This window comes from Sturnus vulgaris, chromosome 5 (assembly GCF_052056855.1).
Source record: "Sturnus vulgaris isolate bStuVul1 chromosome 5, bStuVul1.hap1, whole genome shotgun sequence".
NCBI lineage: Eukaryota > Metazoa > Chordata > Aves > Passeriformes > Sturnidae > Sturnus > Sturnus vulgaris.
In genome coordinates this window covers 71,230,091-71,300,390 of record NC_142247.1, presented here as the reverse complement: position 1 = coordinate 71,300,390, position 70,300 = coordinate 71,230,091, and the positions used below count along the sequence as shown (strand labels likewise).

The following is a 70,300-nucleotide window of genomic DNA, read 5'->3' as shown; positions in this document are numbered from 1 at the left end:
GTCTGCTGTGGGGAGGTGCTCAGAGCAGGAGGGAGGTGGGAAAAGGTGACCTTGTCCAAGGGCTGTGCCTCACTTGCAAGATAACTTTGCAGTGAGAGATGATTACACTCGTGGTGGGTTTGGCTCCTTCTTCACCCAGGCTGACTTCTCCCACTGCTGCCTCCTCCTCTGGGCACCTAAACCCTGGTTTTGGTTTCACCCTTATTGCCCTCATGTTTTTTCCATCTCCAGGAGGACAGAAATTACTCCTTTCCTGGTCTCTCATAATCCCCTCCTCTGCCAGCTCTGTCCCCCTGCACAAAAAGCCTCCAGGCCATGCCCAGCTCTCTCCCAGCTGAGTGTCCCTCTTCATTTGCCTTGCAGGGGAGCAAGAGCCCTTCACTGAAATCCTCCCACGATGCTGGGGCTGCTGCTGCTGCAGGTGTTGGTGAGCTGCCTCTGGCTGGGACACAGCGAGGTGGTGACGTCCTTTAAAACTTCGTGTACTCAGTTTTTTTATGCGCAGACTCCCCCTCTTGTTGATATGCATCTACAGAACGCAGCCAGCATCTGCCAGGTCTATGCAAACAAATATCGCTTTGCCACCCTGTATGACAGAAACAGGAGAATTCCAGTGTACTCTGCTTATAAATACCAGCCTGGAAATGGCAGCAGATCTGACTCGTGGTTTGTTGAGCCCCAGGTGAGTGTCTCTCTTACAGCACATCACCCTCCACTCACTCAGAGATGAGCTGCAGCATTTAAATTACCACTTCTATTTCCTACCACCCCACTACACACATGCAAATGGACACACTCCGGATGGGAATTTTTTCCTTTTACCTTCAAACACCTGCACCACATGGTTCCTCTGATGCATCTCAGCCATCAGCAGGAGGATGAGATGAATCATATCCCAGAGGTGCCCAGTTTTCTGCCTTGACCTCACAGAAACAGCAAATCAAATTAATTTGCATTACATTACACAGTGAAATGATTCTCCTCCCTCTGCCCTGCTGTGGTGGGGGACCAAGTGATGGGGAAAAGGCACCCCAGGGAGGCTAAACTTGAGGGACCAACTGTCCTGCTGGGATCTGCTCCCCACATTGCCCTGAGCTGTTCTGCAGCCCTAACAGAGCTCATCTGCCCCCAGTGAAGAGTCAAACAGGCTTGGTGGGGGGTGTGAGAGAAGCGAGGGGAAACTCAGAAGGGGGTGAGATGGCCCAGGGACAAAGCTTTGGGGGAAAAGGCACTGGAGATGAGAGGGTCAGCTTAACTGTGGAGAGATTTCTGGAGTGATGTTTCAGGCAGTGAAAAGTGAGGAGCATCAGTGTGACTCCAGTCAGAAGGGTGTGATCTCCATGCATGGGCAGTGACCCCTGAGCACCCCTGAGCACCCCTGAGCACCCCTGAGCACCTTTGGCTCAGGCTTGGTCCAGAAGGATCCAGCAGACAGACAGAACTCCAAAGCTATGGAGCCCTGACAAATTTCCTTCAGACCTCTAGGAACACAGGCCAGGCCAATTACGATACAGAAGAATAGGACATTCACGACCTTTCCATGGGTACAGGAGGGGAAGAATTTTGGGTGAAAATGTGGAAGATCATAATGTCCTGTATGGCGGTGGCGGAGCGGCGGCGCGGCACCGGCGGGAAGGTCCCAATGGGCGCGGGACGCGCGCGAGTGCCGCGACCTTCCAGAGGAGCGTCTTTAGAGAGATGTCCTGGTGGCAACAGGCACGGTCCCCCTCTCGGGAGGAAAGTGATTTCAGCTCTCTCGTGAGAGCCCCGATTCGGCCGACGGTGGAGGGAGGGACGGGAGCCACGTGGGGTGATCCAAGGCGGAGTTTATTCCGTCTCAAAGGGTCCAGGGACGAAATAGCTTAAAGAGGCAGAGGGCGCAGGGTTGATATTGGAGAGCCAGGGGTCGGGGTAGAACAACTAACAAATCATCTGAGGCCACAGGGGCGGTGCAAAGGGGGAAGGACCAATACGTTACAAACAGTTTGCATGAAACAGGGAGGCATGCCAGGGGAAACCTTATAACCATTATGAGGGAGATTGTATAAGGGCATTCCCTCCATGGGAGAGAGGCAGACTTTGTGTCTGTGGGGCTTTCAGACTCCACAGTCCAGTTCCAGAGGAAGGCTAAATATGCTTCCCCACAGATGAACAACAACTTGTTGAAGTTATGAAAAAAATGATTTGCACTTCTTACTCATGTGAACATGAGCAATTAATCTGCTCTTGCACCACTGCAGCCTCCACATTAGCAAGGCATAAAAACTTCTGCCATTTTGTAGAATCATAGAGTGGTTTGTGTTGGAAGAAGCCTTAAAGAGGATCTCAATCCAAACCCCCTGCATGGCCCAGGCCACTTGCCACCAGGCCAGCATGCTCCAAACTCATCACTGGCCTTATCTTCCTACACAATAGACACAGGTTACCTGGAAAATCTTTGATTTTGTTAACTTTCTCCAGAGGCCTTTTTGGAGTACTACCAGTTTCCCCAGGACTCTTTTGGGATTAAAGGCCCCTCAGAGGCTGATCATCTGTTAATTTTTTTGTGTGATGCTGCAGAAAATGCTCCCTGGCCCAGATCAGCTCTCAGACACATTCTTAGCACTGCTTTAACAGATTCCATTTATATTAAGATCTTCTTGCTTACTGAGAAAATATGTTCATCCTTGAAGAAACTGCAGCCCTCCCAGGGAATCCTCAGCTCCAGGACTGATTTCCTGTCACATCTGCCTGGGTATGGGGTTAGTGGAGGCAACCTCTGGTATTCCAGGACTGGGGTACACCTGTAGCAACCACACATAAAATCACAGAATCACAGAGTGGTATGAGTGGATCGATGGAGAGCCCTGGGAAGATTTGGGTTGAGGAGACAGGAGGAAAGAGAAGCAGATTTGTCAGGGAAGGTGTCTCACCAAAGTCATCTTTCAATCCTAGAAGAGGGAAATGCTCCTTGTTTCATGCATCCATCCATGCTCCCAGCACAGGCTGCAGGCTGGATCTCAAAGGTCACAAGTGAAAATGAGAGCAGTCACATTCTGAGCTGCTTTCTTTTTAATGCTTTTGTGTTCATGCAGGAGGGGCATGTCTATGATTTCTCTCTGATTCATCTATTTTCCTGCATTGAGATGACAAAAAATGGGGTTCTGACAATCAGAGATGTTTGCTCCAGGGTAATCTGTTTCATTCCATGCATCCTCAGTACTGACACCTTTTCCTCTTCTTACCATTTCAAGCTGGTCAACAAAGATTATCGCAAGGATATGCAGACAGAAGATTCCATCATACGACAGTACAATACCAGTGCAAACGAAATTGGCAAGAATCAGGCTATTGACAATGACTACATGAACCTAACGAATCTGGACCGTGGTCACTTGTGTCCCAGTAGTCACCAAATTGACGACGACAGCAGGACAGCAACTTTCACCCTCACCAACATAGTGCCACAGGACAGAACACTGAACCAGCGTGCCTGGAGAGAGTACGAGGAAGGAATGATGCAGAAGAGCAGGGGCTGTACAACCACATATGTTATCACGGGTGCTGTACATGGGGACACCAACATCCCCAGTGGGAGGGTTAATATACCCAGCCACATCTGGTCAGCTGCCTGCTGTGTGAAGGGCAAAAAGCCCTTGAGATCTTGGGGGGCCATTGCTAAGAACAATGAGAACGTTGTGCAGAACCTAACTCTAGTGAGGCTGGAGAAATGGCTGGAAAAACTCTATAATGGAGGGGTTATTCTGTTCAACAATTCCTGTACCTAGGAATAAGCCTCACATCCTTGATGGAAAAGGCTCAGGAGCTTTCCCCACCTGTCACAGAATCACAAATTCACAGAATGGGTTGGTTTTGATGGGATATTAAGGCCTTCAAGATCATCTCATTTTTAACCTGCCTGCCAAGAGCAGGGAAACCTTCCACAACCTAGGCTGTTGCAAGCCCTCAGCAGCCTGGCCTTGAACGCTTCCAGGGATGGGGCAGTCAAAACAGCTCTCCTGCCCTCCATCAGTGTGAAACCATTCCCTCTTGTCCTGTCACTCCATACCCTTGTCCAAAGACCCTCTCCAGCCCTCTTAGACATCCTGGAGGTACTGGACTCTCTGGAGTCTTCTCCAGGCTCAACATCCCCAGCTCTCTCACCCTCTCTCCAGAGCAGACGTGCTCCAGCCATCAGAGCACCTTCATGGCCTGCACTGGACTCCACTCCAGCAGCTTTGTATCCTTCTTGTGCTGTGGGCCCCACAGCTGGAGGCAGCACTGCAGCTGGGCTCTCACCACAGCAGAGCAGAGGGGGACAAATGTCCTGTGCAGCTTCTGTGCTGCTTCCTTGTCTGCTGTGTTTCCAGCTCTGTCCCTCAGGGCACCTCCTCCTCTGCCCAAAGGCACAAAGACGTGGGCACAGCCTCCAGCTGCTTTGCTTTGCTGCCCATCTCAGGAGAGAGCTCTCAGGGACGAGTCCTCTCCTCCTTAGCTGTCCCCGACAGTGTGCAGCTGACTTGTCCCTCACCTCCTTAGCAAGGCTGTGGGACCAGGGCACCTCAGGCTGCCCAGACATCTTGTCTGCACATCTCCATGTCTGCAGATCCCCAAACCCCAACAAGGATTCTGGACAACCTGCTCTAGCTCCTCCTGCTTGAGCCTGGAGTGTGGACTAGAAGATCTTGAGAAGTCCCTCCAAAACCCAACAATTCAGTGATTCTGTGATCCTGGGACATGCTTTTGTTTGCTTGCTTTTGAAACTGCACCTTGAGAGCTGCACCTGTTGTATCAGACAGGCAGGCTTTGGCATCAGATACATAGAAAGCTTAGAGCAGCCTAAGATAAATTCCTGTGATGTACTCCTTGCAAACCTTCATTCTCTGCTCTGCTTCTGAAGCTTTTCTGCAACTTTATGGGAAATTGATTAGGGGAAATGTATTCTATGGTTGTAAAAATCAATGTGTGCCACATCATTTAGTTTCTAAGCACTTACAATAAAAGTAATTTGCTGCAGTGCTGGATTGCAGGGTCATGTCTTATAAAAACCACAAGTTGCTTCTCACTGAAATTTCTACAACCACCAGTGATGTCACAGTGCCCAGAGCATCCTTGCAGGACATTGGGGGTCCAAGAGCAATCTGAGGATGCCATAACACCCACACAATTGTCAGCATCAGACACCAGTTACTTCTCCTTTGTAGACACCTGTGTTGTAACTCTGGGGACTCCCTCTGACCTGCTCACCCACCTCTGCTAATGGCTGGGACGTGAGACAACACTCATCCTCACCATTGCTCCTCCCATGCCCACTGTCTCCAATTTCCAGGCTCTGGAACTTTGGCTGCTTGACCACCGTGGTTTTACACTTTTACACTGGCCAAACAACAGGCACCCAGTAAAGCTGCCCACTCACCCTCCCCTGCTAGAGATGAACAGAGGAGAGAAAAAAAAAGAATGAAGGGTTCATGGGCTGAGATAAGGACTGCCTCCAAGGGCAAAAGAGGCTCAATTGACAGGTAGAAAGTGAATTAATTTCTAAGAAGAGCAGAGGAGGATACAGAGAAGTAAAACAGCCCTTAAAAACCCCTTTGCTTCCCCCAACCCTTCTCTCCTTCCCACCAACAGCATAGGGAGACAGAGTGTGAAGTGTTTGGTCAGTCCAGTACCCAAGGTTTTCTCCCAGTGCTCCGGGAGAGGAGTCCCTCCCCTGCTGCACCGTTGGGTCCCTCCCAAGGGAGACAGTTCTTGAACTTCTCCAGCGTGCCTCCACTCTCACAAGTAGCAGTCCAACCAAAACTGCTGCAAAGTGGGTTCCTCCCAAAGGCACAGAGACCTCCCAAAACTGCTGTGCCATGGGTTATTCTTCCATAGGGTGCAGTCCTTCAAGGACAGGCTGCTCCAGCCTGGGAGCAGGGGACTCCTCCCTTCACTGTGTCTCCCTCTGGATCACAGCCTCCTCCAGTCATCCAACCAGGCTGGTGTGAGCCCCAACCTATGGGCTGTGGGTGGAGTTGTTCATCCCCTGTGGATCCATGGCCTGCAGGGGCACGGCTGCCTCTCTATGGTCTCACCATGGCCTGCAGAAGAATCTTGGTTCCAGTGCTTGGAAGGACTCCTCACCCTCCTTCTTGCCTGACCTGAGTGTCTCCATGTTGTTTCCCTCACATCTTCTCACCTCCTCTTCTTCTCTGGCTGGAATTAAAACAACACACCTGACTTGCTTTGATTTTCTTCTTATATATGTTCTCGCAGAGGCATTACCAATATTTCTCATCGGCCCAGATTTGGCCAGCAGCATGTCCATCTCCAGAGCCATCGGGGACTGGATCTGCCAGACATGGTGGAAGCTTCCAGCAGATTCTCACAGAAGCCACTTCTGTGGCCCTCTGCTACCAAAAACCAGGCTGTGCATAACCAACACCCCAAAACCTTAAGTGCCACATCGATCAACTTCCCTGGCTCTTCCCAGGACATCTATCCCTGGCAGTAATCAGAAATGCCCTGCCATCCACAGCAAGCTTGTGAAATACAAGGGAAGCCCAATAGAGAAAAGGATTGGCTTGGATTCTGCGTTATTTCATGTGTGAGGAGTGTTGCTTTCCATCTGTTCTAATCAGTGCTGGGGGACTGGGGAGGTCCCAGATGCCTGGAGTTTGGTCACTGTGACACCCATGCACAAGAAGGGCTGGAAGGAGAATCTGGGCAACTACAGGTGTGTCCACCTGACCTCGCTTCCCACAAGGCTTATGGAGCAGCTTGTCCTGAGTGTGATCACACAGCCCATACAGGATAACCAAGGCATCAGTCCCAGCCAGCAGGGCTTTAGGAAAGGCACGTCCTGCCCAGTGAACCTGATCTCCTTTGATGAGCAGATCACTGACTGGCCCAGAGCATGAGGGGGAGGCTGTGGAAGTGTCTACCTGGACTTCAACCAAGTGTCTACCTGGACATTCTCCCACGGCATTCTGCTGCAAAAGCCATCAGCCCACGGCTTGGAGAGGTGCTCTCTTGGCTGGGCCAGGAACTGTCTGGATGTCCAGGCCCAGAGAGTGTTGGTGACCAGTGCCACATGCAGCTGGCGTGTGGCCACAAGCGGTATCCCCCAGGGATCCGTGTGGGGCCCAGTCCCGTTTGCTCTCTTTACTGATGATCTGGGTGAGGGCACCCAGTGAAGCCTCACTAAGATCATGGATGATGATACCAAGTTTGGAGGGAGACTCAGCTGCTGGAGGGCAGGAAGGCTCTGCAGAGGGCTCTGCACAGGCTGGATCCGTGGCCAAGGCCACCTCTGCAGGCAGGGCAGAGAAAGGCCATGAAGCTGGTGAAGGCCCTGCAGGGTCAGGCCTGTGAGGAGCAGCTGAGGCAGCTGGGGCTGTCTAGCCCAGAAGAGGGGGATGCCCTGAGAGATCATTTCTCTCTACAGCTGCCTGAAAATGGGGTGTAGCCAGTACAAAGAGGATCAGCATTTTCTCCAAGGCAATCAGCAGGACAATAAGTGGACAAGGCCTCAATGTGCACCAAGGGAGATTGTGGTGGGACATCAGGAGGAATTTCTTCACATAAAGGGTGATTCAACACTGGAATGGAGTGCCTGAGGATGTGATGGAATCCCAATCCCCGTAGACTGGGTGTGGCACTCAGTGCCATGGTCCAGTTGACCGGGGGTAATTGGTCCAAAGTTGGACTCCATGATCTCAGAGGCCTTTTCCAACAGAAATGATTCTGTGCTTCTCACAGCAGCCCAGCACGGAGATGAGCAGAGGGCTGCCCCAGCTGCACAAGCATGCTGCCAGGCACCTGTCATCTGGGATTGCCTCTGTTTTCTGCTGAGCCTGCTGTGAATGGGGAATAGGGATAGAGCCCTTTGCTGAGCCCAGAGCTGGTCCATGCCCACGGTGCAGTGGGAAGCATCTCTGCTCCCTGGGAAGGTGCAGCTGCACTGACATGGGAGGGTAATTTTGCAGTTTGCTCAGTGTCTGTCCATCTTTGGGAACAGCTCTGGGCCCCACTGTGTGACAGGGATTTTAGCCACAATGGAAAAATTATTTTTGCAGGGAGCTGTGAGGAAACCTAAAGGCACTTCACTGCAAAGTGGGTTGGATCATGCACCTTTTTTGATCCTTTTCCAGTAACACCAAGAGTTCCCATTCTGTGGACCGAACATGTTGCCATGTGCTGTCCCAAAAGAGAAGGAAACAAGAGAATCAAGACAGTGGCATCTTCTGGCCTCTGCTTGAGAGAACAGCTGGGCAAAGTTCCTTTGGTCCATCCAGGAGCAAAACTTTCCTGTTAGGCAACTTTTATGAGGTTACATTGTAAATTTATACCTCAGATTTCTGAGGAACTACTTATCTGTTGTGTATCTGAGTGGGTTTCTGTTACACCTTCTGCATTGAGGTTCTCACTTGCTCTACCTGGGAAAAAAGTCCCTTGCTGTTGGGCAACAGCACTTTGGCACAGGAATATCAGCCAAGGACTGCTGAGGGTCAGGTGAGGAGGTGTTCAGGAATGCTGCTGCCCAAGCACTGTGCCCCACAGTAGAAGATGCTACAGCGAACATTGATACCCTGGCAGTGGTTTTGGGTAATACAAATTGGGTTTGCACCATCACCCAGGGCAGCCAGCCCCACACAGTGCTGCAGGCTCTGCTTGATATGTGTGGAAGATTAACTTGTGAAGCTCTGTCACATCAGGAGTGTTGGAAACTCTGGGCTACTGATTACCATGAAGAAGGAAACACCTCTTGACAGACCATGTCCTTAAAAGAATTACTGACACAATATACCCGTCAGGATTCTGGATTTGGAGCAGCTCTCTGCATGCTCAGACAGCAGAATGGACCAGTTAAATCTGACCTTCTGCAGCTGCAGATTTTCAGTTATACCATTGAAATCTAAAAATAAAATTCTTCTATTTCTTGTCTTTAGGAATGTATAAGTGAGGAGAAAATGGATTTGGTGTAAGCTTAGAAAATCCACAATAATACTCATTCAAGATTTTGAAGTGTTTTACCATTAGGAAGTAAAACATACAGATGTCTCACAGGAAAAATGAAGCAGGAAAATTCAAAGCAGCTTGGCCAAGTCTCTGCCTGAACAGAGAAGCACAAACAGCACACAGACCTCCAGGGTCCATCTCTGTGTCCTAATATCCTTACATTTTAAAAAACGTACTTCTCATTTTGTACTGTAGTTTTCCACACAGTTTTAAGTGCTAATTCTAAACTCCATGGATGATTTTTTTCTGATGTGGTGTCATTTAACTCATTATTCCCTCGTCTGTACACCCATGATAGAAAAGGATTTAGTACTTCAGAATGACAAAATGTGAAGAAAAATCCTAAATTTTACTCATAAGGCAAATTCTCCTTCTTATGGGCACAGTGAACACAAGTTTGAACCAGCACGCATTCCTCCTCTTTGAAGGAGATAAAACACCGTGTGGAAAGTGCAAGGCTGCTAAATGCATATGTTTAAGATGTTGTGATTTCCTGCATTAATATGTTGCATAATGTGTTTTGTCTATTTTCTGTTCATCTGGTAGATTTCACTGCAGGCAGATTTGAAACAAGTATCCAAACAGCTGACAGACACATCACAGAATCCTGAAGGGCACCCATTAAATCCAAAGTTTACTTCTTTTACGTGTCCAAACTGTAGCTTAGGTGCAGAAAGCTTTGCACTTACAGGCAGAGCGGTGGGTGGAGGGGCCTTACAGAATTTACAGAATTCAATAAAGTAGCCTCCAGAGACAGAAAATTGCTGCAAATGATCGAGCTGGTGTTGTGGTCGAGGTTTTTGTTGAGGTGAAGCAGGTGAAGAAACAGCATGGGCCTTTCTATGGGTTGTTGCACAGAGATGTTTATTTCAGCCACACGCATGCACAGTCCCGGAGTTCAGAGGCAAAGACAAAGGCAATGGTCAGGGGCTTTGGGTTGTGTACATGGAATGAGCAGGGCAGGGAAAGAAATATCAGAGACCAATGACCAGGGGACATGGGGGTGTCACAAGGGTGGGGTACGGACACAGGGACCAACAGATAAACAGGGTGGGAGTGCCTTTCAAGGTCTCCACAACTCCTAGTTTCTTTATTAATTAAGAAGGCTTATTTTAGGGATTTTAAAATTAAATGTTGAAGCAACTGAATGACTACAAAATGGTAGAACAATCAAAAGCATTTATAAGAGAATTTTCAAAATGCAAGCCATTCCTTGAAGCCCCAATGTCTGAGCAGGTTTTTCTGAAGTATCTTGAAGCTGGTAGAAGGGAGGTGAGGTTTTCTTGGCATGGCTTGTAAGGAAATTGAGTTAGGAAAGGGATTTTTCATCATGGACTGGTGCTCTATTGGCTGTTAGCAGTTCAGCTGGCTGTGATGGAGCTGTACGAGGTAGAGTGGGGATGGGTTGGACCTCTAAATAAAATCATTAATTTTGAAGGAAAAACTTGTTACCTTAGGCAACTTTCCTTTCTTTCCCCCCTCGTATCATCCCCCCTTTTGTATTAAGAAGGATTTTTGGGAAAAGGGATTGGTAGCTGGGTAGCAAAGGTAGGGAGAAGCATGGCTGTGGGAGGGAGACCACCTAGGGGAAAGGCAGGTAGGAATTTTGGGGGAACATAAAGAAAGGGTAATAGGATTTGGGGAAATTTTGAAAGGAGTTTGACTTATTTTGTGGGTGGAAAAAGGGGAAATTGGGACGGAGGTAGGGAGGCAATAAGGATTTAGAGAAGGCACTTAAAGGGGTGTGATACCAATTTGGGAGGTTTTGGAAGTACAGGAAAGGGCTTCTGCTTGCAGGAGGGCTGGTCGGTGTTTTGTGTTGTTCTTCCTTTTTTGGTTGCTGCTGTGGCTTGATGGTTGTTGGCTTTGGTTTTCATTTCTTTGGTTGTTGTGTGGGGGAGAACATCTTTTAGGATGTGGGTAGTTTGGTGCATGTTTGCTGCACTGCACTGGGACTCCACCAGGTCTGGTAACACTGGCTGCTTGGGAGCTTTTTATTCCTTGAATAATATCAAACTCAACAATGTCTCCATCTCTTACACTGCGGAGATATTTTCTGGAGTTATTTTCTTGATTGCAGTTTGATGGACAAACACATCTTCTTTGGTATCGTTTCGGGTGATGAATTTGTATTTATTTTTTACATTGAAGCATTTGACAGTTCCTAAGACTTTTGTGGCAATGACTTTGCTTTTGTCCGTGAGTTTGCGTTTACGGCTGTTTTGTTGGACGTGCTGGTGTTGGCAAGGTTGTTGGCCGCAGCGCTGCTGGTGCTGGTGTTGCTGCGGGCGGGAGGCGGCGAGCACAAAGCCCGAGCGAGACGGGCGGCGCCGTGCCCGCAGTGCGGTGCGCGGCGACGGGTCTGGGTCCGCGGGGCTCAGCCACGGGCGAGCAGCCCTTGGCGAGTGGCTTCCTCCGCTTTTCCCTTCAGCAGGACAGATGTGGGGGCAGCGTGGCTGATGCGCATGCGATGCGGTGCTGTGGCGGTGGCAGTGCGGCTTGTGGGGCGGTGTGGCGCGCTGGTGCTTGCGGTGAGGCTGATGCTGCTGCTGGTGCTGGCGGGGAGCAGAGGCTCGCTGCAGGTGCTCTTGTGATCTCCTGCGCAGATCCTCCGAGGGCAGACAGTTGTTCTCGGCTCCCGTTTCGCCGTTTGACTTGGAGCTGGCGGGGTTGCCAAGGGTTGCCCCGGGGCGGCCCCAGCCCGAACGGCGGCAGCGGAGCAGCCGCAGGATCTCCGCGGCAGCAACTACTCAGCACAGACGTGCCTGAGGGCAGTAGCAGCACCCGTCGCTTGCGCCGCGTCTTGCGGTGCCGTGGTAACCAAGGTGAACATGTTCGCTTTTGGTTTCGCAGAGCTCCCCGAACTGTGCGATTACAGCGAGCTTATGTGAGTGGGGCTTTTGAGTAGTGTCACTGTAATTTGCGAGTTGGGGGCTGCGGCCCCGACCCCCTCACCCTCGTTTCTGGGACCGGGACTGTGGGACTCAGAGGGCAGACCGTCCCTGAAGGCAGGGTCCCGAACTGGGGAGGAGGGACCCAGCTCGGATGGAAGGGGCAGAAAGGGAGACGCTGTGCCAGCAGCCACGCGGTCTCCTGTTGGGAAGGATGAATTAGGAAAACCTTACAAATACGAGTGCCTAGCAAAAGACTTTGAGAATATGGAAAATATAAGCAACATAGAAATGATAGCAATTTTCGACTGTGTGGCTGAAAGCAACTGAATGCCTGAAGGCCCCTTTGTTTAGATAATGTTAGATGCTGCAAATACCAAGAAGCAAACAGACATCCTCCCTAGGCATGGCAGGAAGGGTCCCAGATAAAATTTAGAGATAAGAAAAGCAGTAAAACATGGTAATATAGTGATTCCTATAGGTTGCGTGCAAATGTTAGAGAATTTGTATCTTGTATTTGATTGGTTAGTGGAAATTAGAATATTCAACAGAGAAGAAGATTTAATGTATTGTAAACGGGAAAAATCTCTCTCTTATGCTCTTACTCTCTTCGTTCTTACTTTCTTAAGCTCTCTTCTTTTACTCTCACTCTATCCCTCTCTCCGCCCTGCTCTGAGCTGTGGCTGCAGTTCCTAGCAGGGCCTTATATATACACCCACGCCCTACGAAATAAACTGCAAACTTTAAGACCAGAATAAAGAGAGCGTCTGACTTTGTCCCGACCGTCCCAAGGCAGCAAGTCCTACAGTCTCCGCCATCCCGGGCGCTTGCGGGCGGCCACACGGCCGTGACCATGCGGTCGGAGCTTTCTTGCGACAGGAGAGAGGGTGTAGGGACGCGAATAGGGGAACACGGAGAAGTTTTTGGCTGGGGTTCAGCATTTTCTGCAAGACTTTGAACACTCGAAGCAATTAAGTGATAGAGACAACAAAGTTGCAGCACTGGAAAGTCCTCATTGTTCAGCTTTTTCCAAGCATCTTCTAAAAAATCATGGTTTAGAAATTAGTCCCGTGAGACATCAGGATAATATTCACACAACCACTGCATGAAAATCTTCAAATCTCCTATGAAAAATAAGAATTGTTTTGGCGAAGAATCTCTTTAAATTGTAGATAGATTTCCCACTGAGGGTAGATGGTTCCTCCTTGCATTTCACTTCAAGTATTTTCCCAGCAACTGAGAGTAAAAGGAGAAAAAGCGAAAAGTGCCCCAAAATTTCAAACTCATGACAGTGCGATTAAAAACATTTTCGGGGTGGTCTCAGGATGATCCATCCCTGTTCTATGCATCATTTGTTGTGGTTGTGGTTCTCGTTGAAGTGAAGCAGGTGCAAAAACAGCATGGGCCTTTGCATGGGATGCACAGAGATGTTTATTTCAGCCACACGCGTGCACAGTCCCGGAGTTCAGAGTCAAAGGCAAAGGCAATGGTCAGGGGCTTTGGGTTGTGTACATGGAATGAGCAGGGCAGGGAAAGAAATATCAGAGACCAATTGCCAGAGGACATGGAGGTGTCACAAGGGTGGGGTCAGGGCACAGGGGCCAACAGGGAAACAGGGTGGGAGTGCCTTTCAAGGTGTCCACAAGCTGGAGTACCAGAAGTGTCATCCATCCTCTGCTGTGCTCAGAGTAAGAGATCTGGCCTTCCAACTCCACTAAATACTCTGCTCAGAGCCTGTCACACTCCGGGGAGGAAAATATGTTTTTTGCTGCCTTTCCTTGAATCGCAGCTTTTTCAAAATGTTCTTGGGTTCTGCTCAAAGCTCTGGTGTGCACCGGTCATGGCTCTGTGTGCTCTCATAAAAGCTCATCTCCCTCCTCATCAGTGTGTGGAGCAACAAGCTCCAGAGGTACTTCAGTGGTGTGGGCAAACCCGGCCCTTTCCCCAGCAGCAGCTCTGGGGGCTCTGCACACCTGAGCACAGGGAAGCAGATGCCAGCACAGACACGGGGCACTGCCTGGGAGCACCATGGACTTGAGCTCCCGCTGCCTCCAGTTGCCATGGGCAGAGCAGCAAGAGCCCTGCCTGGAGCCAGCTGGGCTGCACAGAGACCCGGGAGAAGATTTGGCTTTGTAGGAGAACAAAGTGAGCACATCACTCTCACCCCTTTTGCTGGACAGCTCCTGCAATCCTGGGCCTCAGCTTGGATGCATTTTTGCTCCTGGCATCAGATACTGACACAGCCCCTGATGGGATGAGAGTATCAGATTACTTTGTGTTACATGACAAAGTGAAATGATTCCCCTCCCTATGTCCTGCTGTGGTGGGGGACCAAGTGATGGGAAAAGGCACCCAAGGGAGGCTAAACTTGAGTGATCAAAAGTCCTGCTGGGATCTGCTCCCCACTTTACCCTGAGCTGTTCTGCACCCCTAACAGAGCTCATCTGCTCCCATTGCAGAGTCAAACAGGCATTGTGAGGAGTGTGAGAGAAATGAGGAGAAATTCAGAAGGGGATGAGATGGCCCAGGGACAAAGCCTTGGGGGAAGAGGCACAGGAGATGAGAGGGTCAGCTTAACTGTGGAAGGATTTCTGGAGTGATGTTTCAGGCAGTGAAAAGTGAGGAGCATCAGTGTCTCTCCAGTCAGAAGGGTGTGATCTCCATGCATGGGCAGTGGCCCCTGAGCACATTTGGCTCAGGCTTGGTCCAGAAGGATCCAGCAGACAGACAGAACTCCAATGCTGTAGAGTCCTCACAAATGTCTTTCAGACAAACTTCAGTCGAAAAGGCCAGGCACATTGCTGAAGAGAAAAAGAGGCAATTCCTGTCATTGCAAAGGACAGAATAGCAGGATGGCATTTGGGAAAAGGTGAGCCAGAGAATAACCCACATGCCCTACTGCAGAAGAAGGCTAAATATGCTTCCCTAACGATGAACAAAAAACTGTTAAAATTATGAAAAAATAATCTTTTCATCTTATGACCCATAGGAACTTGAGCAACAATTCTGGTCTTGCACCACTGCAGCCTCTACTGTCTCGTTATTTGAAGAATCATAGAATGGTTTGTGCTGGAAGGAACATTAAAGATCATCTCAGTGCAACACCCTGCATGGGCCAGGCAACTTGCCACTAGACTATCATGCTCCAAGCCCTATCCAATTTGGCAATTTCATCCTGGATCTTGAACCCAGATCACCAAAAATATCTTTGATTTTGTTAACTTCCCCAGGACTCTATTGAGCTTACAGAGCCCTTTCAGAGGTTGATCATTTGTAACTTCTTTTCAGTGATGCTGCAGAAAATGCTCCCTGGTGCAGAAAATGCTCTCAGACACATTCTTAGCACTGCTGTAAGAGACTCCATTTACATGGAGATCTTTTGGCTTACTGAGAAAATGTCTTCATCCTTGAACAAACTGCAGCCCTCCCAGAGAAACCTCAGCTCCAGAACTGATTTCCTGACACATCTGCCTGGGTATGGGGTTAGAGGAGGCAACCTCTGGTGCTCCAGGACTGGGGTACACCTGTAGCAACCACACATAAAATCACAGAATCACAGAATCATGGCATGGTGTGAGGGGACAAGAGAGATCTGGGCAGATTTGAGCTGTGGAGACAGGAGGAAAGAGATGCAGATTTGTCAGGGAAGGTGTCTCACCAAAGTCACCTTTCCTAGGAGTTCTAGGAGTGGGAATCCTAGAAGAGGGAAATGCTCCTTTTCTCATGCATCCATCCATGTTGCCAGCACAGGCTGCAGGCTGGATCACAAAGGTCACAAGACAAAATGAGAGCACTCACATCCTGAGCTGCTTTCTCTAAAAAGCTTTTGTATTCAGGCAGGACAGGCACGTCTATGATTCCTCCCTGATTCATCCATTTTCTGACACTGAAATGACAAAAAATGGAGTTTTGACTATTGGAGACTTCACCTCCAGGGAAATCTTCTCCATTACTCCCATTCTCCATTCTAACATCTCTTTCTCTTTCTCTGCCCAGCTGATAAGCGACAATAATCTTAGAGAGATGGAAAAAGATTCGATCCTCATAAATCAGTACAAATTCATCTTAGAGCAAATCAAAGAGAGCCAGTCTATGCTTGATGACTACGACCAAATGAGTGATTTGGACGCTGGCCATTTGTGCCCCAATGGCCATCTGAATAGTAGAGAGATCAAGACAGCAACCTTCACCCTCACCAACATAGTGCCCCGGGACAGCAGACTCAACACTGGCCAGTGGAGCACCTCTGAGTCTAGAACAATGCCTGTAAGGACAAAGGGCTGTAGAAAACCTGTGTCATCATGGGTGCTGTGCCTGGGAACACCAAGGTCACCAATGGGAGGATTAATGTACCCAGCCACATCTGGTCAGCTGCCTGCTGCCTGGTGGGTGCAAATCCCACAAGGGCTTGGGGGGCCATCGCTGAGAACAAGAGAAACAAGAACAGGGTGAAGAAACTCGAGCTGGTGGAGCTGGAGAACAGGCTGACCAAGCTCTATAAGAGGGGAGGTGTTACTCTGTTCAAAAATGTCTGTAGCCTGGAATAAGAGTCACATCCTTGATGGAAAAGGCTCAGGAGATTTCCCCCCATGTCACAGAGTCACAGAATGGGTTGGTTTTGATGGGACATTTAAGCCTTCAAGATCATCTCCTTTTGACATGCCTGCCAAGGGCAGGGACACCTTCCACTAGCCCAGGTCCAAGCCCTCCCCAGCCTGGCCTTGAACACTTCCAGGGACAGGGCAGTTAAAACAGTTCTGGGTAACTTTTGCTCATAGCAGAGCCTGCTCCCAGGAATTTCCTTCTTTAGAATATCCCATCTAACCCTGCCCTCCATCAGTGTGAAGCCATTCCCTCTTGTCCTGTCACTCCATACCCTTGTCCAAAGACCCTCTCCAGCCCTCTTAGACATCCTGGAGGTACTGGACTCTCTGGAGTCTTCTCCAGGCTCAACATCCCCAGCTCTCTCACCCTCTCTCCAGAGCAGACGTGCTCCAGCCATCAGAGCACCTTCATGGTCTGCACTGGACTCCACTCCAGCAGCTTTGTATCCTTCTCGTGCTGTGGGCCCCACAGCTGGAGGCAGCACTGCACCTGGGCTGTGTGAAGTTGGGGGACACTCTGGGGGTCTCTAAAGCTTTATGGCCCCTTCTGACGATGTGACCACTGTTGAGCCCTGCTTTGTTATGTCACTTAGGCCTCACCAGAAAGGAGGAATTTGCCCCAGCCCTGTAACATCAGCTTCTTCTTGGCCTTCTCTCTCATTCTGGCCCCACCTTGACTGGCATCAGTCCCAGGATAACAGAGACAAAAGGAAACACATGACTCCACAGGTTTGTTTAAAAAACAGTCAGTCTAACACACTTTTCTGGATAGTTCTGGTTGTAACAACCAACTCCTCTTTCTATTATTCCTGGACTTTTGGAAATTGAAGGAAATGAGTCCAGTTTAATTTGAGTGAATGAATGATTATTGAACCACAGAAGATTTTGAGTTGGAGGGACTTTAATGATCAGCCAATTCCATGTCATCTTATGGACAGGAACATCTTCCACTATGCCAAATTGCTCCATGCCCCAGCCAACGTGGCCATGGGCTCTTCCAGGGATGAGGCAGTCTCAGCTTCTGTGGGCAACCTGTGCTGGGGCTTCAACGCCCCCACTGTACCAAATACCTTCCTAATATCCAATCTATACCTACATTCAGTCCAGTTCAAGCTGTTTCACCTTGTCCTAATATCCTGGTTTAACCCCAGCCAGCAGCCACGCTACCACAGCCACTCCATCACTCCCCAGACACCGGGATCAGGGAGAGAACTGGAAGGATAAAATCTGGAATACTCGTGGGTGGAGATAAAGACAGCTTAACTGGGAAAGCAAAAGCTGTGCACACAAGCAAAGCACATTCAAGGAATTCTTTGCCTGTTCCCATGGATAGAAAGGGGCTCAGCACCTCTAGGAGAGCAGGGCCCCATCCCACATAACATGGGAAGACAAAACGCACCACTCCAAATATCCCCTCCTTCTTCCTTCTTCTCCTCACTTTATATTCTTAGCATGATATCACATGGTCTGGAATATCCCTCTGGTCAGTTAGGGTCACCTGTCCTGACTGTGTGTCCTCCCAACCTCCCAAGTACCCCCAGCCTGCTGGCAGAAGTACAAAAAGCAGAAATGACCTGGGTTCTGTGAAAGCTCTGCTCAACAATAACCAAAAATGTCTCTGTGTTGTCAATTCTGTGTGCAGCAGAACTCCAAAAACACAGCCTCACACCTGCCAGTGCCAAGAAAATTAACTCTGAACCCAGCAGATCTAACAAGTCCATATCCTTGTGCAAAGTCTCGCTGCAGCTCTCCTGGAGGCTCCTAAAGTCCTGGCAGGTGCTCTGAGGTATCCCCAGAGCCTTCTCCTCCCCAGACGTCTGGGATGAAGCTGTTACAAAGCCATGGCCATCAGGTAAGAGAGTATTTGTTGCCTGGCCATGGGAATGATGTTATGTGAGGCTGCAGAAGAGCAGCCTGTGACTATCTGAGTGTACTCAGAGACAGGCCAGTCCATCTCATGTCACCAGAGATGTTGTGTTGGGAACAGAAACACATGTAGGTGCTGGAGCAGCAGCAGCAGCAGCTGGTGGCATTGATGAAATGATCAAGGAAGTTACCAGACCGTGTTAACTGATCGTGACATACCATGCTGCAAGTCAGCAAATTTCAGAGAAATTCTGAGGAAACTATTACAAGCAACTGTCAACCTATTTCATGGTGGGTATTAACCAAGCCCCCTAAATAAAAAAAGGAAACTTCTCTTGTCTGTGGTATTCCCTGTTTATAAGAAGGGGCCAATCTATGAGTGGGTATATATTGCAGTGGCACTCCTGAGGATTCAAACAGTTCTTTCTCCAGGGAGAAGACTGAAGGAACGGTTCAGCCGCCTGTTCTGAGACTCTGCTTCAAGGTAAGCTCCTACTCCTTCCTCACCATTCATTAAAATATACAAAGGTTTTCCTGAGCTTTGCAAAAAAATATCTATAGAAAAAGCCTAGGCTGGAGTTGCTGAACTCCAAGGACCAATCAGAGCTGATCCATGCACTGAATGTTGCAGCACTTTAGTATTCTCTGTCAATCAGGAGGGCAAGGAGAGAAGGAGGGATTTGGGAAAGAAACTCAAGCCAGCTAACCTGAAAATGAATATGCAAGTGTTGAATAAGAAAGAGGGTTAGTTTGTTGAGCAGCAGAACTCCACCCATGACCTTGCATGAGGCCTTTGGACAAACACAGGTGACTGTACTGGAAAATTCACTCTAGGTCCTGTTTGGGAAATCCAACAACTCTGTCAACTTGGAAATCATATAAAAGCAGCCAATCTGAGACTGCAGCAGAGGCATTTGAGAATCCTCTGCCACTTTTGGGCTACAATCAGAATTCTGAGCTGCTCTTTGTCATTGAAAGTTTTTATCTATGTATGTATTAAGTTAGATTTGAAGTTAGTTAGATAAATTTTAATCTCATTATGTGAGTAACCCTAAAGGATTTCTCAGTCACTTCTCAGCCTGATTTGGGCAAATAGGGCCGTGATCTGCAGAATACTGTAAGAAGTCACTGCCTGTGGGTCATGTTCTCAGTTTCCAGCTCATGGGTCACCACGTTCCTGGTGCAGGGGTTGAAAAGAGAAATAGGACAAGATATCTTGGGTCAGAGTAGGTCTGTGTGTAGCTCAACATCCTGAATGCAATAGAAATGGAGAGATGAGGGTCAGGGAGAAGAATAAGAAAAGAGCAAATGTGCAAGGTGACTTGTCAAGCCTTCAGCAGGCCTCAGCTCAGACCCTTCCCAGCCAAAGGTGGGCTTTGTGCTTTAGAGGCTGTGGCAGCTTTCTCTCCCTGGAGCCCTTCAACCTGCCTGTCCTACCTGCCTTATTCCAAATCCTGATGATAAGAAATTACTCCACTGAGTGTCTGTCCATGCAAATGGAAGCATCCCTGCTATCCCAAACCTGTGGTGCCTCTGAAAGGACACAAAGCCCCTTGCTTGGTTGCCAGCATCCCAGGGAGATTTTCAGCAGTTTTCTCATAAAGGAATGATCTTAGTGACTGCTGAGAATCACATCAGTACTGAGAAAGACAAAATGGGACAGCTGGCTGTGTGAGAAATTCCTGCAATGGTGCCTTTGACTGTACAGGAAAATCCATCATCACAGCTGAAGATGGCCATCAGCAGGAATCCCAAGCACCCACAGGAAGAGCTGCCCCCCTCCCCTCAGTGCTTGCATTGCAGCAGCCATTGTGCTGATAAGACAGAGGTGTTATCCCTCGTGCTTGCTGCTACCATCTGCTTGGCCTCTTCATTTTCTCTCTCCACGTGTCTGCAAGTTCAGAGTCTGGGGTTGGATAATGTGGAAATGCAGGGTGAGCAGCAGGACACCCCTTGCCCAATGTCAGCTGAGAGGCAGGACCCCAAGTGCATCATTTGGGTTCAGGATTGGGTGTGACAGGAGGAGCTGTGTCTGTGTGAACCTGGATGGGGCCAGAGACATGTAGGAAGTGCAGCAGTGCTGTTCTTTCCCTGCCCAATGCCCCATGAGATTCAAGCCCAGCTCAGCATTGCAGGGGGCTGAGCAGAGTCCATGCCCAGCTGCAGGTGTCTGCTGTGGGGAGGTGCTCAGAGCAGGAGGGAGGTGGGAAAAGGTGACCTTGTCCCAGGCCTCTGCCTCACTTGCAAGATAACTTTGCTCTGAGAGATGATTACACTCGTGGTGGGTTTGGCTCCTTCTTCACCCAGGCTGACTTCTCCCACTGCTGCCTCCTCCTCCTCTGGGCACCTAAACCCTGGTTTAGGTTTCACCCTTATTTCCCTCATGATTTTTCCATCTCCAGGAGGACAGAAATTACTCCTTTCCTGGTCTCTCATAATCCCCTCCTCTGCCAGTTCTGTCTCCCTGCACAAAAAGCCTCCAGGCCATGCCCAGCTCTCTCCCAGCTGAGTGTCCCTCTTCATTTGCCTTGCAGGGGAGCAAGAGCCCTTCACTGAAATCCTCCCACGATGCTGGGGCTGCTGCTGCTGCAGGTGTTGGCGAGCCTCTGGCTGGGACACAGCGAGGTGGTGAAGTCCTTTACACGTTGTCCTCAGTTTTTCTATGCACAGACCCCCCCAAATGATGTCCTGCGTCCAACGAACGCAGCCCGGATCTGCCAGGTCTATGCAAACAAATATCGCTTTGCAACCCTGTATGACAGAAACAGGAGAATTCCAGTGTACTCTGCTTACAAATACGAGCGTGGACCTGGAGACAGATATGACTCATGGTTTGTTGAGCCCCAGGTGAGTGTCTCTCTTACAGCACATCACCCTGCACTCACTCAGAGATGAGCTCCAGTATTTAAATTACCACTTCTATTTCCTACCACCCCACTACACACATGCAAATGGACACACTGGATGGGAATTTAATTCTTTTACTTCAAACACCTGCACCACATGGTTCCTCTGATGCATCTGAGACATCAGCAGGAGGATGAGATGAATCATATTCCAGAGGTGCCCAGTTTTCTGCCTTGACCTGACAGCAAGAGAAAATCAGATTAATTTGCATTACATTACAAAGTCAAATGATTCCCCTCCCTATGTCCTGCTGTGGTGGGGGACCAAGTGATGGGGAAAAGGCACCCAAGGGAGGCTAAACTTGAGGGACCAACAGTCCTGCTGGGATCTGCTCCCCACTTTACCCTGAGCTGTTCTGCACCCCTAACAGAGCTCATCTGCCCCCAGTGAAGAGTCAAACAGGCTTGGTGGGGGGTGTGAGAGAAGCGAGGGGAAACTCAGAACGGGGGAGATGGCCCAGGGACAAAGCCATGGGTGAAAAGGCACAGGAGATGAGAGGGTCAGCTTAACTGTGGAGAGATTTCTGGAGTGATGTTTCAGGCAGTGAAAAGTGAGGAGCATCAGTGTCTCTCCAGTCAGAAGGGTGTGATCTCCATGCATGGGCAGTGACGCCTGAGCACCTTTGGCTCAGGCTTGATCCAGAAGGATCCAGCAGACAGACAGAACGCCAAAGCTGTAGAGCCCTCACAAATGGCCTTCAGACCTGCAGGAACACAGGCCAGGCGAATTGTAGAATAGAAGGGCAGCAAATTCAGGACCTTTTCATGGGCAGAGTAGGGGGAGAATTTTGTGTGAAAATGGGGAAGATCATAATGTCCTGTTCCAGAAGAAGGCTAAATATGCTTCCCTACAGATGAACAACAATCTTTTGGAGTTATGAAAAAAATAATGATTCACAATTCTTACTCACGTGAACATGAGCAATTAATCTGCTCTTGCACCACTGCAGCCTCCATATTAGCGAGGCATAAAAACTTCTGTCATTTTGTAGAATCAGAGAGTGGTTTGTGTTGGAAGGAACATTAACGATCATCTCAATAAAAACCTCCTGCATTGGCCAGGCCAGAAAGCTCCAAACCAATCACTGGCCTTCTCTTCCTAGACCGTAGAAACAGGATACCTGGAAAAATCTTTGATTTTGTTAACTTTCTCCAGAGGCATTTTTGGAGCACTGCCATAGTTTCCCCAGGACTCTTCTGGGATTACAGGATCCTCTCAGAGGCTGATCATTTGTAACTTCTTTTCAGTGATGCTGCAGAAAATGCTCCCTGGCCTAGATGAGCTCTCAGACATATTCTTAGCACTCCTTTAACAGATTCCTTTTACTATGAGATCTTCTTGCTTACTGAGAAAATATGTTCATCCCTGAACAAAGTGCATCACTCCCAGGGCAACCTCAGCTCCAGGACTAATTTCCTGTCATATCTGCCTGGGTATGGGGTTAGAGGAGGCAACCTCTGGTGTTCCAGGACTGGGGTACACCTGTAGCAACCAGACATAAAATCACAGAATCACAGAATCACAGAGTGGTATGAGGGTATCCATGGAGAGCCCTGAGCAGATGTGGGTTGTGGAGACAGGAGGAAAGAGATGCAGATTTGTCAGGGAAGGTGTCTCACCAAAGTCATCTTTCTATCCTAGGAGTGGGAAATGCTCTTTGTCTCATGCATCCATCCATGCTACCAGCACAGGCTGCAGACTGGATCACAAAGGTCAAAAGACAAAATGAGAGCAGTCACATTCTGAGCTGCATTCTAGTTAAATATTTGTGTTCACACAGGAAAGGCATGTCTATGATTTCTCTTAGATTCATCCATTTTTCTGCATTGAGATGTCAGAAAATGGGCTTTTAACAATCAGAGATGTCTGTTTCATGGTAATCTGTTTCATTCCATGCCTGCTCAGTACTGACACCTTTTCCTCTTCTTACCCTGTCAAGCTCATCAATGAAACTTACGACAAGTCTATGGATGAAGAGGCTTCCATCGCAAAAAAGTACAACATCACTTCAGCGGAAATTGACCTGAGTCAGGCTACTGACCAAGACTACAGAGATGCCCTGGGTCTGGACCGTGGTCACTTGTGTCCCAGTGGCCACCAAAATGGCAACGACAGCAAGTGGGCTACCTTCACCCTCACCAACATAGTGCCCCAGGACACTGACTTCAACCAGGGTACCTGGCATGACTACGAGGAAGTAAAAATGCCCGAAAAAACCCAGGACTGTGATACCACCTATGTCATCACAGGTGCTGTGCCTGGGAACACCAATATCTCCAATGGGAGGGTTAATGTACCCAGCTACATCTGGTCAGCTGCCTGCTGCCTGAAGGACAAAAAGCCCATTAAGGCTTGGGGAGCCATTGCTAAGAACGAGAGAAACAACGACAGGGTAAAGATCATTGATCTGGCACACCTGCAGACCATGTTGACCCAGCTCTATAACATGAGAGGGGTTAATCTGTTCAGGAATGCCTGTGGCCAGAAACAAGCCTCACATCCTTGATGGAAAAGGTTCAGGAGATTTTCCAACATGTCACAGAATCACAGAATGGGTTGGTTTTGATGGGACATTAAAGCCTTCAAGATCATCTCATTTTGACCTGCCTGCCAAGGGCAGGGGCGCCTTCCACTACCCCGGGTTCTTCCAAGCCCTCCCCAGCCTGGCCTTGAACACTTCCAGGGACAGGGCAGTTAAAACAGTTCTGGGTAACTTTTGCTCATAGCAGAGCCTGCTCCCAGGAATTTCCTTCTTTAGAATATCCCTGCCCTCCATCAGTGTGAAACCATTCCCTCTTGTCCTGTCACTCCATACCCTTGTCCAAAGACCCTCTCCAGCCCTCTTAGACATCCTGGAGGTACTGGACTCTCTGGAGTCTTCTCCAGGCTCAACATCCCCAGCTCTCTCACCCTCTCTCCAGAGCAGACGTGCTCCAGCCATCAGAGCACCTTCATGGCCTGCACTGGACTCCACTCCAGCAGCTTTGTATCCTTCTCGTGCTGTGGGCCCCACAGCTGGAGGCAGCACTGCAGCTGGGCTCTCACCACAGCAGAGCAGAGGGGGACAAATGTCCTGTGCAGCTTCTGTGCTGCTTCCTTGTCTGCTGTGTTTCCAGCTCTGTCCCTCAGGGCACCTCCTCCTCTGCCCAAAGGCACAAAGACGTGGGCACAGCCTCCAGCTGCTTTGCTTTGCTGCCCATCTCAGGACAGAGCTCTCAGGGACGAGTCCTCTCCTCCTTAGCTGTCCCCGACAGTGTGCAGCTGACTTGTCCCTCACCTCCTTAGCAAGGCTGTGGGACCAGGGCACCTCAGGCTGCCCAGACATCTTGTCTGCACATCTCCATGTCTGCAGATCCCCAAACCCCAACAAGGATTCTGGACAACCTGCTCTAGCTCCTCCTGCTTGAGCCTGGAGTGTGGACTAGAAGATCTTGAGAAGTCCCTCCAAAACCCAACAATTCAGTGATTCTGTGATCCTGGGACATGCTTTTGTTTGCTTGCTTTTGAAACTGCACCTTGAGAGCTGCACCTGTTGTATCAGACAGGCAGGCTTTGGCATCAGATACATAGAAAGCTTAGAGTAGCAAAAAATAAATTCCTGTGATGCACTCCTTGGATATCTTCATTCTCTGCTCTGCTTCTGAAGCTTTTCTTCAACTTTATGAGAAATTGATTTCGGGAATGTATTCAATGGTCGTAAAAGATCATTGTGTGCCACATCATTTAGTTTGCAAGAGCTCACAATAAAAGTTGCTTGCTGCGCTGCTGGATTGCAGGGTCATGTCTTATAGAAAACACAAGTTGCTTCTCACTGAAATTTCTACAACCACCAGTGATGTCACAGTGCCCAGAGCATCCTTTACGGGACATTGCGGGTCCAAGTGCAATCTGAGCATGCCATAACACCCACACAAATGTCAGCATCAGACACCAGTTACTTCTCCTTTGCAGACACCTGTTCTGTACCTCAGGGGGCTCCTGACTTGCTCACCCACCTCTGCTAATGGCTGGGACGTGAGACAACACTCATCCTCACCATTGCTCCTCCCATGCCCACTGTCTCCAATTTCCAGGCTCTGGAACTTTGGCTGCTTGACCACCTGTCGTGGTTTTACACTGGCCAAACAACAGGCACCCAGTAAAGCTGCCCACTCACCCTCCCCTGCTAGAGATGAACAGAGGAGGGAAAAATAAAGAATGAAGATTTCATGGGCTGAGATAAGGACTGCCTCCAAGGGCAAAAGAGGCTCAATTGACAGGTAGAAAGTGAGTGTATTACTGAGAAGAGCAGAGGAGGATACAGAGAAGTAAAACAGCCCTTAAAAACCCCTTTGCTTCCCCCAACCCTTCTCTCCTTGCCACCAACAGCATAGGGAGACAGAGTGTGAAGTGTTTGGTCAGTCCAGCACCCAAGGTTTTCTCCCAATGCTCCGGGAGAGGAGTCCCTCCCCTGCTGCACCGTGGGGTCCCTCCCAAGGGAGACAGTTCTTGAATTTCTCCAGCGTGCCTCCACTCTCACAAGTAGCAGTCCAACCAAAACTGCTGCAAAGTGGGTTCCTCCCAAAGGCACAGAGACCTCCCAAAACTGCTGTGCCATGGGTTATTCTTCCATAGGGTGCAGTCCTTCAAGGAGAGGCTGCTCCAGCCTGGGAGCAGGGGACTCCTCCCTTCACTGTGTCTCCCTCTGGATCACAGCCTCCTCCAGGCATCCACCTGCCCTGGTGAGAGCACCAAACCATGGGATGTGGTTGGATCCATGGCTGCAGGGTCATCTCTGCATCCCCTCTGGATCCCCATGGGCTGCAAGTGGATCTCTGCATTCCCTGTGGATCCATGGGTTTTGGGTGGATCTCTGTATCCCCCATGGATCCATGGAGCTGCAGTGGCACATCTGCATCCCATTGTGGATCCCATGGGCTCTGGGTGGATCTTTGCAACCCCGTGGGTCCCCAGGGCCGCTGAGTGGATCTTTTCATCCCCTGTGCATCCATGGGCTGCAGGGCCACGGCTGCTTCACCATGGTCTCTCCACGGCCTGCAGAGGAATCTCACCTCCAGGGCCTTGAACACCTCCTCCCCCTCCTTCTCCACTGACATTGGTGTCTCCATGTTGTTTCCCTCACATCTTCTCACCTCCTCTTCTTCTCTGGCTGGAATTAAAACAACACACCTCACTTTGCTTTGATTTTCTTTTTAAATCTGTTCTTGCAGAGGCATTACCAATATCTCTCATTGGCCCAACTTTGCATGTGTATCTTCAGAGCCATCAGGGACTGGATCTGCCAGACATGGTGGAAGCTTCCAGCAGATTCTCACAGAAGCCACTTCTGTGGCCCTCTGCTGCCAAAAACCAGGCTGTGCATAACCAACACCCCAACACCCTCAGTGCCACATCGATCAACTTCCCTGGCTCTTCCCAGGACATCTATCCCTGGCAGTAATCAGAAATGCCCTGCCATCCACAGCAACCTTGTGAAATACAAGGGAAGCCCAACACAGGAAAGGATTGGCTTGGATTCTGTGTTGTTTCATGTGTGAGGAGTGTTGCTTTCCATCAGTTCTAATCAGTGCTGGGGGACTGGGGAGGTCCCAGATGCCTGGAGTTTGGCCACTGTGACACCCATGCACAAGAAGGGCTGGAAGGAGAATCTGGGCAACTACAGGTGTGTCCACCTGACCTCGCTTCCCACAAGGCTTATGGAGCAGCTTGTCCTGAGTGTGATCACACAGCCCATACAGGATAACCAAGGCATCAGTCCCAGCCAGCAGGGCTTTAGGAAAGGCACGTCCTGCCCAGTGAACCTGATCTCCTTTGATGAGCAGATCACTGACTGGCCCAGAGCATGAGGGGGAGGCTGTGGAAGTGTCTACCTGGGCTTCAACCAAGTGTCTACCTGGACATTCTCCCACGGCATTCTGCTGTAAAAGCCATCAGCCCACGGCTTGGAGAGGTGCTCTCTTGGCTGGGCCAGGAACTGTCTGGATGTCCAGGCCCAGAGAGTGTTGGTGACCAGTGCCACATGCAGCTGGCGTGTGGCCACAAGCGGTGTCCCCCAGGGATCCGTGTGGGGCCCAGTCCCGTTTGCTCTCTTTACTGATGATCTGGGTGAGGGCACCCAGTGAAGCCTCACTAAGATCATGGATGATGATACCAAGTTTGGAGGGAGACTCAGCTGCTGGAGGGCAGGAAGGCTCTGCAGAGGGCTCTGCACAGGCTGGATCCGTGGCCAAGGCCACCTCTGCAGGCAGGGCAGAGAAAGGCCATGAAGCTGGTGAAGGCCCTGCAGGGTCAGGCCTGTGAGGAGCAGCTGAGGCAGCTGGGGCTGTCTAGCCCAGAAGAGGGGGATGCCCTGAGAGATCATTTCTCTCTACAGCTGCCTGAAAATGGGGTGTAGCCAGTACAAAGAGGATCAGCATTTTCTCCAAGGCAATCAGCAGGACAATAAGAGGACAAGGCCTCAATGTGCACCAAGGGAGATTGTGGTGAGACATCAGGAGGAATTTCTTCACATAAAGGGTGATTCAACACTGGAATGGAGTGCCTGAGGATGTGATGGAATCCCAATCCCTGGAGACTGGGTGTGGCACTCAGTGCCATGGTCCAGTTGACCAGGGGGTGATTGGTCCAAGGTTGGACTCCATGATCTCAGAGGCCTTTTCCAACAGAAATGATTCTGTGCTTCTCACAGCAGCCCAGCGCGGAGATGAGCAGAGGGTTGCCCCAGCTGCACAAGCATGCTGCCAGGCACCTGTCATCTGGGATTGCCTCTGTTTTCTGCTGAGCCTGCTGTGAATGGGGAATAGGGATAGAGCCCTTTGCTGAGCCCAGAGCTGGTCCATGCCCACGGTGCAGTGGGAAGCATCTCTGCTCCCTGGGAAGGTGCAGCTGCACTGACATGGGAGGGTAATTTTGCAGTTTGCTCGGTGTCTGTCCATCTTTGGGAACAGCTCTGGGCCCCACTGTGTGACAGGGATTTTAGCCACTAAGGAAAAATTATTCTTGCAGGGAGCTGTGAGGAAACACTGTGACCTAAAGCCACTTCTCTGCAAGCTGAGTTGCATCATGCACCTTTTTTGATCCTTTTCCAGTAACACCAAGAGTTCCCATTCTGTGGACTGAACATGTTGCCATGTGCTGTCCCAAAAGAGAAGGAAACAGGAGAATCAAGACAGTGGCATCTTTTGGCCTCTTCTTGACAGAGCAGCTGGGCAAACCTCCTTCGGTTCATCCAGGAGTCAAACTTTCCTGTTAGGCAACTTTTACAAGATTACATTGTAAACGTACACCTCAGATTTCTGAGGAAATACTTATCTGTTGTGTATCTGGGTTGATTTCCTGTAACACTCCTGCCCTGAGGTTCTCACTTTGTGTGCCTGGGAAAAAAGTCCCTTGCTGTTGGGCAACAGCACTTTGGCACAGGAATATCAGCCAAGGACTGCTGAGGGTCAGGTGAGGAGGTGTTCAGGAATGCTGCTGCCCAAGCACTGTGCCCCACAGTAGAAGATGCTACAGCGAACATTGATACCCTGGCAGTGGTTTTGGTTTTTACAAACTGGGTTTCCAGCATCACCCTCACACAATTTTCCAGGCTCTGCCTGATTTGTGTGGAAGATCAGCCTGTGAAGCTCTGTCACATCAGGATGTTTGGAAACTCTGGGCTGCTGATTACAGTGAAGAAGGAAACACCTCTTGACAGACCATGTCTCTAAGAGAATTAGAGACACAATGTACCCTACAGGACTCTGGATTTGGAGCTGCTCTCTGCATGCTCAGACAGCAGAATGGACCAGTTAAATCTGACCTTCTGCAGCTGCAGTTATACCATATAAATCTAAAAAGAAAATTCTTCTATTTCTTTTCTTTAGGAATGTATAAGTGAGGAGAAAATGGATTTGGTGTAAGCTTAGAAAATCCACAATAATACTCATTCAAGATTTTGAAGTGTTTTACCATTAGGAAGTGAAACAGATGTCTGACAGGAAAAATGAAGCAGGAAAATGCAAAGCAGCTTGCCTAAGTTTATGCACAAAAAGAGAAGTACAAACAGCACACCAAACTCTAGAGTCCATCTCTGTGTCCTACCATCCTTATATTTTACAAAAAGTACTTCTTTTAATGAAATTTAATGAAACCCAAATGTTTATTCGGATGTGTTATTTTAATATCCAAAGTCAGATTGAGAAATTAGGTAAGTATTAGATCTTTGATTGACCATCTTAGCCTCCAGATACAAAGGCCATAGGTGTTATGAAAGCATAATAAGATTAAACCTACTTTGATTTCTGAGGAACTACTTATCTGTTGTGTACTTGGATGGGTCCTGTGAAATTACTCTCCATGTACACAAGAACCACCAAACTTAATCAAACTTATTACACAATAGGAGAGTTTTCCTATTTATTTTTTCACTGTTGCTCTTCCCTATCATCTGACTTCTCCTTCTCCAATGGGATTTATACACTCAGCTCTCACTGTGCAAATATTTGATCTCCAACAGCCAACAACAAATCCCAAACATATAAGGTCTTTTTGAGTTTTCAAATATATCCCTCCTTGGTGGATGGCACTCCTTTTAAGAGTGGCTCAGCAAAATTATCCAGATGGTTATTTATGTCTGTGTAAACATCAGATCCTTACTAAGGAATACTCAAAGGCCACAACATGAGCTGCTTCTGAGAATCAAGGTCACACTGAAAGCAGCAACAATTTAAGCAAAGACCAATTTTACTTGGCATTACTTTTAAGGAACTGCTAATCTGTGATTCATTGTAAACTCAGAGCTTCAATATGCTTCATAATCTAAAGAACCTTTCAAGGAGGCAAATTCATTTATCGAAGAGAACTAAGAGGGAAAACACACTCAAGATCAGCCTGATTTGTCTCAAGTGCTGGATGGATGTTTCTGCTGTGCCAGTGGGTTGGAAGGGTTTTACATCAGATGCTAAAGATGTCCAGAAAATGCCAACATCATTCAATAGTGGTACTGTACATTGGGAGTGCAAGTTGGCATCTTTTTGTTTTTCTTTTCTTATGAAGTTACATTTTTCCCCACTACCTTCACAAAATATTCAAAGCCCAAAGCAAATGAAATTGTGTGATATAAATATGGTAGAAAAACCTGAAAGCTCAAGAAGGCTGAACCAGTGGTTCTGAGCTGGAAGTAAACAGGTTGCACTGCCTCCATCCTACAGAGAGTAAATGCTAGAAGCAGTGATTTATCTCTGTCCATCCCATGCTGGTTTATATGCAGGTGGAACTTAATGACTACAGCTACCCACAAACACTTTGTCTCTAGGTAAACTCTGGATCTTAGATATGAGGAGAAGTTTTGGCTGCTAATTGTCTTCCAGTTTCAAGCATGAAAAGTCTTGAGAAAACAGCAGTTTAAGAGTATCAGACAGACTGTGATTATCAGAGAGCAGGTGAGGAAGGCAGAAGATTGAGCCATTGACCACAAAGGCTGGGAATGTATAAGCCAGCTCTTGTGAATACACATGCAGATATCCCAGGTTAACACATCCCATCCTTTTCTTTTAACAGCTGCAGAAAACTTGTCTTAAGCAGCTGTACTACTGTGGGAAAAGGGGAAAAACAAGACTCATGAGTCCAACTCCCTGGGGCTTCATTGAATTCTGGAATAGTTTGGGTTGGAAGGGACATGAAAGATCATCCAGTTCCAATCCCCTGCCATGGGCAGGAACACCTTCCACTATCCAAGGGTGCTCCAAGCCTTGTCCAACTCGGCCTTGGACACTTCCAAGATGGGGCAGCCACAGCTGCTCTGGGCAGCCTGTACCAGGGCCTCACCACCCTCACAGTTAAGAATTTATCCCTAATATCCCATCTAGCCCTGCCCTCTCGCAGTGGCAAGCCATTCCCCCTTGTCCTGTCACTTCACGCTCATGTCTAAAGCCCCTCTCCAGTTCTCCCGAAGCACCTTTAGGCACTGGAAGTGGCTCCAAGGTCTCCCTGGAGTAATCTGTTTTCCAGGTTGAACACCCCCACCTGTCTCAGTGTATACCCTGGAACATTGCTGCAGACAGAGAATCCAAACCCTGGGGTCCATGTTTAGCCCCATGAAGTGCAGTAAGTAACAGATCACTCCAGGACACAGCTCCTGCTCATGTGGCACAAGAGGAACGCTCCTACATAATGCACGTAAAAATTTCTCAGTGCCAATGGTGGTGCTAGAATTTTCTATATGAAAGCATCACATGGCAGGTAAACTCACAAAATGGAAATCTGAGAACTAGTCCTAGAACACATCTGTTTGAAGAGCACACATTAAACTCACAGGTGCTTTCACATCTGACATAAATTAAAAGTTGTCTTTTAAAACCAACTTGTGTTTTTATGTTTCAAAGTCATCTAGAAGACAGCACTGTCAAATGGAGAGTGTCTCTGAATCCCCACTGCCTGTGTGAATGGCTACTTCCCTCACTTCCATCAACACTGACCTGTTCAGGGTTTGTCTCCTTTACTGCTATCCTAGCCTGTGGACCTTCTCAGAAGAACAGGGACACCTGAAGACGAAATGGCTTCCTGTTTACCCTTGCTGCCTGTACTTCTCTCTTCAAACCCTCCTTTTCATTCAGAGTGAAGGGCTATGTCACAGAAGCACAGAATTCCAACCACAATTAGGTTGGAAAAGACCTCCAAAATTATTGAGTCCAATCTTTGACCACTTTGTGGCACCATGGACTCAAGGCGTGGCTTCACCAGTGCCAAGTACAGGGTGGCAATCACTGCTCTGGTCCTGCTGACCACTTTGCTGCTGTTACAAGCCATGATGCTATTGGTCTTCTTGATCACCTGGGCACAGCTGGCCCATCTTCAGGACCCCCTGATCCTGGGACACTTTCCAGTCACTTTGTCCCAGCATGTAGCACTGTCTGGGGTTCTTGTGGCTGAAATGTAGGACCTAGCACTTGGTCTTCTTGAATCTCATTCCATTGGCCTCCCACCATTGACCCAGCCTGTCCAGATCCTTCTGCAGACCCTTCCTACCTTCCAGTAGATCAGCATTCGCAGCATACTTGATGTTATCCATGAACTTACTGAGGGTTCACGTGATAAAATAATGGTACATGTAAGTCTTACTCCAACAGGAATTTAAAAAGCCATGGGAAATATAAACATCAAGACTATAGAGTGAGAATAACCCAACAGGAATACTAAGCAGAAAAGCAATGACACATACACTATCTCGAAACTGAAAACTAGACCAAAACCTCTCCATATCTTCCCAATTATAAGGAAGGGATCCATCCCATTTGGCTTTTGTCATATGTCAGGTAAGCTTCTGTAGTTAATCTGGTCAATCTGGACATGTTAAAGCCAATGCAGAGAAACAGGTCACGACCCTGAGTCATTTGACCTGTATATATACACAAATAACTATATATCTGTGTGTGTGTGTAAATAAATACATATTCACATACGTCTATTACAGAATAATAATATATATTATTATATATGATATGTATTGTTTATTATATTTTATTATAGCTAGGCAATAGGGTAAGATGAACTGCTCTCTAAAGGAACTTGTTTGTCCCTACTGCTTGCCTCAGATACAGATACTTGCATTCAGCCAGGAGAAACCCAGCTGAGTGTGGCTAAAAAGAGGCAGAAGAATATCCAGACCTCGCAAATTCCCAATAATACAGGAACATGCCAAGTATTATGGGTGCTTGAGCCTGTCCTCAGATGCCTTTGCACTGGGTTCTCTCACACTCTGCAGCTACAAAAGGAGCTGTCAAATTAATCAGCTGCCACGATCACGATCTGCAGCATCCTTGTCTGAGCTGGAGGAATGATGTAGGAACTGTCATAGAAGGCACTAATCCAAAATAACTGGGAAGAGGGGAGTGATGAGGAATGCATGTATATAGTGAACCACAAGGGAATCCAATCAGATTTTCAGCTGCAGTGCAGGGGGTGAAGGGGTTTAATTTCCAAGGGGAACAATTTGAGGAGAAAAGTGTTCCTGCACTTGACCCACTTGGGTGTGGAAGAGGCAGGGGGACATCAGGTGTCCAGCAAAGCTGCTCTGTTTGTGGGGAGGGTGATGTATGGGCTGAAATGGCAGTGGTACCCTTTAATGTGCTTGGGAGAATGGTCCATATGTAGTCCTGGTAGCTTGGGAGGGGCTGCAGTTATATTGGAAATACATCTGCTGCATGGTGGGAGGAGAAGTAGGTTTGGGAAGCAGTTCCAGGCAGGGCTCTTTCCCCATCTGTCAGTGATGGGGTGCAGTCCTCCTACCAGCACTCTGTAGGTGGAAAGTCATGCTGTCCCCATAAGACTTAAGCTGTTACATCTTCTGCCTCCTTCACACACTGGATTTGAATGTCCAGGCTTCCTCATTTGCCACTGCTGGTCTTGAGGTCTCTGGAACAATCTGGTTTCTTCTGTGGCAAGTCATTAATTTCACGAGTTTGCATCTGAATGCCACAATTCCCTGAGAAGTCTTTCCTACAGCAGGAAGAAGACTTTATTACAGGTGAGGAAAAAGCAGTTTTTTCTATGGCTTCTTCTATATTTACTATGAGAAACAACAGATCATTTTTTGCAGAAGACACCATTTAGGATCTCAGTTACTCTTTCATTTCTCAGTTACTATTTTATCTGGCATTGGCTATTTCATTTTTGTTCCACCACAGAGCCAGTACAATGTAGATACTTCTTGGCACTTTTTCACATAGCATATTTTCAGAAATTGTACAAAGGCCCAGGCAATCTGCACCATGGTTGACTATCTTCACTAAAATATGTTTCAAAGCATTGTTTACACTTTATATGGCTTTATCCAGCCATGAATTGACAAAAATATACTTCTGATGTGATTTCATGAGGTCCTGCCTTCTCACTTCTCAAGAAAAATCCCCATTCAGCTAAGAACTATCAGTAATTAGTAAGGAAAATGAAGAGAAACAGGGACAAGGATTAGCAAAGGGAGAGAAGAAGAGGAGAATTCCCAAATGTTAAATAGGGACATCTTGGCTTAACTAGGATGGGGAGCCTGTGAACAGGAACAGCCTTGGTTCATCTCAGTGTAGTAACAGGAACAGGGAGGAGGCCAGACTGAAATAAATCTGAAATACAAAGTTGTCATGACACAACTCTGAAATCAGGGGGATGAAGGAAACAGATTTATGTGGTTGTGGTGGCAGATGCTCCCCCAGACTTCCCACAGTTTGGTCAGAGAGAAAAAGACTGATTGCATAATCTACCTGAAACAATGCACTTGTATAATTAATCTTAATTTTCCCACAGAATTAATCTCCCACCCATTATTTGAACTGCCATTCTCAGTTCCAAAATGGCTGGGACAAAGACTGCTTTTTAGAACTATAGAATCACAGAATGATCTGGGTTGGAAGGGATCTTAAAGCCCACCTCATTCCATCCCCCTGTCATGGGCAGGGACACCTTCCACTAGACCAGGTTGCTCCAAGCCCCATCCAACCTGGCCTTGGACACTTCCAGGGATGAGGAGTCCACAACCTCTCTGGGGAACTTGTTCTGAGCTTTTTTTTTATTACAAAAGCTCTGGTTTCTCCTTTTCTTGTGCCAGTATTTAACCACTGAATCAGACAATCCCAAAATCCCAAGTCATATTTAACACCAAAGAAGATGTCCAGAAATCTAAGCAGTGCAATAGGGAGAGGCTGATCCAGTTGATAACTCTTCCACCTCTAGGGATTTTTTGGTTAGATTTCACATTTTCCTCATTCTGTCCCACTTACCTTATTGTCTGCTTGGTGAGTCACACGAAGGCAGTGGGAATGATAAGCAGAACAAACCAGATAGCTGTAAAATTTGAAAATCAATATGGTTAACATCTGGAGTTATCTTAATTATTGCACTTACTCCAGCTGGGAGAAACAGGCAAGATTAGGGATAGGGTCCCATCTTGTCCCTCTGCTCAGAGGCAGGAATTTTTCCACGTTGCCCCATTGTTCCCAGGACCCAACCAGAGGGGACTTGGGCAACTAGAGATTGACCACAGTCAAATAACCAGAGACTACTGATGTTGTGGTCTCTGGAGTATTTTGCAAAAGTCCTCCTTCCCTTCCTTCATCTCACTCCATTATTCCTTCTCACCATAACGTGCACTACAGTTTTCGACAGACTCCAGCTGGAATCAAGAGCCCTTGTGCAAAGTCTTGAGATATGCATAGTGAGACACAATTTCTATTTCATCAGCTAATTGCTGAGTGGAAGATGGGGAAGGGTAGCTGTAAAGAAATGTTCTATTTGCCCATCTTCTTTTACTCCTTTAAAAATGTGAAAAAACCTCAGCATTTAAGTATTTTTTTTCTGCTTTTTTCCAGTTGAAGTGATTCACTGAATTCACAGAAAGTCTCAGAGAAGAATCTGAAAACGGCTCCATTTAAAAAATAGACTTTTGGTTGATCTGTTTTCTTTTACATTCCTTACAAATCTTTGAAAACTTCTTTATAAAAGATTAAGTGCTTAAACAATCTGTTTATACTGTCTTTACTAACTTCTCACACAATACGTGGATATAGATTTGCCTTGAAGCATATTTAGTAGATCCTCTAATAGAAATGGGTCTCTTTGGAATAGAACAACAAACTGAAAGACCAACTCAGTGCCCTGTGTGATGGAGTGAAGTCTTTAATAAAATGGCATACCTGTCAGTGGCAGCATCCCTGATGAGGAAGAGGACAGAAGAGTTAAACCTATGAAGAGAGAGAAATTCTTGATTCTTGGTATCAATTTGCTCTTCTGATGAAGAGCACCAGAGCAGTGATGAGGACAGAGTCAAGCAAAGAGTCAGCTCATTCCAGCACCAAAGCAGTGCCAAGGGTAGAGTTTGACAGCTCAGCCTCTGCACAGAACACTTAAAAATTGCCATGTTTGTTTCTTGGCCATCAGTAGATCTTTCCAGCCTGCATACCAACATATCCACTGATCTGACACCTGCTAATGGTGGGCTTGAAGTGAACTGGAATGGGATCCATCTAAAATCTTTACTTCATATGAGACTGGAAGGATGATTTTCAAGGTGCCAAGCTAGTACTTGGAAACAACCAGGACCTGTTTTTGCCCAGAAATGTAAGCTACAACATCCCTGGTGAAAGAAATTAATTTAATTTCTCTCTCACCATGAAAAGGAAGCTCTGAACTTGCCCCAGAATGACATATGGACAGATTTTTAACAAGATGTCCTGTAACAGTGGTTTCTTGATACATTTCTTTGTGCTAGTGCTGAAGGAGTACTGAGAAAGTTCCAGCCTCATTACAGACATCACATCATAGCAAATACAAAGGCAACACTTTAGGGGAATAAATATTTGGTGCTCTTTTTGCAAGGACCTGAGCTTGCTGAGGTTTGAGAGCATTTTGCAGACAACTGGAATTACTGTTTTGTTGAAAAAGAGGCCAAGGGGGCTTCTTTTGTTATCCAGTCCCATGTTTTTCACAAACCCAATTTAAAAATCTTAAAATATTTGTAATTTTTAAATATATGTAATTTTAATAGGCAGTATTATTTTCTAGGACTGGCTTGTTGATGGGTTATATCCATCACAGCAAGAAGTTCTTTTGTTCTGATAGCACTAAGTGAAATTTTCAATGGTGTCATGATGGAAGAGGAAGCACCAGACAGCAAATTATGACCTCTGTACTGGGAACACTCTGAACCAGGCACCACAGGGAAACAGATCTATGAAATAGAGGAGTAAGTCCTAGCCTGATGCTGAAACAGTGTGTGCAGTGGTCTGGTATGGCCATAAGGGCTGGAATGACAAAATAGGCTGGATTTCTCGTTGACAGCCATTCCTTTTACAACTATAAAAGTCACAACAAACTTTCACAAAGCAGAAATCTGTACATTCTCCTGAAAATGTGTGGAGTTTCTCCTGTGAGTAGGGACACCTATTTCATAGTTACTTCCCAAGGGATTAAGTGAAGGGAACTGTCTATGTACATTACCATCATTTCAGTAGTAAGTTACATTTGACTCCTAATCCAATATTATTTATTTTGTTAGCTTTAATACAGGCATTTTGATACAATGCACTGTTTTATGTTGTGCAATAATCTGCTAGTAGTTATTTTAGTTTTATACTGTGTAGTAAGAAATTCAGATTAAGATCTTCTGACTGTTACCTCCTGTTCGTTTGTCTTAATAAACAATTCCTTTTTATGAAAATAATCTGATTTGCCATCAAAAGAACTTGCAAGACAGAGTGATTCCTTAAATTTAAAGTGTTGACAAAATCTGAGGCTAAGGAAGGATTGCCTTCATTTAAACCCCTTTCTGTGAGGGTGTTTAAATATACAGGGTGTTCTTTCTTTCCCTAAGTGGCAGGGCTTCTTTAGTAGACTTTTTTGAAGCTTCCACTCTCCCCACGACAGTTGGAGGCTCTGAACCCCACATGAGCAGGTCAGGACATTGATGTGGTGTAATCATAACCATCTTACCTGGCCCAATGATCTGTAGTGGCCACTGGCTGCTGTCATTGGTGCATCTCATATCAAGGGCGGTCCAGATGATTTTGCCATTCACTTCTTTGCATGTCCTGCTGCCAAAGGTGGGGGGTCTCTTATCATAACCTGTCTGGCACTTGAAATGTAAGACTTGTCCCACATAATGCTGTTGGGGCAGCCTTATGGAGGCATGTGGAACAGTCTTGGGACGACCACAGAAATCTGTGGGAGCACAAAGCAGCACATGGTTAAACCAGACAGATTTTGCATACTGTTTCTGTTCTTGAAAATCTTGTGTTCTTAGAAAATATAGACAAGCAGCCTTTCCAATTATTGGTTAGAATATAAAATACTCATTTGCTTACACCATATCACTTATTCAGCCAAGATATTACAAGAAATCGTTTCTTTCCCTCTGTCTGCAAAATAATTAAATATTACTCACCACTTTTACACTACTTCCACAGAAATCTGCAGGAGAAGCGTTGCAGTATTGAATGAGCCCTTATTTACCTTTTTGTTTGGACTCTGAAATGTCTTCTTGCTTCTCGGGTGCAGGGCTCCTTGATTCTCTTTCTGGCTTCTGTGTAAGTTCTAACTCCATTGTGAGAGCTGTTGACGACGAATTTTTCTTATCTGTGGAGAAGTTACATTTGTTGAGTTACAGCAGGACAAATATCACAACAAAGTGCCAGAGCACCCAAGCTTTTAGAGGTTGGATAGAACTGTTTCAAGTTCTGGCTTAGAAAAATAATCATGAAAGACCTTTTGCCCAGATTTATTTTATACCAAGTAACACAAGAGGAGAAACACTTCCATGTATAGAAAAAAAACCAGCACTCACTCACCACTGCATTTAAATTGACTGTATTCCCAAACAGCACCCTGCTGTTCACTCTTGCACTGAATCCCTAAGTATGCACCAGCTTCTCTGTCATAGCCAGGATCACACGTATAGTACAGCTTGGTCTGTAGTGGATACATTTCAGCAGTAACATCAGCAAATTCAGTTGTTGGAAGATTTGGGCATTTATCTGCAAATAGAAAGCCTGAGAATCAGGAGAGCCTGGCATTTTACTTCATGCATCAAGGACTTCCCCATTCTCAATACCAGACATGTACAGCAGATGGACAACATGAAACACTACCAACATTTTCTTAATGAAGCTTCAACATTTTCTTAATGAAGCTGCACACAATTGTTTTGGAGAGCAGCTACCCACACCAGAGTGTGCAGCCTCAGTCTATGGAGTGAAGCACAATAGGCAAAACAAGCAACCAGAAGTTGCAATCATCTATAAGCAAACACTGGGAATGGGCATAGACTCTCAGTTTCGTCTGAGGACACCAAAGACCAGCTTACTGTGAAATAAGTTTGCAAACCTAAATATAACTTGTCCCAAAACAAGGACATGAAGTGCTGTGCTATCAGCAAATCATATCTAAATATACTTGTCAATCAGTTGGAATGAATTAAGTTAGATCATTTCAGTGCACTTGAAAAGCCTGCTCAAACTGAGCTGGGGACCCACAGGTTGATAAAGGCACTACTTAATGATTATTTAAGGCCTAAAGGCTGAGAAATTAAAGGATCAAATATTCTGGTTGCACTAGGGCTGGCACTCTGGATCTTTGGGTGCACAATCCATGGCCCTTTATGCTTATATGCACAACAGTAACAGCTATCAGGAGTGAAATTTCTTAGTCATCATATCCTCGCATTTTCTGCAGCCATAATTAATGCAACTTTAGCAACCAGCAGAAATAACTGTGAAAGGCCCTGGAGTCCCTGATAGCTGTTCATCATTTGGAGTCTGCCCTTGACTCCCAAAGTGCCTTCTCCTTGAAAGACCAACAGGAACTCAACCTGCAACTCCCAGCCCCAGCCCTGCAATGCCCTTTTCTTTCATTTCTTCACTTCGTTATTTTCTGTCCTTTTTACTTTACATTGTCTTGCTGTTTAATAAAAGTCACAAAGTTTGAAGAAGGCAACAACAAAAAGTACGTGAGCAGTTTAACAGCTAATCTGCCTAAGGGTTGTTTTAATCCCCTTGTACCTTTGTGTTATCAAAGGATTTGCCTTGTAAACTACATCAGACTGTGGCTTTGAGAGAAACGACTGCACCCGAAATAGTTAACCACATGGTTTACCACAGACTGTCAGGGTGATTAAAATTAAAGAGTTATCAGATCAGCAGCAAGTTGAGATCATGTACTCTCACTTTCCCTGAAAGCTAAAAGCTTGTTTCCCTCAAGACTTCAAAAGCCTCTTTGAAGCAGACTGCAGATCTGAATCTCAGCACAAGGCACTCAAACCTACAACTCATTAGTCTCTTCTTAAGAAAACCCACAACATTTAACCTACTCATCATAAAGGGCAAACATTCTTTTAATCGATGATCAAATATTGGGTTCTTCTGAACTTGCACTCATCAGACAGGGATTGTGCAGAAATGGTGCACTTGGGAGATGGTGAGCATCCACATTGCAGCTGGATTGCACACAGCCTTCCTTGGATCCAGCCTTTTAATTTCATTCACATTGCTCAAATTCTTGTCTTTTCACATCTAAACAACTGCAGTATCTTCTCTGACCTTTACACCACATTTCTTTCTCTGATCCAGAAAGAATTTTGGAAGATTAATTTCCCAGGTCTTGTTGTGACCTTGTGCCTGCCTCCCCTTGACTTTTAACTGCTTCATTGTCACATAAAATATTTTGCTCCCATTTTCAAGAGCCTTCTCCTTTGCAACCATTATAACCTTTTAAAACACTGGCTTCTCCTCCCACACTAGAGCTCCTCACCAATGTGTTTGATATCCAAGTCATCATCTTTTGGGTTTATTGTTGTACTAGTTCTCATACTGGGAGGAGCCGTGAATGAATATGGACGTATATTGCAAAATATCCTTTGCTATGACTGCTCTTAATTGTCCCAAAGTATCTTATATACTTTCAGAAGTGCTTCACTTTATGTGGTTTTTACTCCTCTTTCTAGAAAAAGTAGGCACTCAGCATGTAGCCCATGCACTTTCCTGCCAGGCAGTTGTAGGGAGTGAAAAGGTCCTCTCTGAGCCTCCTTTTCTCCAGGCTGAGCTCCTCCAGATCCCTCAGCCTCTCCTCATCAGAATTGTGCTCCAGACCCTTCCCCAGTTCCACTGCCCTTCTCTGGACCTGTTCCAGCATCTCTATGTCTTTCCTCAGTTTCATGTCATGGCACTTCCTGGCATAGTGTGGGAAGACTGCAGAGAGGATGCAGACCTGGTGAGGTCTGGACCATACTGACCTCTGGAGTGAATCGTGCCTAAACTTTCATTCCATCTTTGTGCCCAAGGAAACTGCATGGTTTGCCCCTGAAAAGATCAACATCCTTGCTGTGTGGGTGGTAAAACAGCAAAAGGATTGGAAGAATCCAGGGAATAGGGAATGGCAGGGTAGATTTTTTCCTTCACTAGATTTCTGACCTTTCACATTTTTAGGGAAGGTTAGCTTTGTTTTTTTGAGGTTTTTTTTTTGCTGTTTTGCACCTCGTTGGTAATTAGCCAATCAACTTGTTTGAGTTGGCGTGATATGAAAATATCAATCTTTTAAAAGGCCAGCACATCTGGGCATAACCTGCCTCACAGCCTATGGTGACCTGGTTTTGCACAGCCCAGCTTTCCCTGGATTCTGCATCCCTCCACAGCTGCTCCAGGGTTGCACTCCTGTTATTACTGGGTTGAAATATTTCCCTCACATTACCTTGAGTTGTCTTGATATTTTGTTTGCCTCCTCATTTTCCCTCTGGACATATTCCAATTTTTTGTCCCCATGACAAGGTGTTGTGTGCCACTATTTCCTTCTCTTTCTATCCTGATGTCCACTGTTCTTTCTTTCCTTTATTCACAAAATTAATCAGCTCCTACCAACTATTCTCACTTTCCACATCCCAAAAGTGTCCTGAGACTCCATTTCTCTGCACTTAGAGGTAGTAAATGGGCCAAACAGAGAGGTTGGTGTCATTCTATTAGCGGGGATTTAGCCCTTCTGTCAGTTGCAGAATTATAAGAACACTTATTAATGGATTTTTGGTGCCTACAGCATTTGTAGAAATTCTGGAGGTGGTTTCAATTATTATGATGGAGTGGATGGAGACAAACCCTTGGAATTAGAAGAAGACTTGTATATTGAGACAACAGACAGCCATGAAACATAACAATTTAAAAGTAGGTATTGGTTCTGCTGGAGTGCTCCCTAAATTAAGTTTGAAAAGTTTTTTGAGACCTGCAAGCCTTGTCATCTGAGCCAACAGACAGGTGTGAGTTGGGGTGCCTGATGCCATTTGAGATGTCTCAGGGCATCTCAGATTTCCACATGAGCTGTCAGATATCACACAGGAGATACTGGAGGGAAAGAAACCCGGCACCTAAATCAGCATCAGTTCTTTCAGGTTTCTTCCCTCACGTTTCCCATTTAAGTATGTTACTCACCTAACCACAAAACTGCTCTTGGTAGTGTGCTGGCAGTACCAGGCTTCATGAAACCCTCCTGCCTGTTTCTCTTCCATGTCTGAGTTGGCAGAGCAGTGACAGATGAGGCTTTAAAACATCACCTTTAGTCCACCTTTAGAAGTGAGTGGGGAAAATTCGTAACAGGTATTTTTAGTGCTAGGTAAAACACAGACAGTGAGTCATGCCACAATAACCTAAACTCAGAACTTCCTCTGTCACGTGGCTGTGTGTCACCAGTGCTGACATTATTCTGATGTCAAGTTAAAGCAGCAAGATGCAAAAATAGGATGATTTCCCCCTTACTACAAAGGCAGTAGGATGGGATTGGTAGGGAACTGGATGTTCTGAAGTTTTGGGCAGAAGCAGTGGAAGAAACCAGGCACTGCACACACCTGCCCAGTTCAGAGATGAAGAGCACCTCTCCCCGGAGACACCAACAAATCAAACCAGGCCAAAATGAAGATACTTCCCCAGCTGTGCCTGAAAAGCTAAACCAGCCCTGGGGATTTATGTTCTGTGTGAAACTGGGCTCTCTAAATGGTGCCATCTCATGAAGATGAAACTGATACAGGCAAAGCGAAGGAATTGATACCGACAACAGGACTGAAATGGTAATGAACTTTTTCTAACTTCAAAACTTATTCCCAAAGGATCCTTTAACAAGCAAGCCTCAGCTCTGCAGGATTCTTTCCCCCACTAATGTCATTTAATGCTTATGTGAATTTGTAAGATGGGAATAGATCACAGATGTAGGGTTGGGATACAGACCCCAACTTTATTGTAATTTGCCTGTGAGATTATAATTAGCTGTACCTTAGATTATGGAGTGATTATCTTAAAAAATTTGAGTAATAGTGAATCTGCAGTGTAAGTGACAGAAATACAGTGCAGATAAAATAACCAAGCACAAGTTTTAATACAAAGAGCAATGGAGGAGAGACCAGCCTTAGGGGGTTGGAGGTGGGCTTGAATATTCCCAGCAGTGGAGAAAAAGAATGTCTTGTTCTAAGGATCTGGCAGTTCAGTCTCCACTAAGTTTGCTGTACCAGATGTATCTGTTCAAAAAACAGTGCAAAATAATGTGGAATGTGGAACTGTCAGGAGCTCTAGGACCATAGAAAAGTGGGTTTGGGAGAAGTACACTTCTCTTACCTCTTGGCTTAATCCTGCTGACCAGCTGTTTGCCATTGACCTAGGCAGTAGAATCTAACGCCAAAAAAATCCATATACAGCAAGTCTAGAGTAGGTTGCACAGTGGACAAAGCTTTCTCATGCTGAGCATAATTTAGCCTCAGGAATGTGCTTTCTTAGTTCCTTCTGTGAGAAGTGGAGCCGGGCAAACCTCTCTAGAGCACAGCAGACACCTAATTTACCTTCTCCAAAGCAAAGCTTTAAGGTGCTTCTTTCTTTTTATCAGCTGCAGTGGTGAAAGAATGTTCTTACATGGTTGCATTGATAATCAGAGTGGTTTACCTGATGCACTGATGGATCTCACACCTGCCCTAACAAGGGGGCTGGGCTGAGGACTTGGACTCAAAATGTGGAATCGGAAGAAGGAACATTAGGAAAGAGGGAGGGGGAGGAAATCTTGCCTGGGCACAGTGTACTGCATAGAAAGTGCACAAAGTAAAGAATGGGGAACACTTGTTTTTGTTTCTGGGTGTTTATAACATCCTTGGTTCCGCACTAAAGCCACAGAGCTCAGAGTCTCTAAATGCAACCACAACACATGGTTTTGTAGTAGAACACAGAGCCAAGTTTTCAGAACAGCATACATGAAAGTCTTGTTTTGGTGGGTGACATTTTTGCTTAAACAGACAACCTCAGTTACACATATCCTTGATATTTTCATCTAAAAGGAAACAAAAAATGTCTTTTTAAACAGCAGCAGAGATACAGATTCTTTCTTTTGTCTGGAACTTTCTCAGCCTTGCCTTTTGTAGGGCTGAATGGGCAGTAGAGAATATCCTCTCTGAAAATAATTGAATGGTCTGACAAGTGTGTGTCCCAGTCTCAGGAAAGTGAAAAAAAAATATCTAGTGGGGAAATTTTGATTTCTGATATGCCCTAAGGACTCATCTCCTTGACTTAGGGACTTAGTATGGTCATGGGGCTTTGTCCTGAAGATCTCAAGAGTGAGGTGGAAATTTTATGCACCTGGCAATAATTTTTCTGATGTCATGCATGAAGTATTTTTCCACATAGAGAAGGTTATATATTCTTTATGTGAGGGTTCACATTTTACAAATCAAGAACATCAAGAAAAAGCAGCAGATGATAGAGTGCTGCTCCCCTGGCAGGGCTGAAGAACAGGAAGTGAAGTGAGGAAAGTTATTGAAGGACTTGGGAAATGTGGGTTTTGAGGAAGCATTGGAGGAGACAGAGCAAAGACTGAGCCACGTGGTTCCAAAATTCAGGACCAAGGTCAGGGAATGGAATCCGTGGGTAGAAAATACTCAGAAGCTGGGCTTTGAAGATGGCATTAATGCAACAGGGAAAACAGGGCAGACAAAGCTGAACATTGAGGAGATAGGGAGACCAAAATAACAACACTCGGAAGGAAACAGTGAGCAAAGTCAGAAGCAGTGGCTTTCTAGAAGTAGATAAAGAGTGGATTTTTTTCTGCAATTGAGGAAAAAAGGACAAAACATCTCACCTCTGATGAAGTGGGAGAACAATTTCTCCAGCTATAGAAGCAGGTACTGCAGGATCTCTGTCTGTAATATCTGCTTTTCCTCAGTAGGATCACACTTTTAAAACATTTTTAAAGTTTTTTAATTGTAGCTGTATATTGAGCCCTTTGTTGCTGAAGGCTGCTGTAGCTGAAAGGTTTACAAAGGTATTTATTCTCTAGCTGACCTTACAAGAATCACTTGTCTGTGTTTGATAACTTTAATGTATTCTGCATTGCATTTCAAATCCATGGGAGCCAGCACTAATATGCAAGTATAATGGGAAAGAAATTCCTCTCATTTACATGACCGAGATCTGGTACCCATCTTGGGTGAATGAAATTCACTTGAATGAATTTCTTTGTTTTGTGAGTTTTAATCCATTCCAGGTTTAAGTTGCAAATCTGTTCAGTGTATCCCTGTATGATGAATAGAAAGTTGGAAGGGTTGAAGGAGCACAGACCACCTTTTACCTTGTGTTTGCCCCCACTTCAGGCTTCACTCATGCCTGCATCCTCTAGGCACTGCTGCTGTGCAGACTAAAGGAGATAAATGTGATGCTCTTCACAAGAAAACCAGCATTGCTCCTCTTCTTACCACTAAGGTGTAGTTTAATTTTTATTAAATGAATGATCATCCCATGCCTTAACTTCCCCAGTCCCCCAGGACTCTGCCCTCTCAAAACACTTTGAGAACTATCAGTGAAACTGTTTTTATTTCCTTTTCCCTCTAATTATATTTATTCCTGATAGTGCAATTTGACAAACACCATCTAGGGCTCGACCTATTTACAAAACTGAACTTGCAGTGCTGGGACAAGCTGAAAATACGGAGGCAAAATAATAAAAAAAACCACTGTATGTGCTGAGGCCTGGTTGATTTTTGACCAGTTTGACCCAGCCCCTTTCCCTTTGCTTTGCTTATGTCTGTTCCCAGGTCTCCTTGTCGATTCCTCCAAGGAATCAAAACCTACAGGTCTTACAGCTACAACACCTTAAGTGTTTCCATGATTAAAAAACCCTAAATTGGTAAAAAGTGGTGTTTCTACCTTAGTATGTTATTTGCAGGGAGAAATTACAAATATATATATAAATATTATGTTTAAACGTTGAAAATAAGTACAGGAAGCTGAAGAAAGAAGAGCTCAGTGATACAGTGGAGAATGCAATGCTGTGCATTCATTCATTCAGTGGTGAATAAAATTACATCAAATAGCATAAAATGCAACTGCTCTGACACCCCTCGATTTTTTTCCAAAAAAACAGAAAGGTTTCTGATAAACGAGAACTGCCAGCAAGAAATTTCACAACATGTTCCAGGCAGAGTAATACAGAAAGTGTGATCTGGGGGATCTGACTCATCCCAGAACTGATCCCACTGACACATCTCTGGCTGAGCATCTCGCAGTGCTGCTCCTGCACGCAGCACCAAACACTTCCCGTGGTCTCTGGCACCTCATCTGGCAGTGAAAATGCCCCATGAAGGAGAAGGTGCAGCATTTACTGGCAAAATAACGAGAATAAAATCACCCAGGGCTTCAACATTTGTGAAGGTTCTTCTTGCATTAATGAGTTCAGTCATTAGCAACACACTCTTCCCTTGAGATGGCCAGCCCCGAGGAAAATTCCCAGCCCTGCTAAAGATGATCCATCAGCAGTTACAGTACCAGCATATCTGAGAGCCTGCCTTAGGCTGTGTCTGTTCATACCTCTCAGCCTGGACATCATCATCAGACACAGAAGGAAATAGCACATTTATGGAGCTCTGAGAATGGAAGATTTTTTTCCCTGCCTTTGAACAAAGCAATTTAAATTTAAATACACTAATGCATCGCCAAACCATTTCTCAATGCACACACTTTTCAAGATAAATAAGCCAAATCTAAGCAGTGTCACCATTTATAAATGTGTAGAATTATGCTGAATTGGATTAGCTGTCTCCATTCACAGTTTATAGGCACTGCTGATAGGCATGGCTTAAAAAGTATTTCATATCTATAGTACCCATAGCAAATTTGGATGGTACCTTTTAACTAATAGCATTGCCATCAATTTTACCTACAAAGGTACTGGTATTTCAGTGTCTATTTTTATTTCCTAAAGCTGCAAGAAAATGGAAAAAGGAAATTCAAAGGGCTGCCTCAGGCTGCTTTGATCTGCCCACTGTTCAAATGATGGGTTGGAGGATACATATATTAGTCAGACAAAAAATATCCTCTAAAGCTCTGGATTTTCTGCAGTTGACAGTTTGTGGGCACAGAACCCATTTCTCTCATTTCCTTAGAGTAATAAATTCCTTAAGCTCCTTAACATCTTTGCTGAAAGGAGTCAAGATGTTGTGAACACCTTCCAAAAGCCACCAAAAAACCCAAATCATATTTTCCTCCCCAAAAGGCAAAAAGAGTCTTTTACCTGTCTTCTTCCCCTTGATTAATCCAAACAAGAGCCACATCAAAAGCCACTTGAGCTCCATGGGACTTGTCCACATCTTTTCTCCACTTCTCTGAGGATGATGAAGTTTCTCAGAAGTGATGAGCTGTTGCCAACCAAGCCAAGGAGCTGATTACTGCCTGATGAAGCTGTCTGGGAGCGTCACCCACATGTGCAGTGAGGGCTTTGATCAGCAAATCATCGTTTTACTGGCTCCACGGGAAAGAACAAAGGCTGCTTTCTGTTCAGATATTAGTCTGTTATCCAGGAAACCAAGCTCGATGCTCAGTGTGGCGGAGCGTGCCATCATGTGTAGGAAGTGGTTTGACACATCAGAGCTCCTGGCTCCAGAGCTCTTTCACATTTCACTAGAACTGAGGTCAGTAGAAGCAGGGAGACTTTAATAGGTTTCAGGCATTTAGCCCCAAATCTGGCTGGACAGGTATTAGAGAGTATGTATTCCACATGGTTGTGGAACAGATGTCTGGTGTGTGACAATGGGTCTCAGGCAACATCTGTGGGCTCTACCTGTGAAAAAATGGTTCCATGGCTTATCTTTTGGCTTTTCAGAGGTCTTCTGTTAGTCATGATAAAGCCACACTGCATTTGGTTTTGATGGAAGCATGTGTACAGTTTCTTTGAATCACAGCTGAGCTTCTGAAGGATGGACAGCTTGATAAAAAATAAAAACAAACAAACAAAAAACATGAAAGTGATACTGGAAGGTTTGGAAAAGGTTTCCCTTGCTTCTAAATTGTCTGGACATGACATGCTTCAGTGAAAGTCTTCCAAATGCCAGTGGAAAACTGGAAATTACCAAGGAAGTATCACACTTTATGTAGTTTTTCTTCAGCCATTTCAGAAATGATTTCCTGTTAGTAACTAGAGAATTAATTGGGGTAGACTATAGAGGAAAATAGATTTAAACTATCTGGGGTATGCTATCATGATTATTACATGCCGGGCATTTATTTCTCCTTTATAAATCCTCAATTTAGTAATTATTTTTAACAGGCAAGCTAAGGAATAGATGTGATACATTTTTAACTGCTGCTATGGCTGCATTCATCTGCCACCTTTCTCCTGATAAAGCTCCCTTTGCTGCTTCCATGAGAGATTTTGTGCAGCTTTGTGATGCAGGTGACAAATCCTCCTGCAGGATTTTCCAGCTGCAAGGCTTTGCCAGATTACTTCTCAAATCCAAATGCAACAGGGCATGGAGAACAAGTAAAACTTCCAAAGCAACTGCTGTGGGTAAAATGCTCTGCTTGCCCCAGGGCTGCTTCATGCTCCACAGGTATTTACTTCCCTTGCTTCAGTATCAAATCATCTTCCATGTTTAACAGTGTAATAGGAAAAGCTCATGCCAAAGCCCTCTGAAGGACTTAGAGAGTTTCACTGCTGAAAAATCTGTCTGAAAGTCTTAGACCCCAATCCTTCACTTTTTTCCAAAATGCCTGAAGATATGTAACTGCCTGAACCCTGCAGTCATCTGGGCTGGTAAAGCATATTAATTATGTTGCTTGGAAAGAAATCCCAAACTTTTTATCCTTTCCTTACTAAATAGGGGGTCTGTTCTTTTGAAGTGAAGGGATTTATTTGCCAACATCTGCTTCAATTTCTTTCTTGGTCTAACTATTTAATTCCACAGCTATTTTAATGATGGACAAAGAGATGAGGGATGTTTTCTGCAGTCCTCCAGCTCAATCTTTCATACAGCCATTTGCTTTCAGGTAGCAAACCTCAGCACAGGTGAATAACAGCCACTAAGATTTTATCATAAAAGGTGAGTTTTTATCCAGGAATAAATGGAAAGTACAACCACTTGTGCTGGAAGGAATGGTGACTTCAGGTGGCTTGCTACAAACACAGATTGCATGAGAAAGACCTGTAAGTCAGCCTTTACACTCTTAAAGGTCATAAAAAACGGTTATGGTTTGTGAGAGGAATTAGCCAGATCAGCTTTGGGAAATAGGTCAGTTTGTGGAGTGATGCTACGACAAAAACAGTGCAGATTCTGCAAGGGACAGACCCAAAGTACAGCAAGGTAGAGAAGGGGAGAGTGAGAACAGAGAGACCCAGAAAGGGGAAAAGTCACCCAGTCACAGATAAAAACTGGGATTTATGAGAAATAAAACATAACTAACATTAAAATTTAGACTATTAACGTGAGATCTTAGCAACAGAATTAGATGTGGTTAATTCTAAGGAAGGGAGGTACTATAAAAACCGATGGATATCTGGGAAGTGGTGGAGAAAAAAAAAGGAAAAAGGCATCTTGAGAATTAAGGAAGATGTAGGAGGAAAAGAAGGTGCTGGGATATCTGTTGCTTTTCAGCAGAGAGCTGGGAGGAAAAGAGCTTGTCACGTAGCTCAGGCCACCACAGAGAAGATTATAAAGATTACTTTATTCAATGTCACAAGACCACAAGTACAGAAATGGAGTTGCCAGGGAGTAAACCACAAACACAGCTGCAGCCTTTTTAGGTCTAGGTTTAACAAGGGCCTTTTGAAACCCTGTAAGTGCTTTTAAAACTGCACAAACTTACTTGGTCTGGAGGAGTGTCCTTTCCTTAAACGGTCCCTCGGCCAGCTTGAAGAAAGGGCAACACTGTGATTTTATTGCAGCCCTTCCCGGCTGAAAGCAGCTGTAAACATCCATGTAACTCACTGAAATAAGCAAGCTTTGTCTTTCATTCAACTCTTCTGCTGTGAATTACTTTTACACAAGTCCTCTATCCAAGGGAATAACATTTCATATGGACCCTTCCCAGGGAAGGTGTGGGGGTGGCTCTAGCAGCTACCTAAACTCTGTTAATCAGTATGTTGCTTCTGCAGCCTAAAAATTACAGTAATGGTGGTTGTGAACTCACATTGTGCACCCACGAGGGCCCTTCCCAACCTCCACAGCAGCATGCAGCTCTGCTGCAGGGCAGAGGTTTGGGGAAGCCCGAGTTACACCATGTCCTTGAAATTATCATCAGAAAAATTTCATCCAACCTAATTATCTATAAAGGTGAAACAGGTTTTAATCACTTTTTTATTTCCCATAAGAGCGAGATTGAGATGACAAGAGGCACACAAATTTCACACCTTAAACGGAGCATCCTTACCAGGTCAACAGGGTACAATCCAAGAGAGAGCTGTATGGTCAGTACAGTTGTCAGAGTTCCCCTTGAGTCAGTGGAGAATCAATAAGGGCATTTAGAGAGTGATTCACCTCCTCTTCTGAACATCTACATCCACCAGATGAGTCACTCTTATCTTCTCTCCTTCTCTCCCTTCCATCTGCATACAACTGTCTTTCAGGTAGCCCCAGCTGGACGAGACAAATCCATCCTGAAAATCCATAGTAAGTTTGAAAATAGAAATGAAATTGATTGTTTAGTGACTGAGAACAGTCTTTTCTGCCACACATCCTGGATATGGGTCATCATGGCTCATATTAACTATTCCTTTCTTTGACGCTGAGTTGTGAGATAAATATGTGAAGAACAAGAAAAACTCTTGGATATATTTAGTTTCCATGGAGTGAGTATTGCCACAATGTTCCAACACACCAATGCCTAGACTGGGTGCCTTAATACTTCCCCCTGCAAATACAGCTGAATAGTACAGGTAACTTCCTTCCCATTCTTATTTGCAATCATCATTCCCGTGGCCTGAGCAAAAAAAACAAAATTGAGGAACTGGTAAATGAAGTGTATTATTGTATGGTCATATTTGCTCCTTCTTTTTATTACCAGGAAGTTATAGTGAATCAAGTATATTTAATCCTGTAAAGTGCACAAGTCTTAACACAGCCCCTGCAGTGAGCTCCTCACCCAAGACACCATTTCTTTGCTTGATTTCAGTGACAAATTTTTATATTATCTGTAAAGTTATGGAAATACAACCTAGATGAATTATGAGGTGTGTGAAATTTATTGGAAAATCCCTGAAATGAAAGTGCCCTTAAAATGGTTCAAAACTGTGTCAAATAGAAGAGCATATTGAGAGGCACTGATTAACTGCCAGAAGGATGCAGTGAAAGGTTGTGCCCAGGTGAGTCTTTGGTTATTCAGTTTTTCCAGCAGTTCCCTGGATGATGAAGACCAGTTGGCAATGTCACACATGAAAAACTTAAATCTAATTATGAACTGTACAGCACATGCAAAGAAATCCCTTGTTTTGTGTTGTGAGAGTGAAGCCATGGATAGGATGCTGCCCCTACTTGTGGGCTCTGCACACTGAGAAAAGCATGGAGCAGCAATGGGAATGAAAAAAGGGCCTAGAAAAACCTTTCCAAAAGAAAGGACCAAGTAACTTGAAGCTGTCTGAGGAATTAAGAGCCTTAGCAGTGGTAGTGATGGAGCTCCTCTAGGCATGGACTAGATGAGCCCTCAAGTCTCCTTCCAGCACTGGAGTCTAGGGACTATTTAAATAGGGCACACTCCCTTTATTAGAGACATCTAGAATCAAGAGAGATGAATGTGAGCAAGTTTTAATGCTCAGTTTGGCACATCCCATTATTCCCATCCCACTTTCGACCCTTAAATTGCCAAGTGAACTTCCCATGGTTGAAGATCACCATTAGAAATCTTTCTGCTGCATGTCAGAAGGCACCTTTCTGCATCTTCTTTACCTTTATGGGCTGGGTAGGCCTCTGTTTAGGAAGGCAGAGCTCAGTGCCTTCCTTTATCTCAGTGAAAGCACAGTTAATCTTGTCTATGTGAATTTTGTTGAGTCAGCTCTGAATTTACCACCTCATAGGAAGCTGATGTAGATGTTCCAAGAACTGGGGCTAAATTCTCTGCCACAGAAATTAAAAGCAAACAGTTGCATTTCAGGTCTTAGACCCTAATGTAGTGGCTTACCCTGAGAGTGAGAAAAACCTGAACTGGATGGATTTTGAGAATTACTTATAGAAATGCAAAAGATTAGAACTTCTAAATGCAAATAGTAATGGGAACTATTTAGAGAAGTTCTTCAACTCGAGTAACTTGGAAAATTTCTGTATCTAACCACTAACCAAGAAAAGTTCGTGTTCAAGGGTGAAAATTGTTGTGGTACTCAGGAAACAAGGTAGAGAAAATTAAAAGCTGTGTAGAAAGCTCAGGATGCATTTTGCTTCAGCCAGGCTAAAGAAACAGAAAATAATAGGAGTTTTTCCTTCTCGAGCAGAAATTGTTAAAGCTGACCCTTTTATTCAGTGCAGAATAAGGGGTCATGCCTTGTTTCTTTGCTTCTAATGAGGCTCAGGACTTTGTCCAGGATCTTTGTGATGAATCCCAAATCCTCTTCTTACAGAATCAAGTGCAATCCTTCCAATTATTGCCAAAGTAACTCAGGCTGAGATTTGCTACAGAAGTCAGACCTGATGATTTGGGACAGAATTCCAAAACCATGATTTCCTGTGGTTGCTGTAGGATTTTCCCGGTAGGGAATTTTTTTTTTTAATGCACATTCAGAGGTTCTCAAATAGTGTAGCGACACCAGTATTCCAGTGGTTGTAGATAAGGCAAACTAAAATGGGACAATTAAGCATTAATGAAGGAGCACTGATGTTCAGCAGATCCGGACATTTGAGGACAGAAAATTATGGGTGAGATATTAAATAAACAGCTCACTAGTGGGTACCCTTTCTATTGGGTCAGATCTCCATGGCCTGTTTTGGTGTAGTTAACCTGAAACCATTTTCATTGACTGAGCACTATTTGTGCAGTGGAGAAGAGTGGGGTTGAGATGGGATCTTTGGATTATCAAATCATACAATTACAGAGTTACAGAATGGTTTAGGTTGGAAGGGGCCTTAAAGATCATCTAGTTTCAACCTCTCTGTTGTGGGTAGTGCCACGTTCCACTATCCCAGGTTGCTCCAAGCTCTGTCTCCAGCTGGGCCTTGAACACTTCCAGGGATGATGAGTCAACAGTTTCTCTGGGAAACCTGTTCCAGTGCCTCACCACCTTCTCAATAAACTCTTCCTAATATCTAATCTGACCCTACTTTCCTTTGGCTTAAGGCCATTTCCCTTTGTTCTATCACTCCATGCCCTTGTGAGAAGTGCCTCTCCAGCCCTCTTGTCAGCCTCCTTTAGATACTGGAATGCTGCTCTAAGGTCTCCCTGACCATGAGATGATGGATGTTTGAGGTGCAAAGCTCTAAGTAACTTTACAGGCTTGCAGAGGATTCCAGGGCACTTTGTGTCTTTCTCCTGAGGGAGCTCAACTGCTGAGACAAGATGAGAACAGAATTTTGGATCAATATAGTGGTTTTCACATTTTCTCCGTTAATGAGATGTTGATGTAGACACAGACTTTTGAGTCAGCCACCCGTCTGCTGTCACAGTGAAGAGAGAGAAGCAGCAGCAGCTCGGATGACCTATTTCTGATGTCTGCACTGGGGTGAAATGAGCTTCAACGTGAAGTGGCTGCTTCGCTGCACTGGCTATGGACACCTAAATGCTGCAGATGTCACATTTGGTTTGAGGATACTCACCAAACCTCCCACCTGGCATTCAACTGCCATGAACAAACTCTGCCTGTTATAATTAGCACCAAACATTGCCCTGCACTGCCTTGGTGTCCATAACAGACTCCCAGTGCTTAGAGACCTTGGCAAAAACAACCTCCCTATCACCAGGTCTAATCTCTTCAATCAGATGAGCTAGAAATTTGTCAGTTGTCCTGGAACAAGACCCTGTCACCAACCCCACCATCTCTCTGACTCTTGTACACGGGTTATAAATGCTGGAGCACAGCAAGTTTGGGTCTGAATTCTGGACAGCTTCACTCTTAAAGGGTGATGCAATTAAAGGTGAAAGTGATAGACAGCAGCTGGCAAATCTGTAGTATGGAAAGGTCCAAGATGTACCCAAGTCCAAACACCTGTTCTGTTCAGGGCCTCTGATGGTCAATGCCTCTCTAGCGCTGGGAGGAAAAGGAAAGAGGAAGGTGACCTAGATAGGATCAAGCTGACTAAAACATGCTAATGAAATGCAGGAGTTATTTCCATAAGACAGTTCATATTTCATGCCCTGGAGCTGTTCTTCCAAGAAAAGAGCAGCTATTTATCAGGCTGTTCAACACAAGTACTCTTACCCTGAGGAAGTTCTTCTCTGACTCTAAGGAATTAAACTGTTCACATTTTACAGACAGACCTTATTTCATCACCTGCATCCATCCAACTGAGGGAGCTGCCTGCTTAGCTTTGGAGTTTGCAGAGGAATCATTCATGTGGGGCAAACAGCTTCAAACTTTCTCCCAGAGATGAGGACAAAGCTTATTGTAACTTAAGGACATTCAGTGCAGAAAAGGGGTCCTCACCCCAAAATGCTGAGCTCAGACAATGAGTGCAATTGGCTTTGAATCTGATTGTATTTACCAACTGAACAAAATGTGCAAATTTTGCTGGAGGTCACCTTCATCCAACAGAATTCCATCAAGTGCGGGATGGTCTTGTGTTTTGAAAGGGTACAGTGACACTGCAGGCAGGAAATCAGGTAAATAAACATGTGGGATCTTTTATATCTCCTCTGGGTGTACACTCACCCTTTTCTCAATTGATGTCTCTGATTATTCACAGTTCAGCCCTTCTGAAGACCTGTCTATTTTGATCACTGCATGGTGATGACCAAGGGCAACTCTATACAGTCCTCTGAATAAAGCATAAAAGAAATGAAGAAATCTTGTAATTTTAGGCTCTGTCCTAAGGTGGATGGTTCCAACTCCTAAATTTCTTTTTTTCTAGTTTCCAGAGATCAACATTCCTTCATCTCAAGAGTTTGGCTTGCAACTTAGTTTTAATATAGGGAATTATTAAATAAGTTTCTGAAAGTGAGAATATTTTGGGTAAAGAGTTTCACATGTCCCCATGTCACACAGAGGCTGATGTCACTTATGTTGAAGGAACAAAGAGAGGACAATTTCCAGGGCTGATTTACTTCCTATCAGCCAGACTGCCCCTCGCTCAGATGCCCTCATGACCATCTTCATTATATTGTCACCTGCATGATACAAAGAGTAGCACTCAAAAAACATCTCATTAGCCGTTTTCATGGTGAGCAAGTGGAAAACCTGAAATATGTGATGTGACTAATAAAAGGCAGACACTGAGCCTCCTCAATTTGGAGTGTTTTTATCAGGTCATTTAAAGTTAGAAGTAGAAAGTACTCCAGTTGCTTTGCCAGATTGTGCACTTAGACTATAAAAGAATAGAAGAAAGATAATATGAAAAAATAAATCATAATAGAATTATAATATCTACCTGTTTGGCTGTTCAGTATTCACCAAGATGATTGCATCTGTATCATCTCTCTTTAGTGGCATCAAGAAGATTCAAAAATTAAATATTTGCACAAAACCAGTAACTGCACCCATTTTAATGCAATTGGGTTTGCATCCTGGTTGCTGTGGCATCTCAGACATCCATGCACAGCCAAACCTCAGCTTCTCACACTCCCCAAAAAGTGACATTGTCTGAGCAGAGTTGCTGGCACTCACTGATTGTGACAGGCATTCCTGTGAGCTCCCCATGGTGGCACAGCCTGGCTCTGCCTTAGGAATGCTCCATTGTGGCAACATCCAGCTCCACGGATGAGTTATGAGAAATCATAACCAACAAATGGGAATTTCTCATACATGGGAAACCAGAGGAGCTAAGAGAGGGAGAGCTTCATGAGAAGGACCTGCTACCAAAGGCAACAAGCATCAGAAGACGCCCAGAGGAGACAGTTAAGAGCACCTTGTCCTAATTTTGGCTCCTCCACTAACTCCAAATGTGGATTGGGTAGTCACTTCCTTGCCTTTCCCCTTGCCCAACATCTGTCAACTCTTGATTACAATAAATTCTTGATAAAAACCTTCACGTTCACTGCGGAGATGTCTCTGTGTTCTGCTTGATGCCATGTGCAGTCTTTGAGCTAAGACAGGACTATATCTTAGAATCACAGAATCATTTGGGTTGGAAGGGACCTAAAAGATCATCTTGTTCCACCCCCCTGCCATGGGTGGGGACACCTTCCACTATCCCAGGTTGCTCCAAGCCCTGTCCAACATGGCCTTGAACATCTCCAGGGATGGGCAGCCACAGCTTCTCTGGGCAACCTGTGCCAGAGCTCACTAGATACACAGTAAAGCATTTCTTCCTGATATCCAATTTAACACCGTCCTCTGTTAGTTTAAAGCATCCCCCCTTGTCCTGTCTCTCCATGTCCTCATACAAAGTCCCTTTCCAGCTCTCTTGGAGACTGCTTAGGTACTGGAAGGTGTCTGGAGTTCTCCCCAGACCCTTTTCTTCTCTGGGCTGAAGGATTATTGAAAACATCTCCTCCTAATCCTGAATAACTAGAAAACAACAGAGCAGAAGTTTAGTCAAAATGTTTCTACCTTACATTTAAAAAGAAAGAGAGAAAAGCTTCATTTGTTTTTGCTTCAGGAAGCTCTCTGAGCCAACGGAGAAGAAAGTCCCTTTCTAAAATAACAAGAAATTCATTAGCACTGCTTGTACTTTTTTAAGGTCACCATTACAGATATTTTTGATAACACATCCTTTTACGCACATGTGGTCTGGTCTGATGGTGGAGATAATGCTGTTTACCTGAAGAGTAGGTTTGGGGTGGGGGTTTTTTTATGTCTTCCTTGTTTTTCAGGAACAGGATGGACAGTGCTCACACCTGGCCATTGCTCATTTATAGTTTAGGCACTGGAATGAGTGTAGAAGGAAAAACAAGGAACATGGTGAACATCTTCAGGTTAGAAAAGACGAAAGCTCAGTGTTCAATTTCCATCATTTGCCTTCCATGATATAATGATCTGATCCATGGTGGGATCAGATCATCAAGGACTTTAGAGGACTCTATCTCTGGCTATACTGCTTTTTATTTTTTATTTTAAGAAATAAAAGAGTTGACAGGCTGGGCTACATTACCTGTCAGGGTAGTTCAGGATCAGGCACTTTTCAACAATCAGGATAATATTTCTGAAGGAAGTGGCAAGAAATCCTGCCCAGAAAAATGCATAATAATCAGCCTTTGTTCCTAATCTTGTTTTAGCTTCCACTCATTAGGTTGTTTTATATAAGACAAAAGTTTTTCTGTCTTGAATGAGATGTACACTCAGAATAAACACATAGCTCTTTGTTTCTTACTCAAACAGCACCCTGTGAATTATAAAGTTATCAGAAACTGCATGGTAAACAATTATGTATTTTCATAAAATTAAACTATGACCAAAAATAAGTCCTAGGATAATAAGAGGAATATGTTAAGTGTCTCAGTAAATTAGGAAAGTGCTGTTCCAAGGATTGTGTTCCAGGGATGATTGACCACTTGGCCACAGCCCATGTTTGAAAACGTATTGGGCATCTCAGTTTTAGAAAGCTAAAACTGGATGGAATTAATTATATTATAATTGTGTAAGACAACATCCCTGAGTCTATATATCCATATATATGGTCCTCTTGTGAGATGGAAAATGTAACTTCTAAACAGCTGAAAAATGCTGCTTGGGGCTTGAGGAAGCTCCAAATCCTAAACCAGAGTCATATCCCTTAGACCAGACTGGTTGGGGATGAGGAAGTTCCAGTGTTTCTGTCTCTGTTGGCATCACACACCTCTGTGGCAGAAAAAGTCTGGAAGGGTTGGCATTTAAGTCCTCTAGGACCACCCTAAACCAGCATTTCTTCATTTAACAGATTCTGAACATCTGTCTTAACTTCAAAACTTCACCTGGAATATCAATGCCACACTTCAGGGCCCAGGATACTGCACATGATCCACATGGAAAGAAATTCACACAAAAAGACAGATGAGACCATGTCCCAGCACAAAATTCCGCATGGTAAATAAGCTGAATTTCTGTCTAAAGGCTGGGGATCCCAGCTTTGGTGGGTTTTTTTTGGTTGTTTTTTTTTTTTTTTAATGGGGGAGAACACCTTTTGATGTTTTCCCAGTGATGAGAGCACTTGGAGAGCAAGTCCAGAGCAAGTCTGGATGCTAAATCTTCTTCATTCTCTCTGGAGAAGTACAGCAACTAACAAAGCCATAGAAATAATCACAGTCTCATCAAACAGTTCAGATTGGAAACAAGGCTGGTAATGAGATCCCACCTGGATTTATCCACTTGAGGCTTGCAAACCTGCAAGGATGGAGACTGCACAACCTCTCTGGGCAGCTTGTTACTACCCATGAGCATCTCCGTGCCCATCATTGTGCTTTTAACACCAAATAGTTCTGTTTATGTCAAGAATGTCATGACAGTCACCACGACAAGATGCTAGAGAATTCTCTTTGAACTTCAAGTTCTTGGACTCAGCTGTTTTGGGCTGAAAACAGGGGTTCATGAGAACTTGCTATAAATCTTGAGCAAGCGGAAGGGTAACCTCACCTATCTGTGAATCATCAGAGCAGAGGCATTTCCAGAGCAATGTCGCTCTGCTTGATAACAACCCACAGTTCTTAGAATTTAATCTCATATCCAGAATTTTATTTCAGTCCAAAACGGCTACCTGTAAATTTGGATAGAGCTTTCATTCAGATGTTTGTAAAGCTCATTTTCTTCTCCACTTCCAAACCCTCCCTCACTGTTTGCCTTGGCTTCCAGTATCTTTCTCTGTTATTAACTTTAAAACTGGTGACCAATGCAACAGAAGTTTGACTCTCCTAATCCCCTTCATTTCCATAAAATCACAGAATCATAAAACATTTTAAGCTAAAAGTGATACACAGGGATGACTAAGTCCAACTCCCAGCAAAGTTCTTAATCCAGATCTTTGTAGGTGCATTTCAACTCAGGATCTTCTAGAATTCTAAAAATACAAACTTCCTGAAATCCCTCCCAGTGGGATTTTGAGCATGTAAGAAACCTGCATTTTTGGCACAGAGACCCACTGTGTGGCTAACACAGAGGAGTTCTGAATAATTTCTAAAGCAAATCCTTCCCAGCAGCACAATCCCTTTTTTCCCTCAGTGATACAGATATCCTATCTGTACTGAGTCTAGTCATGTGTAATATTTTCACTGTTATATTTATGATGTTCTCTTGCTTCTTCAAATAAGCTTGAGACAGTGGCAGTAGGACAAAATGGTCATTTTCTTATTTAAAGTATGTTTTTTTCCCATGGCTGCCAAACAAAAACACTCCCTGTGCAGTGTCAAAAGCAATGGAGTTTTCTTTAGTTGTCATCAAAAATATTGAAGTATGTGTGTTGGAAACTTCATCTGTGATGAAATGTTTCTGTTCTGAGACATTTCTTATTCATTTTAGTTACGGAACTCAGTCAAAGTATGAAACTAGGTGAAAATGTGAAGCAAGTGAAAAATAGGGGAAAAACCCCCAGGAGGTTTGGGTCATTCTAAACATGGCAAAAGGTACTGTTTCCTTCACTGCTTTTACAGTCACATTTTCAGCTGTTCCCTTAGCAGAAGAAAGAATATTTCAAATGCCTTTCTGACCATTTTCAATTCCTTCAGGTTGCTACTCCTTGCAGTTCGTTTTTTTGTTCTTTTTTTTTAAGGTAGCAAACTTAAGCTGATCTTCCCAAGCCAGGACAAGTTTTCCACTGGGACTTTCCTCTTTATATTTCATTTTGCCCTGTAGGCAGAGCTGAAGATCATTGGGAGGACAACAGCAAGCATTTTCTGGGGGCAAAAAAAAAAAAAAAAAAAAAAAGGAAAATCAAATCAAATCTAGAAAGGTTTGGAGGCTGTGCCAGGTTCACCATAATAAGTGTGGTGTGTAGCAGGGTTGGTTCTCTGCTCGGTATCTCCACCATTGGCTAGAAATCACCATTTAATGGGATTTAAGTACTTTTTGAGCATGTTGACACTTCTCTGATCAGCCCTCATGTTTTGCTTTAGTACCACATACTGATCCCCAACATTTCCCACCTGTGTGAGTAGGAGCTACTCAGTTGTCCTGATCCTCAGAGGTTCTGAAGGGTGCTTTCTCACAGCCACCCCAAAAACTCCAGCTAGGTTGCCATGCACTGCCCTCTAATGCCATTCTGGCATATTAGCAGCCCTCATCTTCAGAGGAGATCTGTAACATAGAACAAATTATCCACATCCAACAAAAACTGCTGAACAAATTATCCACATCCAACAAAAACTGCTATCAATGCTTTAGGGAAATTAGACATAAATTAGACATTTATAGGCTGCTTCCCCCCCCCCCGCCCCCAGCACTGCTTTATTTACACATTCTTAGAGATCCCCATCAGGCAGAAAAATGAGAACTCCCTATTGTAAGGGTCGGTCCAAAGTTTCCCTCGATTTTGCCTCTCGACCATCGCAAGAAGACCTCGAGGACCCCCACCCAGGCTGACTCAGAACAATGGTTTCCTGGCCTGGCCAAGATGGATGCTTGCTGAGTGACTGTGTGCTGGTGTATTGTGTTCACTGGACTGTGCTGTTGTGGCACCAACCAGAGGTTGTGTTGTACCAACCAGAGGTTGTGTTGTACCAACCAAGGACTGCTCGACCGCACCTGTCTCCTGCAGCACCACACAATGGTCCATAAATCTTCCCACCTCTTGGCCAGAAGCCACTTGCTTTGGAGAAGGACTATAAAAGACTTACCCTCTGGAGAAGACACTTTGAGATCTCCCCACGGTTGAAGACTCGTCTATCAGTTGGTCCGTGAGGACGTCTGTCTTGTCTGTTGGTAGCTATTTTCCCACCCCCTTCTTTTTCTTCTTCTCTCTCTATACTTTGTTTCCTATAGCTCTCCCCTCTATCGCAACTGAGTTGTTGGCATTTAATGAAAATGCATTGCTGTTGTTGAATAAACTGATTTTGTCCCCTGCATTTTGCCTGTTTGCACCTTTGAGATCAAACGAACCATCACGACACCCGCTCTGTATTAATAGCAGATTGTGACACCTATTTACCTTTTTCTAGAGCATTTTGGATGCTTGATGCTTCCAGGGTTCCCTTCAACTGCCTCTCTTCACCCAACACATCTGGTTGGTTTTAGGTTAGGTTATTAGGTTTATATTAGGTTTTTTATTTCACTGCTGCTTCTTGGAGAGGAAAAGATACCCAAGAATGCAGGTGGCCACTCAAATGTGCATCTGCATGCTGGATTTATGAGGATACTTTCTCCTTTTTTAAGATTGTAATGCTTCCCAGCAGCCTGTTTGCTTTCCTGCTTCCTTCCTTCACTAAGTAGGCATTTCTGGAAAATTATCCACGATGAATGCAGCATCTCTTTCCTTAATGGAAGCAGCTGATTTAGAGCTGCCACTGTATGTGTTTTGTTAGTGCTATTTTCTCTTGTGTGCATTGCTTTGCATTCATTAACACTGGGTCCCATCTGCCATCTCATCACCCAGCCAGTGCCACGCCATCCTTCTGCAACTTCTTGCTTCCAGCTTTTGGCTGATTACTCTAAAAAAATTGGGATTTGCAGCAGATTTCACCACCTTAGCTGTTCACCTTTTCCAGGTGGCCTGTTGGTACAATGAGGGGTTCCAATCAAGGCTGGTGGCTCTTCTCACAGTGGGAAAAATCAGTTTATTTACATTTTTTTGGACCTCCCTGTGGTTAATCCCATCTCCATAATCCCCTCTCCTCTCCTCTCCTCTCCTCTCCTCTCCTCTCCTCTCCTCTCCTCTCCTCTCCTCTCCTCTCCTCTCCTCTCCTCTCCTCTCCTCTCCTCTCCTCTCCTCTCCTCTCCTCTCCTCTCCTCTCCTCTCCTCTCTCCTCAGTTCAGGAGACCTAGCTGCATCAAAGTCATCTCAAAATAATGAGAAAACTGTGAAGCTGGGAGAAAAGAGCTGCAAGAAAATGTAAGAGATTAGAAAGGCAGGTACAGAGGTAGAACCGGTGACACAAGAGTCATGAGTGGGATTCAAGAGAAAAAGCACCAACATGGAAAGGTTTGAAATACAAATGGAAAAAAATAAAAATAGCTGGAAGATCAGACTTCAACATCTGTGAGGGTCTGTAGGAGGCACAGAGCTGGCCAGTGCTCCCCCACCTTTGCAGATGTAGCTGAAAAGGAGATTTCGGCCACAACCTACCCACCTTCAAAATGTGTAATGCTGGGGATGACCTCACATATTTTTCCTCCATTTCCAGTCTGTCTGGGATCTTAGCAGCAGGGTGAAGTTTCTTTATCTGCCTGCAGCCTCCCCAAATTTAATAAGAAGGATTTTCTTGGCTCCTTCACTCCTAAATGTGTGTGTACAAATACATTGTGGCTATTGTTACAAACAGTGATGGATCAGTTTTGATCCATGTCAATGCACTTTCCAGACTTAACCAAGAGCTGCTTCTCTCCTTGTGAGTTATCTGATTCATGGCTTTAAATAGGTAGTCATTTACAGGTCTGATAATTCAACCTTCACCCTCCCTGTTATGACTTGTTCTGAGGAGGAACGAAAATCTCCTGTTGCTCTCATGTTTTCCACCTTTGCAGACTCTAATCTCCTTTGAGTTTCTCCCAGGGGCTGTCATGCTGTGATATTGCTCTGTGACATTTCAATCCACAGGGAATTCTCTCAGTACCTTTTGATACAATTAATTATTTGATTCCTTCCTTTAACATAATATACATAGTTCTTTTCTCAGCGGGAGCCTTACATTGTAAAAGTAGTGCCTTGCTGATATTTTTTTCTTCCACAAGGTTATAGATACATGCATTATATCAATCCTTCCTTTAAAAATGCAGGCAACCATAGAAGATGCTTGGGAGATCCTCTATAAATAACGTGAATATAATTTCTTCTTATATTTAAGAAGCTTTCGCTGTCATTATGAAAATAGACGTATCTATAAATGTGTTTAGAAAGCTTGGGTTAATAGAAAGCAGCATAAGTAGGACGGGAAGTGGCAGCTTTATTTATTTTTTCAGCTAACCACGGGGAAATAAACTGCACAGTAGCACAGTCGGAAGCAATGCTGGAGATAGACTTTCTGATTAATACAGAGATAGTGCTTGTAATATTTTGAGGTTGAGCCGCCAGATCTTTGTGCTTCAGGGCTGGAGGTTGTGCTTGGCTTTGCAGACAGTCTTGCATGCTCATCTGCATCATCAAATAGTGAAGGGCATAAATACAGCCCTGACCTCGGTTCCTGTCACTGTCATCACAGAGATCAGTGCCTGTCCCCCTGCTCTCGGGAGGATGCTGAAGACTCCAGTGAGGTTCTCCCTCAGCCTCCCCTTCTCCCGCAGAACGACCTAAGCGCCCTCAGGGCTTCCCCCGCAGACCTTTCCCCATCCCCGCAGCCTCTTTCGGACGCTCTCCGTGGTTCAGGGATTCTATGATTAAATAAAAGCTCCGAGCGCAGATTACACTCGACATGCGCTGTGAGAACTCGAAGGAGCCTGAGCTTCTTCTATGCGGGTAGGCAGCTTCTTCGCCACTGGGAGGGCAGCTGAGGCGGCAGCATTCCAACACTCCCTGCCGCCTCTGCCAGCCTCCGGGCGCTGCCGTGCCGCCATCTCGGTCCGTACTGGGCCGGCTGTGAGCGGTGGGAATGACGGAGATGCCGTACCGCCCTCGCAGTGCCGACTGGTCCGTACTGCGCTACCTGGCTGTAAGGGGTGGGAACGGCGGCGGTGCCGCGCCTCCCTCCTGGTCCCTCACAGTCCCGACTGGTCCATACTGCGGTGGCTGTGAAGGGCGGCAATGGCGATGGTGCCGTTGCCGCCCTTCTAGTCCATACTGGGCCGGCTGTGAGGGACGGCAATGGCGGCGGTGCCGTGCCGCCCTCCCGGTCCGTACTGCGCTGGCTGTGAAGGACGACAATGGCGGCGGTGCCGCTCCCTCCTCCCGCCCCCGGGGGGCGCTGGCGCGGCGGCGGCACGGGGTGCAGTGCGCAGGCGCGGCTCTTCCCGGCGTGCTCAGCGCCGGCTCATGGCGGCGGCAGCGCCGGGGCGGGTGAGTGGCGGCTCCGGCCCGGCCCCGGCCCTGTGGGGAGGCGGCTCTGGGCCCTGCGGGGTGTGGGGAGGCAGGGCAGGGCGGGTGTGCCACGCTTAGCGGCTCCTCGGAGGGGTTCGAGCCTATGTGCAAGGTGGGGGGACGTCAGGGCCTGCTTCGCCCCCTGTGTTCGTGGAGCGACGGAGATCGCAGCCCACCCTTCCCTTTATCGTGGGGACATCTCCTGTGCCTCGCTCTCTTGTCCCTTCCCCGCGGCGTCTGTGAATTCATCCTTACATCCATCCATGCGTTGTCCAGGGAAGGGCAGCGCAGGTGGGGAAGGATCTGGAGCACAAGTCTGAGGAGGAGTGGCTGTGGGGGCTCAGCCTGAAGAAGAGGAGGCTCAGGGGGGACCTTCTTTCCACAGCTCCCTGACAGGAGGGAGCAGCCGGGTGGAGGTCAGGCTCTGCTCACAGGTAACAAGCGACAGGACAATAGGAAATGGCATCAGGCTGCACCAAGGCAGGTTCAGGCTGGACATTGGGAAGAATTTCTTATCAGAAAGGGTGGTTAAACGTTGGAACAGAATGCCCAGGGAGGTGATGAAGTCCCCATCCCTTGAGGTGTCCGGGGAAAGACTGGATGTGGCAGTGCGTGCTCTGGTCTGGGTGACGAGGTGGGGATCAGTCACAGGTTGAGCTCGATGATCTCAGAGGTCTTTTCTGACTTGATTGATTCTGTGATTCCACAGTGCATCCTGTCTCGCCCTGGGTAGCATCACTCCTCCTGCCAAAATCCCACTGCTCTGTGGCAGATGGGAATTCCCACAACATCCTGTCCTCATCCTGTGAATGTGCCTTTAAAACCCCTGCTGTGTTTCATCCTGAGGCCAGATGTTTAATACTCTTCAAAACCTCCTTTTTCTTTTTGCAGTAAACTTCTTGCTACTGAGACCTAATTGTTCATATTCCACTGCAGGATTAAATTAATTCTTGACCAGTTTTCATTGCCTTTCAAACTGTTCCATTTGTATAGCTTTGCTCTAGTTTTCTGTATTTACCACTAGCCAAAAAAAGGTCAATTTTCTCTGGCTCTAGGAAAAGTGAAATAAGAAGTGGTATACACATATATGCAAACCGTTAGCAAATAACTTGGAAATAGGTTTGTGGTGTGATCTGTTTTTTCTTTTGTCTTTCAGTTTTAAATTGAAGAGAAAATGTCACTTTATGATGACTTGGGGGTTGAGACCAGCGATTCCAAAACAGAAGGCTGGTCCAAGAATTTCAAACTACTGCAGTCTCAATTGCAGGTGAAGAAAGCAGCTCTCACACAAGCAAAGGTACAGTCCCTTTGTGGTTTTGCTTTCTGTTTTTCAGACTTCTTTCGTGTTCAATGTATTGTGTTTGTGATCTCAGAATACTGATTTGGGGTAATCTTGCTGGCATTTGTGTGTGAGTTTGTAGCAAAGATCCTGGCAAAACTGAAGGGGGAAAAGGGAAAATGCATTTTTCTTGGTGTCTCTTAGAGGGAGTGTTGCAAAATTAAAACTCAAGGAAGCCCTGATGTATGTGCCACAAACCTCTGAGCTTTTAACCAGCAGAGCCAAAAGCTAATCTCCAAATTTAGCTTTAAAGATAGCAAGCTTTATAAATATTTTTTAATGTAAGTAGGGGTCTATTTACATGTTTACATTATTTTATGTTTGTTATTTAAAAGGCTGTTGGTGCTAAGCTGCAAATTATTATGTATTAGAAATTTTTACAGCAAGTATTTCCACAGTAGATGAAAGGGAGGAGTGCAAGTTGATTCTTATTAGACTGTGGCAGAGCCATTTTCTCTTTTTATTGCTGCTTCTTTTTCTTTCACCCTTTTTCTTTGAGCAGGGCTGATATTTTGGTTCAGGCAGGACACAGGTGCTTTTTGGGCTGTGTAGGTTCTGTAGTGAGACTACTTAATTAAAAGAAGAAGCAGTAGCATGATGCCAGATACCTAAGTAGCCACAGAATATTTTTTCACTGGAGTTACTCCTGATTTGTACTGTTGAAATTGAGGGCAGGATTTAGTTGATGATTGGCACAAACTGCCTGATGAAGTTTACTGACTGCTGTATTAGTTATATCCTTTGTCCATGTAACTGATGTGTATCCTTAGCCTAACAGAAGAATAGGATAGAATTAGAAAACTCAAAAGTTCAGAAGAGATTAAAATATTTTATCTAGTGATAAATGGGAGGAACAGTAGATCTTTGGAATAAGTCTGAATTTCTTAGAAACTAACTCAGGTCAAACTCAGCTGAATTGATTGGGTGAATTTTTAATGCATTTCTGGTTCCAGTCGAAACCTAGGATGATTCACTTAACACGGCAAAGTATATCGAGTAAGTTGATTTTTAGAAAACTGCTTTATCTTTTTTAGACATTGTGTGTTTTGGCGGTTTTTACAGAGTCAGAGAACAAAACAAACCACAGTCCTTGCTCCAGTGATTGACCTAAAACGAGGTAGCTCCTCTGATGAGAGACAGATCGTGGACACACCCCCTCATGTAGCAGCTGGGCTAAAGGTAAGAGCAGAGCAGCTAAAAGTGCAGCTGTTAACAAATATTTTGGAAGTTGAATGTTTCCTAGTGGTCAAAAAAGTGATTATTTTCTGAGAATGTCTTCCTCTGCTGAGAGTTCTTTAACTAACATTACAACTTCAGACTTCCATGTGATACAGCGTGGAATTACCATGGTTAATAGGCAGTTTTAAAACAGTGTTCTTAGAATCCTGGACAGCTTCAAATTACTTGGCAAGACAACAATTTGGGCAGCTAAATAATTACTATAATTGTGATTGCATCACTGTTGGAACTGGACCTGTATAACAATCAACTGAAAAATAAAAGAAGAGACACCTAACCTTTTAAATGGATTTTTCATGGTAAGGAATCAAGAGAAACCCCCTTCCTGCAGCTTTTTCAAATAAAAGGTTCTGAAATGGTTCTTTCAGATTAGAGGAGAACAGTCTGTGTGCCTCTGTTGGTATTATATCAATAGCAGCTGATAAAAAGCCTGATGAGATTGTGTGGGAGGACCCTGGCAGATGGTTGCAGCAGCAAGATGCCATAAAGCTTCCAAAAATGTATTCGTGGGGTTTGAAAAATTCCTGTCCATACTGATTTGCTGCTGCTTTGCATTTTGCAAGAGGAGGGGGTGGTTCCTTCTTCGTGGGAAAAATTTGATGTAATGAGAGACTGGATGAAATGTTTGTTTTAAATAAAGCCAAGTTTCTTCTAGCACCGTGGGATTAGGATATTACCTGACATCACAGAAGTCAAGAATCTGAAGTGTTAAATTTTTGCTTTCTGACTAGGTGTTGTTTTCAGATCTCAGCTAATTTTTTTTTTTTCAGGATCCTGTCCCTAGTGGTTTTTCTGCAGGAGATGTGTTGATTCCCCTGGCAGATGAGTATGACCCCATGTTCCCAAATGACTACGAGAAGGTGGTGAAACGTCAGAGAGAGGAACGGCAGCGGCAGCGGGAGCTGGAGAGGCAAAAGGAGATTGAAGAGAGAGAAAAGTAAGGCTTTTGTTTAAATACTTGTCACATTGACTCTTATCTAAAGAATAGATATGACAATTTGTTTAATTTTACCTCTCTGTTTTCATGGAAGTTCTTAGAGATTTTGTGAACACTGCATGCTTGTAGAAGCAAGTGCAGTGTTTTACTTAAGTTTTAATGCTCTTAGTAGAAAACATCTAACAGTGCAAAAACAATAAGAATTATCAGCTTTGCAGCCTATTCAGCTAAAAGACCTTTGTCAAAATTATTCTGAATTTACTTTGTTTCAATGATAGCAGCAATATCTGGATACTTCATGATTGTTATCAGACTTTGACCTTGCAGATGTTTCAGAGTACTTGATATCAGTGTCACCTGACTACAGAAAAGCCTTTTCCACACTCAGTGATGAACCATCCTTTCTGCTTCTAAAAACTACAAACTGATCTATGACTGCATTAAGTTTTAAATGTAGCTAGCACAGCCTTTGAGAAGCATAGTTGCATTTCCTTTTTTAATCCCCTGCAATCAGTAATTTAATATAAAGTAAGTTAATTATGTGTTTTTTAATCTATTGTCTCTGGACAAAAGAAAATACTATTTTATTTTAATGCCCTTTCCCTGAAATAAGAAATCTCTATAATCCTGTTAAGGAAGTTGAATGCAGATTCCATAAGCAGTAAAACGTCTGCCAGCCAGGCAGAAGATTACATTTGCTCATTTCAAGTGAAGTGAACAAACCATTTTCATCACAGTATGAATCATCTGAAGTCTGGAATTATAGTTCTGCTGCCCTGTTTAGATTGTGGAAATTAATATTTGTAGTCACTGGGTCTTCTCTGTCTTCTCTTGTTATATCTTTTGATGGAGAAGGAATACCTGAGGCTCTTCCCTGCTGGCATGCAAGACCTCAGGAATCTGGGTTGTGATTCCCACAGCTTCAGCATTGACTGCTCTTTGGTTGTATTTGTACTTGTGTGTGGGCCAGGAGTCTTTATACATATAAACATTAGAGAAAAGAGGTGAAAAATGTGTACTAAATTCTGATTTCAAACGGGGGAAACAATATCAGCCAAGCCTGCATCAGATGTGTGCTTTGGGAGTACAGGCCATACATTTGTTCTGATTTCACAGTGTAGAGATTCAGAAAGTGGTTCCACAGTAGAGCTGTTTTTATCATCTTTTAGCACAGTTTGGTCGCTATGCTAAGAAAAAGATCTGATTTGTGCACCAGGTGGTGCTCTAACTTTTGAGGAAAATTGCTTTTCCTTTTTGTTGTATTAAAATGAGTAATTTCTTGATCACATCAGATAACAGCAAAAGTGAAAACAAATCTTGAAGCATTCCTTACTTCACATTAGAAGTTATTCCTAAATCTTACTATAATTGCCAAGCAAGCTTCTCAACAATCTGATGTTTAAGCATGAGGCTTTTTTTTATTGAGTAAATGATATTACTCTGTATAGCCTGTGATGGGAAATGTAAAAGGGATTCTGTCCAAAGCAGGGTGATTGATTAAATAATGTCTGTTACCTTGCTCTCTGTTCTATCCAACACCTGTTCCACTGTTGTCATTCAGTCACGCTGGTCTGTTTGGACAAAATTTATTCAGGTGCTTCCTCCTTTCCTTGCATTCTTTTTAGCTGACTTGCAAGTGAAAAATGATCTTGGTTTAGATCCACCTTCTGTTTTACCAAAAATGTCCCATGAGTGTAAAAGCAAAGAAACAAATGGTGAGGGTATTAACTTGCACTTTCATGGGAAACATGTTAAATGTCAGTTGGATGGAGCAGAATAACTCGCCCTGCAGAGGTGAGATCACAAATTAAAACAAAGAGTTGACTTCCATGGTTTCTCATGCTAACTTGCTGTGTCTCCTAGAAGGCGTAAAGACAGACACGAAGCCAGCGGGTTTTCAAGACGACCAGACCCAGATTCTGATGAAGATGAAGATTATGAAAGGGAGAGAAGGAAAAGAAGTAAGGGAACTGCTTATGGTTTTGGTGTGGAAAGAGGAGAAAGAGAGGGAGGGAAATTCACAGTCCTAGTTCATGGATTCTATATTTCTGTGTCCTCACATGAGTACACTGTCAATTCTGAGCCTTTAGAATAAATCTGGGATTTTATTATAACATAATACAATGGAGAAGACTGGTATTTTTCTATGGAGGCATATGGCAGCCAAATTGCTTGTGGAACTACCTGTGTTCAACCTTAGTTTGTAGATACCTGGTGGAAGTTCCTGCATGGTGTAGGTTCCAGGGAAGGGGTGAGGCATAACATAAAATCACTGAGCAAATCAGAGTTTTCACTATTGTGCCTTTTAATTCCTGCATTTGTTACATCAGTGCCCTCAGAGCTTGTCAGGTGATATGGATCGGAAATACGTCTTTGCATAAACAAAATTAGTCTTTATTATCTTCCAGCAACAAAGTTACAATAAATAATTCACATCTGTTGTGATATCCTCCCAATGTGTTGTGTTCCGTTTTGCTCGTAGGTATGGGAGGAGCTGCCATTGCACCGCCCACTTCTCTCGTTGAGAAGGACAAAGAGCGTGAGTACTCCAAAATCCTCTTCTCCAAACCCAGCAGTGTTAGTTTTTTTACTCAACTT

General features: G+C 45.2%; 4 protein-coding genes across 5 annotated transcripts in view; 3 read left to right on the top strand and 1 right to left on the bottom strand.

Annotated features, from left to right (window-relative positions):
* Positions 1–4,954, top strand: part of LOC106864233 (endonuclease domain-containing 1 protein-like) — a 6,760-nt gene extending 1,806 nt beyond the window's left edge. The window contains exons 2-3 of the mRNA XM_088166151.1: positions 364–682; positions 3,234–4,954. Coding sequence (XP_088022277.1) covers positions 398–682; positions 3,234–3,767 — 819 coding nt within the window. The 5' untranslated portion in view covers positions 364–397 and the 3' untranslated portion in view covers positions 3,768–4,954. The remainder of the gene's footprint in view (positions 1–363; positions 683–3,233) is intronic.
* Positions 4,955–18,693: 13,739 nt separating this feature from the next.
* Positions 18,694–24,866, top strand: LOC106864235 (endonuclease domain-containing 1 protein-like). Its single transcript, XM_088165972.1, has 3 exons — positions 18,694–18,824; positions 20,875–21,187; positions 23,187–24,866. The coding sequence occupies exons 2-3, from the start codon at positions 20,909–20,911 to the stop codon at positions 23,751–23,753; spliced, it is 846 nt and encodes a 281-aa protein (XP_088022098.1). The 5' UTR covers positions 18,694–18,824; positions 20,875–20,908; the 3' UTR covers positions 23,754–24,866.
* Positions 24,867–32,730: 7,864 nt separating this feature from the next.
* LOC106864236 (interleukin-2 receptor subunit alpha-like) lies at positions 32,731–61,876 on the bottom strand. The gene is made up of 10 exons (XM_014893862.2): positions 60,859–61,876; positions 60,169–60,319; positions 50,416–50,641; positions 47,285–47,974; positions 38,560–38,745; positions 38,225–38,347; positions 37,706–37,933; positions 35,911–35,958; positions 34,999–35,062; positions 32,731–33,724 (listed from the first exon to the last, which is right to left on the bottom strand). Exons 4-9 carry the CDS (start codon positions 47,358–47,360, stop codon positions 35,019–35,021), a joined length of 705 nt encoding a protein of 234 aa, XP_014749348.2. The 5' UTR covers positions 47,361–47,974; positions 50,416–50,641; positions 60,169–60,319; positions 60,859–61,876; the 3' UTR covers positions 32,731–33,724; positions 34,999–35,018.
* Positions 61,877–64,052: 2,176 nt separating this feature from the next.
* The window catches only part of RBM17 (RNA binding motif protein 17), a 12,307-nt gene continuing 6,059 nt past the window's right edge, over positions 64,053–70,300 (top strand). The window contains exons 1-6 of one of the 2 annotated variants that reach the window (XM_088165971.1): positions 64,053–64,166; positions 65,344–65,484; positions 66,589–66,705; positions 67,536–67,702; positions 69,569–69,663; positions 70,185–70,241. In XM_088165971.1, coding sequence (XP_088022097.1) covers positions 65,362–65,484; positions 66,589–66,705; positions 67,536–67,702; positions 69,569–69,663; positions 70,185–70,241 — 559 coding nt within the window. In that variant the 5' untranslated portion in view covers positions 64,053–64,166; positions 65,344–65,361. Of the gene's footprint in view, positions 64,167–65,343; positions 65,485–66,588; positions 66,706–67,535; positions 67,703–69,565; positions 69,664–70,184; positions 70,242–70,300 lie in introns of both variants that reach the window. The other variant, XM_088165970.1, reaches the window with a different exon arrangement.

Excerpts from the sequence above, each read along its gene's own strand:
- LOC106864236 (XM_014893862.2), bottom strand. The coding sequence starts at position 47,360 with ATGTGGACAAGTCCCATGGAGCTCAAGTGGCTTTTGATGTGGCTCTTG. Across the intron at positions 38,348-38,559 it reads CAGTCAATTTAAATGCAGTG|ATAAGAAAAATTCGTCGTCA; the intron begins GTGAGTGAGTGC and ends ACTTCTCCACAG. Across the intron at positions 35,959-37,705 it reads ACTACAGATCATTGGGCCAG|GTTTAACTCTTCTGTCCTCT; the intron begins GTAAGATGGTTA and ends CTCTCTTCATAG.
- LOC106864235 (XM_088165972.1), top strand. The coding sequence starts at position 20,909 with ATGCTGGGGCTGCTGCTGCTGCAGGTGTTGGCGAGCCTCTGGCTGGGA. Across the intron at positions 21,188-23,186 it reads CATGGTTTGTTGAGCCCCAG|CTCATCAATGAAACTTACGA; the intron begins GTGAGTGTCTCT and ends TACCCTGTCAAG.